General features: G+C 36.5%; 1 protein-coding gene across 3 annotated transcripts; it reads right to left on the reverse strand.

The window, feature by feature from the left end:
- Positions 1-29,741: 29,741 nt before the first annotated feature.
- Positions 29,742-46,925, reverse strand: LOC308688231 (B-cell receptor CD22-like). Of its 3 annotated transcripts, none has more exons than XM_081361173.1 (15): positions 46,393-46,925; positions 45,322-45,666; positions 44,975-45,223; positions 41,284-41,538; positions 40,937-41,194; positions 40,598-40,855; positions 40,311-40,395; positions 40,087-40,132; positions 39,288-39,544; positions 31,378-32,045; positions 31,252-31,297; positions 30,936-30,960; positions 30,682-30,792; positions 30,140-30,407; positions 29,742-30,075 (listed from the first exon to the last, which is right to left on the reverse strand). In XM_081361173.1, the coding sequence occupies exons 1-10, from the start codon at positions 46,454-46,456 to the stop codon at positions 32,033-32,035; spliced, it is 1,830 nt and encodes a 609-aa protein (XP_081217299.1). In that variant the 5' UTR covers positions 46,457-46,925; the 3' UTR covers positions 29,742-30,075; positions 30,140-30,407; positions 30,682-30,792; positions 30,936-30,960; positions 31,252-31,297; positions 31,378-32,032. The 3 variants fall into 3 exon arrangements, with proteins under 3 accessions (XP_081217299.1, XP_081217297.1, XP_081217298.1); XM_081361171.1 differs by having other exon boundaries at positions 30,936-31,027; XM_081361172.1 differs by having other exon boundaries at positions 29,915-30,053; positions 30,936-31,027.
- Positions 46,926-63,664: the final 16,739 nt, after the last annotated feature.

A 63,664-nucleotide genomic window follows, 5' to 3' on the forward strand; every position in this document is an offset into this window, starting at 1 on the left:
TCACATCCATAACGCCAACTAAATACCATGGCATTGTGTTGGCGTTATGGATGTGACAGTTTTGCGTGGAATTGCCCTGTGTCAGTTCTCGGTTACGGACGTGAGCGCTCCAAAGCGGCATGCTTTACAACTCTCACAGAGACCTCAAACAGAACAGCTGCCTTTCTTTAAATTTAATTTCGTTTTGTATTAATTATATCTTAATTTTAATCAATGTTTCATGAACCAATTGCCTGGATTATTTTAAAGTAAAAATAGCAGAATCACGACTTGGAGGCGCCGGCGAGTGAACTGGAGTTCGTCTCATGAATGAACCGAAACTCAGCGTATAATGCACATTCACATTCACAGCGTATTTAGACACATTTAGACGCATTCATAATCATTACTTTTACCGGTTCTTTGTGGCAGTCTTTATGCGTGCGGTCGTGCGCTTGAGTGCGGCTAAACGCTTATTATCCTGTAGGCTATATAAGTAGGCCTAATTAAATTAATATAAAGGGGCGATTTGTCCACGAATGACTTAAATGAACAAATAGCCTACTAGTCGACTAGAAAAAAAAACTTTTAGTCGGAAGCAGCCCTTATTCCACATATTTTCGAACCAGGCAACAGGACATGCGAGCGACCCTGCGGAATGAACGAGCGGAGCGGAATATTCAGAAATGCGCTCTCCACTGCACGAGCTCGATCGATCGGAACAAACACGAACCTCACTGTCTGCTGAACTTGCGCAGAAACATCAAAATATAACCAGCTTTTTAAAATGTTTTTTAAAACGAAACACTATTTTAGCACAAATTATGAGCTCATTGGCGATTTTTTATAATTATTGACAAAATTAGAATATAGGCTAGTAAAAGTTTTTTTTTTTTTTTAGTTTTTTTTTTTTTTAGTTTTTGGTGAGCCTGTTGAAAAGTGGGGCCGTGCCTGAGCTACAGGACATCGTCTTTCAAAACATAACCTGCGCGAAAGAGAGGGAAAAAAATGAATGCGTCATTGTACCCAGCACTTCTGAAAAAGCACTTCAGAATGCGTCTCTGTCCCCAGCACATTTCAAACCAAACTGACGCCCATGGACCCAATCAATTGTCAGTGCGGGCAGGCTTTTATCTACCATAGTTTCTTCATATTGCGTTTGAAGAGAATAACACCAAATCAGTAAAATAACAAATAGGCTACATTACGAAATATCTCCATGCTGAGCCTGTTTGTGCACTTCCTGCTTTTCCCTGCTTGAGAATTCCTGTCCAATGAATGGACGACCTTAGCACACGTGTGGTTTTGTTTACACATTTTGGTTCACTTGCAAAAAGAGCAGTGTGAAAGCGAACCGTACCAAACAAAAAAAAATCAACATTCTATTTGGTCCGGACCAAAGCAAGTGAACTATCGGACTTTCCTGGTGTGAATACACCCTAAGTATCTCAATATTTATTCCATTAGTCAGCCCTGCAAACCTGTTGGTAGACAACTTAGTAGATAGTGAAAATATGCACTCTGAAGACCGTCCCAGATGATGTCCCACCAGCAGGAGGCCTTACCAGGGTTTCTATTGTGGAGCCCATCCCGGTCCAGCAGCACACCAGGGTCTCCCACTCAGCTGAATAAAAGTCTACATATTTTTTTCTTATTTTATGTACTGTAAATTTAAATGTTTATGTTGATTTTAAGACGTTTAACATATGTTGTAAATAGTTGGGGGGGAAAGGGTATAGAAGAATTTGTTTCATGTAAAAATTATGACTGTCATTACAAAAATAAACAAATGTCCAGAGCAATGAATTCTCTTTTATTTACACATTTAAAATTGCATAAAAATAAATAAAACAATAAGTTAAACAAGAATTATATATATATATATATATATATATATATATATATATATATATATATATATATATATATATATATATATATATATAACAACAACAACAACACAATACATTTAAGCAAAGATGTGATCTCAACTTTCTTACTTTGTATTTTTAAAATCATATACATATTCAGAAATCATATTTATGGATACTCAAATAATGGGGTTAAAACCTTTGTAGACATAGCTTGCATGACAGCACTACAAAAACACATCGAAGTGAAACCCCATTGCCTTATCTACTGCTTTTCTTATGTTTGTGGGCTTTATAGGGTGAGTGATATTTCTTATTCACACAAGTTAGACTAGACTCCTGAACTCCTGGAACAATTATTAAACTAATATTAGCACCAGTTTTGCCTCAGACCACCTGACAAATGAAGTAAGTAAGTAAGTAAGTAAGTTTTATTTATATAGCACCTTTCACAGGTATAAGGCCACAAAGTGCTTCACAACAAAAACATTTATATCATAAAATACACACAATAAAAGCATAGACAGAACATGATCATATCAACCCACAAGCAGCTAATTAAAAGCCTGAACAAATAGATGAGTCTTTAGTCTGCATTTGAAGGCATCAACAGAGTCAATAGAGCGCATAGAAGGTGGGAGGTCATTCCACAACCTAGAAGCAACAGCCTGAAAAGATCGGTCACCTCTAGTACGATAGCGAGTGCGCGGAACCGTCAGCAGATTCTGATCCACAGACCTCAGAGCACGCACAGGGGTGTAGCGCTGAATCAGGTCACTAATATAAGAGGGTGCCTGACCATGCAAAGCTCTGAAAACTAAAACCAAAATTTTAAAATTTATCCTATAAGACACTGGTAGCCAATGAAGTTCTTTTAGGATAGGGGATATATGAGACCTATACGTGTCAGAATTCTAGCTGCAGAGTTTTGTACTAATTGCAGTCGAGAGAGCTCCTTCTGGTTTAGGCATGAAAATAAACTATTACAATAGTCTAAACGCGAAGACACAAAGGCATGAATGATAAGCTCCAAATCATTTCGTGAAACCATATTTCTAAGTTTTAAGATTTTCCTTAATTGAAAGAAGCAGTTTCTCGTCAGCTGCTTGCAGTGCTGCACTAATGACATGTCTTTGTCCAGGATAACTCCCAAATTTCTAAGACTTGACTTAGCAGACTGGCCTAAATCACCCAAGTATTGTTAAATCCCAGGGATTTCATCCTCAGGGGCAATAACCAGTGTTTCTGTTTTGTCTGCATTAAGCTGCAGAGAGTTATGACTTAGCCATTTTTTAATTTCCACAAGACAAAGGAGCAAGGAGTTTAACTTCCAGATCTCTGATGGCTTAAAGCAGCAGTAAAGTTGGATATCATCAGCAAATAGGTGAAAAGAAACATCAAATACAACACAAATAAAACAGGGCCCAGAACAGAGCCTTGAGGCACTCCACAAAGCAAATCCGCAGACTCAGACCTTATTTGGTTAACTGTAACACTGAAGCTACGCCCCGATAAATATGAGGAGAACCACTGTAGAACTGACCCTGACAGCCCTACTTGATCCCTCAATCTTTTCAGCAAAACCTGGTGGTCGACAGTGTCAAAGGCTGAGGACAGATCCAAAAGAACTAGAACAGTGTGTTTTCCAGAATCAGCAGACATCATAATGTCATTTGACACTTTCAGTAAAGCCGTTTCGGTAGAGTGTTGTTTACGAAATCCGGACTGAAATGGCTCATGGATGTTACTTTTGTCCAGGAAAAATGTCAACTGTTCGCAGACTACCTTCTCAATGATCTTGGATAAAAGCGGGAGATTAGAAATAGGCCTAAAACTTTTAAAATCTGACGGGTCCAAACCTGCCTTTTTTAGTAGTGGCTCCACTATAGCATGCTTGAAAGCATCTGGAAAAACACCAGTAGACAGCGAGAGGTTAACCATTTTGGTTACACAAGGGGCTCGGGGCCAATTTCCTCAAACACCTTTTGGAAAAGCCTAAACGGAATGACGTCCGATGAACAGGAAGATGGCTTCATCCTGGTCACCAATTCAGAAATATCAGCAATCGTCACAGTCCTAAAAGTGGACCACATGCTGGAGACTGGTTCAAAGACATCAGCGGTACCCCACGAATGGGACGGGATTTTATCTTTAATCATTTTGATTTTGTTGGTGAAAAATCCCAAGAAGGCGTTGCTGTCAGCTTCACAAAAAACAGGGATAACTGGGGCAGCAGGACAAACAAGTGTATTAATCGTGTCAAACAGCACTTTAGGATTTTTTTTTATTTAATGTTACTAGTTGATGGATATAGTCCAATCTGGCTTTTTCAACCGTCACATTATAGGACAACACAAGATCCCTGAGATAAAGCCTGTGCACCTCAAGGCTAGTGGATTTCCACAGGCGTTCAGTCTTTCGACACAGTCTCTTAAGATTTAAAATCTCTTCATTAATCCAAGGCCACGTTTTTTTTCTGAGCAGACAAGTTTGATTTAACAGGGGCCACCTGATCCAGAATTTTTACATGCTGCACAGACCGAGAGACGATCGTCCAAGAGCATTTATTATCAGGATACATCATTACCAAACGAAGGAGTTAATAATGAAGCTGGCCAGAGAGAAATCTCTGGAATATAAAGGAAAAAAGGTGCACATTTTCCCAGATCTGACGGCGTATTTGTTGAAGCAGAGATAAAAAGAGGTAAAAACAGAAAAAAAAGAGAAGAGACGAGCAGAAACACAAAAACTACGACTGACTTCAGACAGCCTATAAGATGAAATCATCTGAAGAGAAAAGAAGACATTAAATCTGTGAAGATCTCAGCAGAGGAGGATTAAACAACTCAAACAGTATTACCAGCTTCACTTATTACTAACCAGACTGACTTTAATTCTGTCAGACGTCTACAGAAGTTCTTATTGAGGATTAACAGATGGCACTCAATGTCATGTGTGAGTGCAGATTGACCTTTCCTCTTTGTCTTTGAAAAGATAGCAGTTTAAGACTACATAACACTAATAAATGATCAGTAAGTTTCGTGGGAGCTCTTGCGTTATCACTTATATCGTAAATTGCAATCAGTTTCCTCAAATATAATCTGAAAAGATTATTTTTTTGCCTCAGTCACTACTAAAGTCAGGACTATGAGCTGGATAAAGCAAGCCAATATCTCGCTAGTAAAGATTTGATAAACGCACATGCACAGTCTATCATTGTCCCGACACTCTTTTGTATGTTTTTTTATCAATTTTAAGATACTTTTTTACTTATTTCCTCCACTTACGCAGTTATCTTTCATAGTTGCAGTCACTCATTGTCCAAAGTCATCTTGAAAGTTGAATTGTAAATACAACAATTTTTTTTTTCTTTTAGAGAACATCATAAGCTGACTTTATAAATTGATGTTGATTTTCCTAAAATGTTTTTGTTTGAACTCACCATTATGGTGATCAGTGTCCCGTTAGTTGGGCACTTATTTCTTAATATACATTTTTGTAAATCTCTTCATATGGATGCAGCGATGCAACAAGAAATCACAGTTATTTGTTTTCAAAGTAAGATAAGTAATAAATAGGTTACTTTTAACTTCTAACTAACTCTATTATGACTGATTTAGTTTGAGTAAAGTCACCTTTTAAAAGCAAACTATTTATTACTTATCTCATGTCGTTTCATTTGTTTTTACTGTTTTTTTTTAATTTTTTATTTTATTTTTTTATGTGTGCTAACACTTGTGTCATTTAACACCTTGCAAAAAAAATGATTGGGTTGATAAAATCCCTCTATATTTGTGACAACATCTCACAATTGACCAGCTTGAGTGACACACAGACTTCAACATTCAGCATGTGAAACACAACAATGCTAGCTATAGTAAATCAAGAGTAAATCTAAAGTACATTATCAAGTACTCAGTTATTTTATACTAGAACTCATGTGTAAGTGAACAATATTTACTAAGCATTTGTCAGTACAACATTCTATTCCTATTTCACTTGTGTTTTTTATGGCAATCGATTTTTTTTGCATTCAATTTTACAGTGTACAACTGACTTCAGACACAGTCTTAGATGAAATCAACTGAAGAGAAAAAAAGACATTAAATCTGTGAAGATCTCAGCAGAGGAGGATTAAACAACTCCACAAACAGCATTACCAGCTTCACCTATTACTAACCAGACTGACTTTATTTCTGTCAGACTTCTACAGAAGTTCTTATTAAGAATTAGAGTTTTTTTATTAGAGTTTTAACTCTAATGTGTTTCATTTGAAGTCACCATAACAGTGACTAGTATTTCCATTAGTTGGACTATTTACTCTTATTGTGCATTAGTCATTTTTGGCTGCATTGGGAATCTAACAATTATGATCCTGAACCACAAAACCAGTCACATGAGTATTTTTTTTTTTAATTATTGATTTCTACATCCTCTGAAAGCTGTATAAAAATTCTTGCCATTGATGTATGGTTTGTTAGGATATGACAGTATTTGGCCGAGATATAACTATTTGAATATCTGGAATCTGAGGGTGCAAAAAAAATCGAAAACATTAAGAAAATCACCTTTAAAGTTGTCCATTTATGTTTGCGATTGTGAAAAAAAAAAAAAAGTTTTATATATTTATGGTAGGAAATTTACAAAATATCTTCATGGAACATGATCTTTACTTAATATCTCCATAATTTTTGGCATAAAAAAAAAATCGATAAGTTTTACCCAAACATCGTTTTGTTGGCTATTGCCACAAATATACCCGTGCGACTTGCAAAGTCTGTCGTCAAAGTGGTTCAGTATAATCACCCCCCAGAACTCTCTTACACGAAAAACAGCAGCATCCGCCTCCGAAAGCAAGATAACACGTTTATTGTGTTGAGGTGCAAGTAATTTATCATACACGAAAATTATTATATACAGCGGCTTCTCCTACTTTTTGCAAATGTTTTATGCGATATTCCAATTTTGTGCATAAATTAAATTTGCAACTTTGGATGGAAACATAGCTATTAAAACCATTTAATGAGTAACAGAACAAGATTAAGTAGGTCAGTTACAAAGGTTTAAAATGTCAGATATCCATAAATGAACTCGTAATCTGATACTCTTTCCAGACACTCTGTCCCATTTGCTGTCAATCTTGCATTATCGGCCTCTATGAAGCACCTTTGATACGTGCTTACAGCAGAGGCCATAACTGTTTATGGTATACAATAAATAACAGAGAATAAATACTCATTCTCTTCATTGCCAGGCTTCAAAATACAAGCTGCACCGTCAGTGAATTATGGAAAAGATGGCCTTATTCTCTGTTTTAATTATTTTAGCTTGTCTGCATGTCCACAGTGTTAGGAGCGCTATTGGTAAGTCAAATTTATTCTATCTATCTATCTATCTATCTATCTATCTATCTATCTATCTATTACATGTAATCATTTAATCCTGAAACTAATGGCTTGTTGTTCAAGGTTCCACAGAGATAAACTGTGAACGTGGAAGTAATATCGTTGTAGGATTGATCTCGGAGGGATATGAAGGTGAGATATGCCCACATTTATAATATAATATAATACAACATCATATAATATAATATTTTTTTTAATTACAATAATTCATATAAAAAATATGTTTTATTAATTTTAATTTGTTGTAAATATTTAGATAAAGGACCTTAAATGGACCTTGGTAATTAAAGAGTATCACAAGTAATGCAAAATAATACCGGCATTATCGAGTATTTATGTTTTATATTGTGTGTTAGAAAATGTATTTAAATGTGTATTTGATCTGGTTTACAGGAGATGTAGAGATTATCACTAATATCGGACCCTATGATCGTCTGTATCTGGAGCCACATATGTCTTTCAATGTTCTGTCAATGTTAGAGCTGGTTTACTCTGCGGGAGACTCGAACGCTACTGTACGCACCATCAGACCACTGGATGCTGAAGAAATAAAGATGGTCTGTTCCACCCTCACTGATCCACTGTGATAGATAGATAGATAGATAGATAGATAGATAGATAGATAGATAGATAGATAGATAGATAGATAGATAGATAGATAGATAGATAGATAGATAGATAGATAGATAGATAGATAGATAGATAGATAGATAGATAGATAGATAGATATTATTGCATTTGATTTTTTCATATAGTGTCTTATATATATTCATATATATGTTTTGTTCCTTCTAGGATTACACATATTTGACTTATCATGTCACCTGCTTCAATGGGGTATGTTTATTTAAACAATAACATCATAAAATAAATTAATAAGACAAAGTATTATAGAAATAAGGATTCAGCAAATAAACCTTTTCTATAAAGTCTTCATTTTCCATTTCAGCCGAAAAACTCCCGTATAGTAAATGTTATGGATGTCAATGACAACCCTCCAATCTTCCAGAGCAAAACATACAACATCACACTGTTAAAGGTGTGTATAATTTCACATCTTTATACAGATGTAGTATGTTTGGCCTCTGAAGGCCCTCACATCTCTAGTAAACCGTGTCTTTCATTCTAGTCGACGATTCAGGGTTCAGAAGTGCTCAAGGTGACGGCTATTGATAAAGATATTACGGAAGGAAACAATAGAGTTTCATATTCTATACTGGTGAGTCATGAACAATTTTTAAATATTTTATATACACAATAAGCTTCCACAAAACTGTTGAATGTGAAAGTCCTACATAGACTAAATGAGTGAAATGGCTTCCTACATTTGAATTGACAGTGTTCAAGCCCCAACTGTTGTACCTTACAGATGCTAGAGGGTTCTTGTGTTGGAAATTCTGCACTTTGATTATAAACAAAAAACCTAAAGTTTATTTTTACTAAAAAAATTCAGTTTGTCTATATGAATTTATGCATGTCCCATTTTAATTCCTTCCTTCTTCTCTGTTAACAGCCTCCGGTACCAGCTGTCTTCACAATTGTAGGGAACGGGGGCATCATATTGATCAAACATCTGAACTACAATGCTACACAGTATATCTTCACTGTGTTAGCCAGAGTAAATACAAACCCTCTGACATCCTACCAGTCCTAGATAGCAAAAATCATTGAGATAATGTTAAATCAATGTTAATGTCAACTTTAAATACATTGTGGGAAGTTGAAGCATGTCAACATTGTTAGTGTTAATTTGCTGACTCTTGATGTCTGTGTTTGTTTTAAGATTTTTTATTCTCCCACAATGCATTTAAAAATCAAAATTTTGGATTATCTGTGGCAAGAAAGTATTGTTGGCAAGTATAATATATTAATAACAAATAACCTCTTTTAATCAGGGATAAAATGAATGAACTACTCGACTTTATGATGCAACTTTATGATGAAGTTTACGTTTTCAGGCACCCAAAACGTTATTGTTGTGTAAACGAGTGGCCAAAACACATAAAAGGTTTACGTTTTTTGGTTGAAAACAGTGTTGTGTTAACAGCCCCTAAAGGCATACACTGCGCTTTTCGTCCGATTTTGAGTCGAAATCTGACTCGTGCGACTCTTTTTCGGGTCGGGCCGATTTTCAGCTTTGTCGTGCGCCGTTTGTTGTGCAGTGTTCGCGCAGTGTACAGGGGGAAACGAGAGGCGATTAACCTCTCCCGACCGGCTATCGGATGGTCGGATGAATTTCTGCCATGTTAGAAATTTTGGTCGCTCCTCGTGACTATATCGCACAGTTGAAGCAGAGCTACGAACCGATCGCCCTGAACTCAGTGTTTTTTCCCCTCACTGCGCCTGCGCGAAAACAGAAGTTTCATCCGCAGAAAAAAAAAAAAAAAAACGAAAAGAGGGAGATCTTTAAGTTCAAACTAGCTACAAACTATTGCTTACCTCCAGTTCGTGCTGCAGAATGGATCAACAATTACACACGTCTCCCAAGCCGCCTGTGATGTACACTTTGCCTCTTTTATTAATTTGTTAAACAATGTTTTTGAATAAAGCTGTTTTTAAAAATGAAAAATAAAAATAAAAAGCTTCTATATAATATTTTCTCATCCTCACAGTGCGTTGGTTATGTGGTGATGCGCTATGAAATTATTGCGTGGCAATTTAATTATAATAGCCTATCAAGTTAATAATAAATGTAGCCTAGGCCTTCCCTAATAATAATAATACAATAATACTAATAATAATTTAATACCTAAATTGGAAATGCTAAATCATCTTGATTTTGATAGCTGATGCTTGTTTTGACACTCTGGATACATGATATCGTCTGTAGGCGCAACCCGGCACGAGGGTTTATCGCTCTGATTTGCGCATATTTCACACGTATAGTGTGAGCAGTTAAGTCGCAGCTCGACGTTCGGACCGTACAGTGTGAGAACATAAATCCTGAGCTTTGGCTTTACATCGCATGCGATCTATTTGTTCAGTATATGTACCTTGTTGAAATCTCACAGATGTTGCACAGTGTTAGTTGTAGTTCTTGTGTTTCTATTTCCTTCAGTGATTCTTCTTGTTAATAGCAGGTGTTCATCATTAATGCAAAATCATCACTTAATTATCTCATTAACTTTACCACTGCTTCAGTGTTACTTTAACACTCTGTAGAGTGGGGCCATCTATATATTATTATTTTTATATCAAAAAAAGATTTGGTATATACAAAGTATCTATTTGTTTTACAAAATGAGTAATGTAAGTGAGTTTGTTTCCTTGCAGGATGCAGGAGGACTCAATGACACAGCAACTGTTACAATAACAATTGAACATTTTGCCTTTGATGTCTGCCTCTACAAGGCATTAATTGGGAAAAACCAGGTAAATGACGTCAGGACAAGATTGATGCTTTAAACGCATGTCTGAGCACACGCAGCCATAAAACCCTCTTTCTGTCCATGCACAGGTAGGACGCTTAGACATCACTCCTGAGGGCCTACACGCTCACACTCACGATGGACACACAAGCAGCAGCAAGCCTGAAGTTTACAGCATAACGTCAGGTACCCTCAACGACACACTTACATGACATACATCCTAATCTAAACAATATATAACAATGAAATACACTCGCAATCTGGTAAGTTTCTGATAATAACAAAGCATATATTGTCATTTTTGTTCCAGTCATTCCAAGTGAATTTCAGAACAACTTTAAAATGGAAAATCCAAAAAATGGCGTCATCTCTGTGACGACAGCTCTAGGCAGAGAGGGAATAGAGAAGATTGTTGTTTTCGTTCAGGTAGCAGAAGTCTTTAATAAAAAACATTAGGCTGATTGTATGAATCTGAAGGGATCTCAGTACTTTGTTTGTATATGCTTTTTTAAAAAGTGTTTCCTTATTAAAACAGGCAACTCTGCAGGATGATGCCAGTAAGACAGCTGATGCTGTGGTCCTCGTCACCATTGTGTGAAAGACAACCCGCCGGAATTTGACCAGGAGGGCTAAGATATTATATATATCTTATAATTAAGATATAATAGACAAATAAAATGTGTATGCATTTACCGATTACCACCATTTTTTGTATTTTTACATTTAGCATATTTGCATTTTTCAATGTCAAAAGTGTTGTAATTATCAGTTAATTTAATTTTGAAGCAGATTTCTATACATGACAGCATTAATTCAAGTTTTTTAATCCTTTAAGACATACTGTCGCTGTGTATAAATTCAATTAATTCTGCATCATAAAAGTATTTTCAGATTTGAGAAGTGAGTCTGCTTCTCCTGCTACACTGTTAGACCTTACCGGGTTTTTTTACAGTAAAATACTGGCAACACTGTTGCCAGTAATTTACTGTTAATTGTGCAGTTCTTTACTGTAAAAGGTGAAACAGGTGATGGCGGACGGAAGTGGATGCAGTGAGGCAGGTGCTGCTCTACTAGAGTCTAATGTCATTTTGCAATTACGCCGACTTCAGCAAAGAAAATCTCGCAATGAGTGGAAGTACAAATCTGCGCTCTATTTTTGGCATGTTATAATAATTACCAGCTATATAGCGGTGTTAATGATCATGTCAGTGCGACCATGCTGGAGCAGCGCTACAATGCCGGTGTTGGGAAAAGCCAACATCCCCACAAAGCACGTGTGCTTAACGTTTCATTGGAGCGGACAGTATGGAGCATACCACGATCTTTTAAATAATGGTAAAGCGCACTATGCACCTCAGCGCATTTCTTCATATAAAAATCGAAACATTAAAGGATACTACGTACTCCGGAAACTACTCGGCTACCTGTTGACAACAACTATTCTACTCTCTGGAGATGTCCAACTCAATCCCGGGCCAAATAAACAAACTGAATTCATTACGGTGGAGGCAGCCGGTGATGTGCGGGTGGCCGACGAGTTGGGTGAGTGCCAGGGTCCGGCGCTGTCCGCGGCTCCCTGTTTTTCTATGGGAATTGATATGGGTCGAGGAAATTTGTCCTCCTTGATTTCGCGGTCTTCTGATGTTGAACTGAACCCGGTAAATATCATTACTACGAAACTGCAACAGCCAACTAAAAGGAAACTCTTAAATCCTGCAATTATTAAGCGTAAGAAGTGGAAATTCGTACAAACTGTAAATCAGGCTCGAATGCTGTGGGATCCACGAGCAAAACCTAAAGGATTACTTGGAGGACACATAAACATTCGTAGTGTCACAGGGAAAAGTGAACAAATTCAACATCTTATTGTAAACTCTAATTTGGATTACCTGTGTCTATCGGAGACCTGGCTACATAAAAATTCCCCAAGTGCAGCATTAAGTGTCCCAGGCTATAATATCTTTAGGAGGGACAGGCCTGAAGGAAGAGGAGGGGGGTTAATGTTTTATGTCAGAGATACCATCAACTGCCATCAAATCCAGTGGAAACATGAAAATGGGCTTGAATGTATCGGACTTAATATTACATTGTCTCCACAAATGTCCTTCAGCCTTATTGGCTTGTATAGACCACCCTCTTCCACACTAGTTTTGTTTTTAGATCAACTAAAGAGTATACTAAAAGAATGTAATTCTGGAAAAGAGGTAATTTTAATGGGGGATCTTAACATAAACTGGGAGGATAAACGTAATAGAAGTGCCCTTAAACTAATTACAGATATTTTTGACATGACACAGCTAATTAAGGGACCAACAAGAATAACACAGAGGTCAAAAACACTGATAGACCTGATATTCAGTAATAAACCAGAGAGAATTGTTAAAACGTTCAATTTGATCACTGGGTTATCCGACCATAATTTAATACTTGGAGTTAGGAAATTGACAAAAATGCGTTTTAACTGTTGTGTAAAAAAGCATAGTCAGCTCATAATACCTAAGGGACAACAAAATGATTTTAAAAATGCAATTAAAGAAATTGAATGGAATAATATATTGTCTTATTCTGATGTTGACTCTGACTGTCAGATTTTTTTCTCCACAATTCAACGTACGATGAATAATTTTCTAAGGAGAACTAAACCTGACCGCAGGAAAAAAAATGTGTTTCCATGGCTAAGTAGTGATATACACAAACTGATGAGAGAACGAGATTCGGCATTGAAAGCAGCTCTAAAAACAAAACTAGTAACCGATAGATTAAAGTTTGTAGGCCTACGAAATAAGGTAACAAAAGAGATTAGGAAAGCAAAAGCGAATTTTTTTCTTAATGTTATTGACCAAGCAAAGGGAAATACCAAATTGATTTGGGAGAACATAAAGAGGTTGACAGGAAAACATCATAATGGTAATAAACAGCGCTTGGAAATCTGTTTTAATAATAGTATTACACAGGACGAAGCTCAAATAGTAGCAATTTTTAATTCATACTTCAGTATCGAATCTGACACATAACCAATCTACTGATTCACTAAATATGATGCCTGCAAATTACAATAAACCTGTATTGGAGATCCAGGAAATTTCTGAAGCCAAAGTGAGAATGATAATAAGTTCCCTAAAGAATTCCAAAGCCAAAGATGTGTATGGACTGGACACAATGTTTTTGAAGGTGTTTAATGAGTGTTTGTCTAGTCCATTAACTCATATTATTAATAGATCCATCAATGAAGGAATTTATCCTAAATCATGGAAGACAGCTATAATAACACCGATTCACAAAACAGGTGATACATCTAAGGTCTGTAACTACAGACCAATTAGCATAGTACCCATAGTGTCAAAGGTAATCGAAAGACATGTAGTAGAACAACTTACTAGCCACCTCAACAACAGCCCTTTCAAATTGCATCCTATGCAGTTTGGTTTTAGATCCAACCATTCAACGGAAACTGCAAACTGCTTTTTCCTGGAAAATGTGAGATCTAAATTAGATAAAGGAGGAGTTGTTGGGGCCATATTCCTAGATCTAAAGAAAGCTTTCGACACTGTGGATCATGGTGTCCTACTCAAAAAGCTTTCATGGTTCAATGTCGCCCCCAAAGTTATTGAGTGGATGCAATCCTATCTGGAAGATCGAGAACAAAGAGTCCGGATAAATGATGAGGTGTCATCGGCCATCAGTTGTAATATTGGTGTACCTCAGGGATCAATTTTAGGGCCCCTGTTGTTTAGCATATACATAAATGATCTTCCCACTGTATGCAATGAGTCTGACATCCAAATGTATGCAGATGATACTGTCATTTATGTACATGCACCGACCAAACAGCAAGCAGCTATTAAGCTTACATCAATGATGGCCAATGTCATGCAATGGCTTAATAATTCCTGTCTTCATTTAAATATAAAGAAAACCTCATGTATGTTTTTTACGAAGAGGTCAACAGATAATTTCACACCCAATATTTGTATTGCAGGGGAACAGCTGTCAACGGTATCTGATTTTAAATATCTAGGTATATTAATTGATTCTAATTTAACTTTTAAAAAACAAATTAAAAAAGTTATTAATACAGTAAAATTCAATTTGTCAAATTTCCGTCATATCAGAAATTGTTTAACTACAAAGGCAGCGACAATATATTTTAATTCCATGATCATGCCACATCTGTTTTACTGTTTGACTAGCTGGGCACAAGCTTCCAGTACAACACTTAAACCCGTGGAGCAACTCTACCACCAAGCTTCTAAGGTGCTTGATAGGAAGCCAAATACCCATCACCACTGTTACTGTTTAAAAAACATAATTTAATGACCTGGGAAAATCTTATCAAATTTACAGATGCTTGTCTTGTTTATAAAATTTTACATGGCTTAGCTCCTCCCCCACTTACTGCTTTTATAAAGCAGAAGACAACTGTTGCTAGACACACCAGGTCTGTGTCAAGAGGTGATTGTGTAATACAAATGAGGAGAACTGCCTTTGGACAGTCAGCTTTTTCTGTGAGAGCAGCTCACACATGGAACAGTCTGCCTACGTCTATCAGAGACTGTGATTCATATTGGTCATTTAAAATTAACTTAAAATCATGTTTAAAAGACAATCAAGTGTGTGCCCATACTTTTTAGTTATTTAAATCATCTGAAGTATATTTTGCCTTGTTTTATGTTTTGTTGTCCTTGTGTTACTGTACTTTATGTATTTTATGAAATGTGATTTAATGTATTGTTGATTGTTTTATGTAGTCTATCTGACGTCACACCTGCCCAGGGACTACAGTTGAAAATTAGCCAAGTTGGCTAAACTGGCACATTTACATACATGTTTATTAATGTGCACTGTCCCTGTAACTTTAAACTGTATAAATAAAAATAAAAAAAAAAGCACTAAAACTCGAGTTAACTAATTTCACTTGCAGAAACCGACTGCCTTAAATTGACCAACTGTCATTTAAATGTATTAACTAAAATTTATAATGCATTAATAACGTGAGCAAAGTATTACTGTGGACTTATTTCATTTGAAACCACAACAAAACTTTTGTAAATAAAGATATTTCCACTGGACCAGCAACTACACAGTCACCGCCTGTTAAATAAAGCAACATGCAGCAAATCATCAATGTTAGTAGATCTTCTCCTGGACTGAAGCACAGGCTCTACTCTTCTGCACAATGGTGACCCAAAAAATACATTTTACAGTAAACTACTGGCAACAGTGTTGCCAGTATATACCTGTTTTTTTAACTTACAGTTTATTACTGTTAAAATATATTTTGTGGGTGTGTCTTTTTATCTTACACTGTTAACCCTTTCAACCCCACAGGGAAATCCACACTACAAAGAGTAAAAGTAACACTGACGCAGTGTTGCAGTGAGATAATTAAGGGAATATGTAAGTGATTGTTGAGCATTAGTGATGAACACCTGCTGTTAGAACAGAAAATAGAGAAACACAAGACCTACAACTGACTTCCAGCCATTACACATTATTACACTTATTATTAACCAGTATGACTTTATTTCATACATCTACAGAAGTTGTTATTAAGATGTTTAATTGAAAATGTTTGGTTTGAAGTTACCATTATAGAGATCAGTGCTTGCTTTAGTTGGGATGCTGATGCTAAAACATTAGTTTTTCTTTTGCTGCTTGAGCTGTGTTGTTGCAAGTCACACTTGTGCACACCCACAGTTTATGAATGATTGCGGTTATAATGATTATGATGACAAAATCATCATATTGCCTGTTCATTCACTAAGGAATTCATCCTCAATTAAAAGTGTTACATTACCACCACTGTGAAACCACAACAATAAATTACAATGATTCATTTTTTTTTAACACATCATGCATAACCAGAGAAACAGAGCTACACTGTCTCTTAGAAACACAGAGATATCACAATTTAGTACATGAATCTCAACAATGGTGGCAATATATATTTTCTTATTCATGCAGCAGTGCATGCTGGGAGTTTTATATTATCCTGGAACCCAGCATGCATTGCGACATGAAACTTTTGATTGTCACCATTGTTGAGATTCATGTGCTGATTGTTGATGTCTGTGTGTGTCTGAGTCAAGCAGGAGTTTTTTAATGCACTATATGATTACAATATTCTTCAGAAGACCTTATTATAGAAGTATTGATTTTATGTTGTAGATTTACAGATATATGCTAAATATGAAATACCCATAAATTAAAAGAATAAATACAGAAAAGATCAGAGATTCAGACATGTCCAGGATCACCAGGACATACATCATCACAAAATCCAAAAACACCTGATCATCTTCCTCTTGACTCTTTCTTGCCATAACAAATGTGTTTTATAAACTCACTGTTACAGCAGCCAGAGAGAGATGAATGGTAAGAAGTCAAGGGACAAGTGACCAACTACATACTGTAAAGCAAATACTGATCTCCATCATGGTGACAACAAACTTTATTATTAACTATATCTCTGTTAATTCGCAACAAGAACTTTTGTACATGTATGAAAGAAATAATCGTAAACTGGGTTCACACTCAGTGTTCCTGGAAGTCAATTGTAGTTTTTGTGTTTCTCTTTTTTCTGTTCTTGTTTCTCTGTACTTCAGTGATTCTGCTTATCAGGTGTTCATCAGTGTCTCAATTCACTCACTTCTTTTCATTCACTTTGTCAAGGGGACTTTATTAGTGAACTAATGTAGGGAATAGTGAATGAGGGTATAGGGTGTGATTGTGAAAACAGCCTCTGAGTGTCGATTTTGAGCAATGTTAATTCACAGTATATTCCTGTAGGCTAGTTTTGTTTTCTACGGTATATTACTGTTTTAATGGAAAATGGTATGATATTGTCAGAATTTGGCCTTTTTTTACAGCAAGGGTTAACAGTGTATGCATAAAAGCTTAAAGTTCAAATTAATGCACAACTCAGACAAACTATATGTCATGTGGAAAGAGAAAAAATGTCCAGGGTGCTCAAGGAGTTTTTTGAAGGTGCTCTTTGGGGTCGGGAATTCAATGAAATGTACTAGAAAGAAATCCAAGGCACTCTTCTTTAGAAAATTATAAAAAGCCTTTATTGGACTGGCTTTTTCATAATAGAAAATTTAAAAGACATGGGAGAAAAAAAACAACCCACACGTGGCGGCATAATCAGCCTTCTTCAGGGTATGTTTTCCAATCAAACAATTTCCTCTTTTATAGATGCTAGAAACACCTGAATGACAAATTACATGCACATACAGATAAGGTCCACTAGGAGGTTACATAGCAAATTTAATCAAAGAAGAAGAAGAAGAAAAAAAAATGTTAACTACACATACATACATACATACAGACAGACACATATACACACATGTATATATACATACACGTACACATACATATACTCAAAAAAAAAAAAAACGTCTATACACAAAAGGCATATCACAAAAGAAATCTATTTCTTCATTCAAACCAGGGTATACTGTGGCCTGTAACTCATAAATATAGAATGTTTCTCTCTGTAGAAGTAATTTTAATCGGTCACCACCCCGAATACTCTTTTTGATCATTTCTAAACCCTCAACTATTAGGCCTTCTGGATTACTATTGTGCACATTTAGAAAATGTTTTGCCATAGGGTAATCTAAATTAGCTTTTCTAATGGCATTTTTATGCTCCGATACTCTGTCTTTGAGACGTCTCTTGGTCCGGCCTACATAAAAGCGTCCACATTTGCATGATAACCTGTATACCACAAAAGTGGTGTTGCAATAAATTAATGTCTTTATGTTGTACCTCTTATCCGTCTTGTAATTACAGAATTCTTTGCATTCTTTAATACTAGAACAATGGTTACAAGACCCACATTTGTAAGTACCTTTTAATTGTCTGTTAAGCCAATTGGTCTGTTTTTTGGCAGGAAGATGACTAGATACTAGCCTATCTCGTAGAGTTGGAGCCCTCTTGAAACTAATTTTTGGAGATGCAGAAAACACTTCTCTAAGAACAGGATCACTCTTAATAAGATTCCAATTTGAGTGTATAATCCTTTTTATGGGATTGGCTAAAGAGCTATATTCTGTCACAAAATAGGCCTGATTCTGTGAACAGGATCGTTTTGTCTTCTTCTGGAATAGCTCTGGTCTAGAAATAGACTGGGCTTTCTTGTAAGCATTAGGTACAATTTCTGTGTGATAGCCCCTTTCTAAAAATCGGTTGGACAGGACTTTAGCTTGCACTTCATATTCATTATCGGTATCACAAATCCGTCTAAGACGTTTGAACTGGCCAAAAGGTATATTATGTTTTAGCCAATTTGGATGGAAACTATCTGATTTCAACATAGTGTTCCTATCTGTTGTTTTACGATATACAGTAGTATGGAGTTTCCCATCTTTGCCAATAGAAATGGTTAGATCTAAAAAGTTAATAGCCGTTTTGGAATGTTCCATGCACAATTTTATATTCCTATCATTATTGTTCAAGTGATCATAAAATTGTAACAGTTCATCATAAGAACCACCCCAAATCAGAAGAATATCATCAATGTACTTCCCCCACCATTTTATCTTGTCACTGTATCTGTTTAAATAGACACAATCCCTTTCCCACAAACCTAAAAAAAGGTTGGCATAGTTTTGGGCAAAACATCCACCCATCGCAGTGCCCCGAACCTGAATATACAATAGGTCTTGGAAAAGAAAAACATTATTTTTAAGTGTCCGTTCGGTGAGCTGAACGATGAACTCGGAGGGAGGCAAAGTAGGTCTATTCGTCAGGAAATGTTGTAAAGCTTTTAGTCCATCAATATGAGCAATATTTGTGTAAAGAGATTCCACATCCAATGTGACTAGGAAACAGTTGTCTGGAATTCTCATATCGCTTAAGACCTTCAACACATGAGTAGTATCCTGTATATAGGAAGGAAGTTGTTGAGCCAATGGCTTGATGTGAAAGTCTATAAATTGCGGAGCTGGCTCTGTGAGAGAACCATTGGACGATATGATGGGCCTGCCTGGAGGAGATTCGAGAGACTTGTGGACCTTTGGGAGCATATAGAAGGTGGGTATTCTAGGATGTTGACATAGGAAGAAATCATGCTCCTGTTTTGAAATCCACCCAGTATCCCTCGCCGTGAGCAACAGAACTTTTAATTCATCGCTTATGTTGTCCATCGGATTGGACCGCAGCCGTTGATAATAGTCTTGATTGTTAAGTTGTCGTAAGGCTTCTTCAACATATTTATCTCTGTCCATTATTACAACTGCTCCTCCTTTATCAGCAGGTTTTATGATTATAGACTCATTCTTTGTTAAATGATCTATTGCAGATTTTTGGGATTTGGTCAAGTTTTCCCTACTTTTTTGATTTGATGATGAGAATATCTTTCAATGTCATAATCCACCTTTTTTTGTAAAAGCAGTCAAAGTCACATTCGAAACAGGAGGCATGAAATAGGATTTTGGTCTAAAAGAAGATCTTTGTGCTGTGCAGTCATTTCTCTGATTATATTGATGATACCAAACTTTGAGGTGGAGGCTTCGGTAGAATCTAAATAGATCCACCTTGGTGTTAAACACATTAGTGTGGTAAGTGGGAGAAAAAGAAAGTCCTTTGGACAACACACTCACATGGTCAGGGGTAAGAGATGTTTTAGATAGGTTAATTACCGTCTGCTCTTGTTCCTGGTCTTGTTAGGTGCTCCTACACCTAGTGAGAATATAGTTCCCAGTATTTATACGATTAAAAATGGTCTCTGTCTCATATAGCCTTGTTATTTGTACACGCTGTGACTATACAGATCACAACATGTAAATAGGAAAATGTTTGCATTATTTTGTCACTTATTGGGATTAGTATGCTACCTTATCCATTTGCATCCAGTCTTTGTGCTAAGCTAGGCTAGCGGTGGGTGCGTCAAATAACACTTACAGAACGCACAGAAATGAAAAAGGTATGTATGGACTTATCTAACTCTGGGGGATACTGTGAATAAGCTAAAGTCCCAAAAAGTCGGAGTGTTCCTTTAAACAGCACGAGGTTAATGACTAAATCAGGTTTATTGAAGCATTAGCAATAGTTTCAAAGGGGTGGTTGATTATGATTTCACTTTTCTAACTTTAGTTAGTGTGTAATGTTGCTGTTTGAGCATACACAACATCTGCAAAGTTACAACGCTCAAAGTTCAAAGCAAATGGAGATATTTTCTTTTAAATAAATCACTTTTTAAGGACTACAACAAACGGCTGGTAAGGACTACATGACATTCCTCCCGGATTAGTGACATCACCAACCCTAAAATTTACATAAACCCCGCCCCCGGAACACGATTTATACATTATCTTGACAGAATACGCTAATCAATGACTAGGGGCCAGTTGTTCAAAAAGTTTAATCTGGATCAGAATGATCTGGATTTGGAAATCCCATGTTTTGCTATCCAGGGTCAGGTAATCCATCTTACTTATGTGCCGGTTTTTCAAAGTTGGATTGGATCACTCTGATCTGGATGTAAACTTTTTCCGATTACCAAATCTGGATTACTGGTGCTCTACGGAACCCCCAAAGGGACATGGTCATGTAAAAAATATGTCAAAAGCAAAATAAAAATGTGAGTGTGTGTGTATATTACATGATACAAATGTTGTATTTTTGACCAATTTTAAAGTTTTACTACATTTTCTTCCTGGAAACCACCTTGAAATCCTACCCCCTGTTGGGATCAGGATAATCCTGTTTTTTTGGATCAAAGTTATCCAAATCCTACTGACAAGTTTTGAACAACACAAACTGAAGGTTTGATCCAGATTAAAACTAGGATTGGATTCCGTGATCTAATCTGATTTCAGATTCCTTCTTTCCCTTTTGAACAACCCATTTTCAAGATTTGATCCAATCCGATAACCAAAATCCGATCTGCTTACCTTTGAACAACTGGCCCAACAAGATAACTACACATAAGATACATAAATTCATCAACTAACCATTCAGAAATGTTTTGTTGCTTCTACATGTTGTCACTTCTTCTTGAGTCTCTCCATCATTGTCTGACTTCGGTTTGAACATAAAAGGCTAAACGTTTTTGAAAATTTCAGTGCATGTCTGTGTGAGCTGAAGCTCCGCCCCCTGTGCCGGGAGCTGCAGCTCATTTGCATTTAAAGGAACAGACACAAAACGGTGCGCTTTTGCTCACCCTCAATAATTGCCAATTTTAACATGCTATATAAAAATATCGGAGGGGTATTTTGAGCTAAAACTTCACATACACACTGGGGACATCAAATACATATTTTACATCTTGTGAAAAGGGCTTTATACCACCCCTTTAAGAACATACAGAGTACAACATGAAGTGGAAACTCTCCATAAAACACTTACATTAATACATAATACGAACATAATATACTCATTACACACTGCTGTAGATTATTGAAGGCTCTTCCACAGTTTGTACATTTGATTGCCTAAAAAAACAAACAAATAGGACAACAATGATGTTACTATGAAGGTAAAACAGTAGCAAAACTCGAGAGCTTGCTAATTTGAATGTGAGAACTTGTAAAATTAATATTTGTATTTGTAAGTTGAAATTTATACTTGCAGCTCTGATGTGAAAAGCTGCATCTATCGATTTGCACACACAGACAATACTCAGAACACCCGTGTTTTGAATTCGAAGTTGCAGATTAATAGTTACAAATGTGTAAAGTGTCATTTACATAAACAAAATGACAGGCACAATTGTGTACTACACATTTATCTTTGTGCTTTAGTTCAGTTTCGTTGTACAACCACAAGTCGGCACTCACAACCTCTCATATCTGGCAGTACAACTTCAAATCCTAGCGCTTTGACTTTTGCTACTCTTCTTGCGATATGCCTGTAGCAAAACTCACTCGTGCACTTGTAAATGCAGACTTGAGAGAGCAGAGTCGGGGGCGGGGCTGGGGTCGGAATGAAGTAATATTATTGGTCGATGCCTCACCAATGAACAACGCAAGCCACAATGCAAACATTTGTATGCATATGTAGCAGCTATTTTTTAAAACGCTTGGAAAATATTTTTATGAAATATCATTAGTTTTACTGGTTTTTATATATCAGTAAAAGCGCAGCAATGCCGTTTAATTGGTTGGAGCCATATGGGACGTTTTTTGCGCCATGACGTCACTACACAGAGCAGCTCGCGCCGTTTTGGTGGTGTTGGTCATAGACATCGTGGTGGTCGATCGATTGCGATGGCGGCATCAAACAATCCGAGAGTAAGTTTTTTTTTTTTATATATTTTCTTATACATTCAGTATTGTTAAAGACTGTTATATATAACTGCAAAGTTAAAATTTATAAGTGCCTTCTCATGTATTTTTTGTTAATTAAATTGTTTAATAAATGTGCATGGTACAATAATTGCCTAAATGTTTATAATGTTTATGAAAATGACAGTTTTTACAATGCATTAAGCATGTTTTTTAAGCTAACATGAAAGATTCTGAAAAATAAGAAAAATATCAGCATTTTTATAATCAGTGTACACATCCCACCATGGGTACTGATTAAAAAACAAACAAGACAAGATACTTTGTGACCAACCTTTTTGTAATAGAATCATTACACTGTACTATTCATGTGGGGTGGGTCACTTCTTGCTAATAATTAAATTATTATTATTATTATTGTTGTTGTTGTTGCATTTAATGTGAATGCACTTATGTTTTCTTTTTACAGGAGCAGAATTCAGAAATAGAAAGTGCTGTAAGGAATCTGCTTAGCTGTATTACAAAAGCATAGCAACCCTCAAGCACAGGGGAATTCCAACAGTTCTCCCACTGTGGCACCTCAACCTGGTACCAGTGCTTCCTTTGGGGTTGGCCAGGCTGTCAGTAGGCCAAACACAGTTCAACATGAAATGCAAAGGTAAGGAATTGTATACCCAAAGCCCCCTTCGTAGTCAAGTGTTCATATTTATATACTTTTTTTTTTAATTATGGGGAAAAAAATTAAAAAAATTATATATTTGTTCTATTGCATGCAAGGTTGCAGATTCAGTAATGTCTTTTTATTTCTGTTGGTAAGCAATCTGTTGGTGTGATGTGGTCAAGATGTAAGCTAGTAAGCACTAGTTTCAGGAAAGAACCCCATTATGGCCCATCCATGATCTGTCATTAAAAGACAAATTCAGTGTTTGCAAACAGTGTTTTTTTTAATGGGCAGAGCCTCTCTGGTGGCAGAATAGTATTAGTCTATGGAAGAAATGAAATAAAAAAATATATAAAAAAGGGTAATTTGACTTTAAATTTAAAAATTCTAACTATTTGCGCAATTACAAGATTTTATCTGACAATTCTGAAAAGGAAAAACTACTCATCATTCTCTCTTTTGCACTTAGCTCAGAATCATGAATTTATATCCCATGCTACTTTTTTTTAATCCCATATTTCTAAATTTACAAACTCACTAGGTTATACAGAGAAAAAAAACAGAATTGTGAGAAAAAGTAGGTAAATGTTACATAAATTGATATAGGTTTAAATAATAATACATCCTGTAACTGTAGGGCTAATACAATATGTCCCCTATGAACTGCATATGTAAATATTATGTAGACCTATTATTATATAAAAGTAGAGTATTCATAGCAGGTTTCATCCATAGTATGTCTGTTTAAACGTCTGCATTTAGCTTCAAATGGCCTCTTTGATGATGATATTTTTTAAAGATTATTTGCATTCTGATTCTGATATCCAAAGGCACAGCAATACATTTTCTCTTATTCCATGGATTTTACTTGTTTTCCTTCACTTGTTACCATTGTTTTTCTGACACCACAATGTGCACACAGCTGCAAGAGATGTAACTATGATGTTTACTCCAAATTGGTCTATACAGCCTTAAGCAAGGCTCATAAATCCAGGTAGCTAAAGGGGAATTGTACCACTGATTAGTGAACTAAGAGTTGTTTTGGTTAAAGGTGTCCATTAATTGTCAATTCAAATATTTGTGCATTTTATGTTGTGTTTAATATTAGTTTACATTGAATGTTTGATTGTCTCCTATTTTAGTCACACTGCAAATGGTCTGTTCCTGCAAGTGTTAATTTAATAATAACTTTACGTATTTACACATATTTTGTTGTTTTATTAAAGAGCTTTTCCAGCAATTTACAATGGAGGCCGTAAACGAATGAAGAAAATGGCACCTGAACCTGCGAGAGTTACATCTGTAAGGTTTTTAGAGCTCCAGTTTTGCTTGATTTCAAAAAACTCCCAAAAGACTCCCAAAGATGAAATAGTCCTCTTACAAGCAGGCCTAGGCAGAAGAACTGTAAATATTCCAGATGATGCTGATCATACTGAGGTGAGCCATGGTGCAAAACTTCATGTTTAAATATGTTTTTGGAAACATAAAAGATATTAAGCTTTTGTTCGTACATTTTTACATTGTGTACATGTAAATGTTTTTGTTGTTGTTGCATTAATACTTACATCTATGCCTTTTAATATCCAGATAACCAAAGTACTCTTTCAGGAGTACCCAAAGTTGCAAAATTTAAGGGGTGGTTGGCTTCTCCAAAAAGCCTCAGGTAAGTTTATGAAACCAAATGCATTTTCATGTTTAATCCTTTTACCAGTATTGTTATTGTTTTTTATGTGTATGTTTAAAAGGGGGCAGTGGACAAAGGAAAACTACTTCTCTGCCCCAAGGTTCCCAGGGCTACACAGCAAAAATATTGAAAGCCTCCTCTAACAATGGGAAGAATGTCATCTATATCGTCCCCCTCCAAGAAGAAATTGATTTAATCCCGTTGCCATATGATGCACCTGAATTTCAGAACATGCCCAAAAACATCTGCATGACCTGTGGTACATCAGTCCCATTACAGTTGCTGCCATGTCACCTTGAGGATTGTCAGAGTAATAATACTGTAAGTTATTTTTCAGTATCATTCGCAAAAACTGATAAAGTATATATGTATACAATAAACAGATCTAAAGTGTCTTTAGAGTCCACTACAAGAGGTTAGTTATCTATTTTATGTCCAAGGGTCAGGTGTATTGTTCGGTTTCTTGAGCTATTTAGGTTATTACTGAATATCTGAATAGATGGTGGGCTCAGCTGCTACCTTCAGTCACACTTATTGCATGGATTTTTTTTTTTTTTTATATAGCCATCTATTATTTTTTTTACGTTTATCTACGGCCTTTGCCGTAGTTTTAATGATCCTTCTTTTTATATTGAATATAAATAGAATCTGATTTTTTTTGGTTTTGTTTTGTTTTGTTTTCCAGGTAGAATCTGAATCTGAAAAAGAAAATGAAGAGGCCCAAGGACTGAGCAATGATTCAGATGTAATTTGTCTGGTAAGAGGTTATCTACGTTGAAAGTGAGGTCAAGACAAAACATAAAGTTGCAGTCCGTAACAGTTATGTACACCTGTCTGATGTCATATTGAGTCTCTCTCATTCTTTAGGATGCCTGCCCGATATGTGGTGAAGAATTTCCTGCAGAAGTGATGCCTTATCATGCAAGCACATGTGGAGAAAGGTACTGTAGACATTATAGGTGTGTAGGGAGAGGATGGTTTTTTTCTGTCCACAGCAAATATGAAATAGATCTACTGCTATATCTAGAAAAGAGAAAAAATTATGAAAGTTAATGGTTTGAAGAAAATTGGTGAATTCTGTTATTCAGGTATTCTGTTGTTTAGGTTTAAAACTTTCCTTAAAGCCTACATGGGCAATGGATGATTATGTATTTTGTTGTAGCTTCCCTGAAAGTTTTACCTCGATTATGGTTGGACATTCTGCTGATGAAAGTGCATCAACACCATCCCAAAGCAGTAGCACACAACAAAGCACTACTCTCCATCTTGATCCTAATCATTTAACACCGGGAGCATCTGTTTCAGCTGAAAGTCTACCTTCAGTGTGTGATGGTATGGATTTTGTGTTTTATTTTCTCATAATGTAAAAAGTTGATGTAAAAGTTCTCTCCATGATACTATACCATGAAATTATTTTTTGGGGGGCTGCAGATTGGAAATTGATTGAGGTTCCAGAAAGGGCAGCAAAACTCTACAGGCGGTATGCACTTCGACAAAAAGAAGATGAGCCCCCATTGAAAATAAGAATCGATATCAGAGAAGACATGGAGGACCAGGAAGGGAGAATAATAAATTTTTACAAGGTCCCCAAAATTGATTGGGCTAGACCTCTCCAATGCCGACTGGAAGGTACTGTAACAGTAATACTAATGTTTAAAATGCTTAATAACAGACTGTCATTTATGCCATACACTATATTGCTTTAATTATTGATACCTTTTATGATATACCTTGTTTACCTGTAATACATCTTAAAGTTTACTATTTTTTAGGGGATGTTGCCACTGGGGATGGTGTTCAACGCCATTTTCTAAGCATGGCAATGCACAAGCTGCAGAATGGATTCCTCTTTAATGCAGGTTAGTTGTTTGAAGGAATATCATCATGGACCTTATCTATGCAACAACTTTAAAGAGCAAGTTTGCCACAAAATGTCTCATGTTATACTCACCCTTATGTTGTTCAAAACCTGTATGGCTGTCTTTCTCCATGATTATAGGACAGTTTTGGATAGTTTAAATGTTGGTTCTTTCTACTGAATTGTCAATCAGAAGGAACGATCAATTTAAAGCCACAGTATCTTTCTGGAGCCATTGTATAGAAAACAACATATACGATTCTGACAAATATCTTCTTTTGTGATCTGCAAAGGACAGCCATACAGGTTTAGAAAAAAATATTTTTATAAAAAGATGTCTCAGTTACTATTTTGTAAACATTGTGTGTGATCTTTTTTATTAATAGACAGTGTCAATTTTTCTCAAAAAAGTTTTGGGCTTTTCTGCTTTACCAACAGGAAATGGAAGAGGCACTGCATTATTTGAAGGCCAGGCAGACCACCTTATTCCATCTACTTCCCAAGTCCTTTTGCAGAGCGACTTGTTTGTGATGGCAGGCAGGATTATTGGCCATTCTTTCCTCCATGGTGGGCCTTCATTAGCAGGTGTGAGCCCAGCCATTATACATGTGTTAGTAGGTGGCTCCCCACAGACAGCAACCATCACAATTGAAGATGTGGCTGACATTGACATCAGGGAGACAATACAGATGGTAAGTCGGTAGATGCCAAATTGATAGAGGTAAATGAGTTTGTATATTTCATTGTATTCTTTCACTATTTATAAAGCTTGCTGCAGGTGATTCAAAGAATGATTTTACTGAGGATGAGAAGGCAACGATTAACCATCTGGCAATATCCTGGGACCTTCCAGCGTTGACAACAACAAACCGCACTTGGCTCTTACATAATCTTCTTCAGCATGCAGTAAGTGATTTTTTTTTCTCCTCATGCAAGGGTTCAGCAGTCTAGCAGTAAGTTAGAATTGTATGTGTTTATATGAAAAACTGTAAAAACAGAAAGCAAAACAAACCACAATAATCCATTAACACAAATTTTGTTTCCTAATTACATTAATGTTCAGTCAAATGGGATTCATCAAATGATTGTCATAATCAGGTGCTGACACGAACTTGGCGACAAGTAAAACAGATCAGAGAAGGTTTGAAAGACACCAAGGTATGGCAGTTACTGGAGGCCCGACCGGATGTGTCATCTGTGGTTTTTCCAAGCCAGTCAATGGCTGAATGCAGTACACAGGTGATTTATTCAATTATACTACCCACATTAATTATCAGAATGTTAATTCCAGTGTAGATTCATACATTTAAAGTATGCCCTTATTGAATACTAAAATTATAATTAGGTTCTCTTAAACAACATCATCTGGCCCATGGCAGAAGAAGAAGAGGAGGATAATGCACCCCCATTTACCACCCAATGCAGAATTTCAGGGTACCTAAGGCAGTTTGTGGAAACTGGTATGTTGTGTTGTACTTTCCTGATAGCAAAACTGGCCATTAAACTGCCTGGTGCTGATACAAATCCATATACAAACCTTTTCTTTATGTTATTGATTAATATTTTACAGATCTTAACACTAACTTGCATATATATTGTAAAATTAGTGTTTTGATAGTTTATCTTGTTCACTATTTGTCTGCTCCATTTTAGCTGATCAATGTAAATTGAAGCAGCTGGTCAAATTCTGGGTGGCCTGGGAGTTGCCCATGAAGGACATGCAGGTGAAGGTGGTACAGGCAGAACACCCTACATCCTCTACCTGTTTTTGCATTCTCCGTCTTCCAGCTCATTACACAACCTATGACCAGTTCAAAAAACACCTGGAAAGCTGTATTGCCACTAGTGACGTTGGTTTTGGCCTTGTATAAAATTACATGAACTTCTTTCAGTTGCAAATCTTAAAGGGTTAGTTCACCCAAAAATGAAAATTATGTCATTAATGACTCACCCTCATGTCGTTCCAAGCCCGTAAGACCTCCGTTCATCTTCGGAACACAGTTTAAGATATTTTAGATTTAGTCCGAGAGCTTTCTGTCACTCCATTGAAAGTCAATGGACGACATACTGTCCATGTCCAGAAAGGCAATACAGACATCATCAAAGTAGTCCATGTGACATCAGTGGCTCAATCTTAAGTTTATCAAGCGACGAGAATACTTTTATTTGGCATAAAGTCGTTATTTTTGTTTACTTTTTGCGCACAAAAAGTATTCTCGTCGCTTGATAAACTTAAGATTGAGCCACTGATGTCACATGGACTACTTTGATGATGTCTGTATTGCCTTTCTGGACGTGGACAGTATGTCGTCCATTGACTTTCAATGGAGTGACAGAAAGCTCTCGGACTAAATCTAAAATATCTTAAACTGTGTTCCGAAGATGAACGGAGGTCTTACGGGCTTGGAACGACATGAGCGTGAGTCATTAATGACATAATTTTCATTTTGGGGTGAACTAACCCTTTAAATGGTTATTTCAGGCATTGTTATGTTTCTGTTTTACTTAAAATGTTGAAATTGTTCAAAGGAACTGTTTTAGATATGTAATATTAAATGACTCAAACTTGTTTACATTGTGTTAAAGTGATACTTTTAATTGTTCTGTCATTTACTAGTTCAGCATTTATACTTCAGAGCGCTTTTTTGAGGCAGCTTCAGTTGCAGTAAGACAAAAGACTGCTTAAAATGAATACATTTATTGTCTGATACAGTTCAAGAAAAATAAAATATCAAGACAGACTTGTTCTTTGTGTGTTTTTTCTTGTTGTTTTATCTCAATTACTGATACTTCAACTTTCTTACATGTAGCCAATGCTATGCATGTACTGCAGTGTAGCAATGTAAACATCTGCCCCGAAATTTTCTGATGGCTGTACTGGGTCCACAGCAGCCTTTAGTTCATTAAGTTCCTCTGAACTCAGTGGACATTCAATTTCAGGAACCTGGATGGCAGAACTTGTGTCACTGGGGATAAGACCGCTGCTTTCCCAGTCTATTTGTGGAATCTGTAGAATCTAAGAAATTATAAATTAGCATAAAAAAAAAAAATAGATAAAAAAAAATAGACCACATGCCTACCTCATCACACTCTTCAGAATGGTACTGCTGCCCCAGTTGCCACAGCTGATTAGGAGAGAGGTTGCCCTCTGATGAAAGAGGGTGGTTGTCCCATCCATCTCTAAATATATTGAGATGGGCTTGGAGCCGTGGGATGAAGGCATAGTGACAGCAGAAGATGTGAAGACTACTGGACAGATCAAGATGCCCATTCTCTTCCAGTTGGTGCAGAACGTGGTAAAAGTGGGAGGTAACCGCAGTGAACACATCCCGCCACAATCGCTCAATTCTGTTTTAAAGGAGTGAGGGGAAAAATGTTTCAACATGGTCAGCTCTATAACAGAAGCCCAGGTAAATTATCTTATAATCTTTATGAGAGGAAGACTGCAACTTAAAGTTTTAATGAATACTATTTTCAAATAATAATTTGATAACACAACAATGTGGCATAATTGCAAAAACTGATCACTGTGTGTATTTCTATTGACCCTAAAAAGTCATAGTATACACTCTAAATGAACAGTGCACAAGAGTTAAATATATCATATAATATTAAAATTTACCTTTGATTATGAACACTTTTACCCGCAATGAAGCTACCTCTCCCTGTTCCCCGGACAGAGAACATAAGGCAGGCCACATCTACGTTCTCCCCTCCATGATCGCCCCGAACCCTGGCAAAAAATGTTGATTACAAATAATGTGTCAGCATACAATGTTTACATAACCTTCCATGGTTATATGTATTTATGTTTACATCAGCTCAGTACTTTAAACCTATATTCCACTTATTTCATACAAAAAAGTCAAGTTTTACCTCAGTGGAAATCCAAACTTCTGAACTGCCTCACGGAAGAAAGACAGTGTTGTAGAAGCCAGATTGTTGTTTGACACACCAAGATACATTATCTACATTAATAAACATGTTTTTAAAAAACATCATACCTGTTTTCCATTTTTATTTACATTGTTAGAAAGTATTATGACAAGTACAAAAAATTGTTGCGTAAAAGGCAAGTTATTTCAATTATTCTTTTGTTGGTATGTGTTTTAAGAAGTTTATGAATCAAAATAACCACCATTCACTAATTCATCACTCTTCTAGTTCAATTAAGCAGTCTCTTTATCTTTACCTTCCTGGAGAAGCCATCAATACCTCCAAATATCACGATGTTATACCTTGAAAAAGTACATTTCTGTCACAAATACTGAATTGCACAAACAGTATATAATAAATACAATTTTTATGTTTAACTTACCGTATCAGCTTGTGGTTTGTGTCAATGTGCATCAGGGACTTTGGGCTGGGGACAGAGTATGTCCTCCTAACCACACATCCTAACTGTGACATCCTGAACACAATGCTTGCAGTGTCAACTCGATGCATCGAAGAGCGAACTCTGTCCCATTGTACCCGATGACCTTGTGCTCTCAGCAGACCCATCATCATTCTGTAACCCGCATTCGGATTGCTTGTGTGGATTGTTGCCACGAGTGAATCTAGCTCTGCATCTGTTATGTTGCTGTAGGTTGCCTTCACAGACAATCCCCATTCCACCATGCGTCTATGAATTGTGAACTTGGACACCCCTAGCAACCTTGCAATACATGCCACAGGTAATCCTAAAGTAATTAGTTTGGATACAGAGTCCTTAGAAATTACAATCCGTGGACGACCATTGTTTCCTTTCTCCTGGGAAACCATGACGTGTGCATCCATGTTAGTGCTGTTTGCAACCATCTGGTGTACGTGATAAAGTGCATCATACAGTTCATGTGGAATGGGTACCTGATTTGAGATGGCACTAAAAATGACCAGCTCCTGAGAACATGTAAATTCCAAGAAGTCAAGGTCAAGAGGAACACGTTCCAGCCAAAGTGACAGACGGGTATAAAGCCGTTGTAATAAATGGTTCAAGAACAGTTCCTGAAAGATAATAATATTAATATATTAATTGAAACAATTACATTACAGTTATTTTACATTTCAATAATATTTAAGTTATACATACATTTTAACTATACATCTAAAAGTATTTGTATTATTAAGCTGTAGTATTTTGAACAGGTAAAGGCATGGATGTCCCTTTTAAAAACAGCATATGCTGGCTAGGTAGATTTGGAAGTATGATTTAAACTGGTAATGTGCTGGTCCTGAGCAGGAGCTAGTTGCTTAGGGCCATCTTAGGACCAGCACATGGCCAGTTTAAAACAGCTAAGGACCAGCACATGAGCATCCTAAACCATCTTATGACCAGCACATTACCAGCGTAAACCAGGTTTCAAAACCTACCTAACCAACATATGCAGGTTTTTTTGTCAACAGGTGTGGTAGCTAGTAAAAGGATAATCACATCGCGGCACTTTGGAATAACGTTACTTAATTATGATGTGTAATAAACAGGCTACTGTACAGTAAATCGGCCATTTATGTGATAACACCTTGAGGTAAAATTTGACTTTGTAGCTAAAAACCTTGTCGATGTACATTGTATATTGAATATTTTATATTATCAGAGAAAACGCCTAGAATGATGAATTATGTTGAGCATTTAGAACTGTCTGTGGCAAAACGTTAACTTTAAGCGGGTCCCACTTTACGTGGTCTTAACTACTATGTACCTAGATTTAAATTAATCATTTTGTACAATGTACTTATTGTGTACTTGCATGTTTTTACATACTTATCTTTAAAAAAAGAACTATAGGCCTATGTAATTACATTTGTAATTAATTTCTGTAATTACCACTGTTGACCCATCCCTTACACACTAACCCACCCTTAAACCTACTTATACCACCAAAGTGGTAACGTTATTCATTAGCCTAATATACAGAATGTCACTCAAGGAAAATATAATAAGTATTTTATTCTTTAGAACGGTTATAAAAAAAAAAAAAAAAAAAAAAAAACTTACTCTCGGATTGTTTGATGCCGCCATCGCAATCGATCGACCACCACGATGTCTATGACCAACACCACCAAAACGGCGCGAGCTGCTCTGTGTAGTGACGTCATGGCGCAAAAAACGTCCCATATGGCTCCAACCAATTAAACGGCATTGCTGCGCTTTTACTGATATATAAAAACCAGTAAAACTAATGATATTTCATAAAAATATTTTCCAAGCGTTTTAAAAAATAGCTGCTACATATGCATACAAATGTTTGCATTGTGGCTTGCGTTGTTCATTGGTGAGGCATCGACCAATAAAATGACTTCATTCCGACCCCAGCCCCGCCCCCGACTCTGCTCTCTCAAGTCTGCATTTACAAGTGCACGAGTGAGTTTTGCTACAGGCATATCGCAAGAAGAGTAGCAAAAGTCAAAGCGCTAGGATTTGAAGCTGTACTGCCAGATATGAGAGGTTGTGAGTGCCGACTTGTGGTTGTACAACGAAACTGAACTAAAGCACAAAGATAAATGTGTAGTACACAATTGTGCCTGTCATTTTGTTTATGTAAATGACACTTTACACATTTGTAACTATTAATCTGCAACTTCGAATTCAAAACACAGGTGTTCTGAGTATTGTCTGTGTGTGCAAATCGATAGATGCAGCTATTCACATCAGAGCTGCAAGTATAAATTTCAACTTACAAATACAAATATTAATTTTACAAGTTCTCACATTCAAATTAGCAAGCTTTCGAGTTTTGCTACTGTTTTACCTTCATATGTTACAGCTCAGATTGTATGATCTATGCTGTTTAAACTAGTACTGGTTAAATGGTAAATGGTAAATGGACTGCATTTATATAGCGCTTTCACAGACCTATGGCCACCAAAGCGCTTTACATAGCCTCACATTCACCCATTCACTCACTCATTCATACACCGACGGCGGTGTCAGCCATGCAAGGCGCCATCCAGCTCGTCGGGAGCAGCTGGGGTTAGGTGTCTTGCCCATGGACACCTCGACACTTCGTCAGGTGGAACTGGGGATTGAACCACCAACCTTCCGGTTTGTAGACAACCTACACATTTGTAGAACCACTGCTGGTGCTGGTTAAGTTGGTGCTGGTTAAGATAGTGCTGGTTAAGTTGGTGATGGTTAGTGTTGGTTAAGATAGTAGCAACATACTAAGTTGCTAACTTTACTAAGATAGTAAAGATGGTACATCTTTATGCATACATCTGGCATGCGTCGCGACTGAGTGCGTTGTTGTGTTTGGAGCTCCGTCGAATTAATTCAGAAACCTTGTTTTTCTTCTTTACACTCTTTTACAAATGAACTTTTTCATTTTTTATAGCGTGTGAACATATCTGGAATACTATTCTCCTTAAAAAACAATCGGATTGCTCTGATATCGCTACATATATCCAACCTTTCGAACTTCCGCTACTAGCCTTAGCCCGCTAGCATTACACGCGTGGTCGCGCCTATCGATCGACTTATTTACACCCGTATCACTGAAAGCTATAATTCGCCATTATAGCACATCTGCTATAATGGCGAATATAACGGATGTGTGTCTAACGTTACCTTTGAGTGCAGGTGAGGACACCTTCGAGCTGCATTCTGTGCAGTTAGAGCTGGAATCCGTGGAGAAGCAGATCCGCGACCTACTAGAGAGACAGGCCGAGCTACGAGATCGACGTTTCGCGCTTGAAACATCACGCGCCGATGCTCACAGGTCAGTGGTTAGTAACCTTTTGACTCCGACCTCGTCTACTCCATGTGTTTCTCTGCCCAGGATGCGATCATCCCTGGTTTCATTCACTCCGGCACCGACACAACAACATGGACCCTGGGTGATTCCACAGCGGAAGACGCGGGCCAGGACCAGAGCTAGGACCTCTCCGCCCCTCCCGGCCTTCGAGATCTCCACCCGGAACCGCTTCTCCCCTCTACGCGAGACGGAATGCGACGCTGTGATCATCGGCAGTTCCATCGTCCGGCATGTCCGTGCTACCATAGGTAAAGGTAAGGTTCGCACTCACTGCTTTCCTGGTGCTCGTGTTCTCGATGTCGCTGCACAGGTTCCCGGGATTCTGAACGGTGACGAGCCCGTCGGAGCTGTCGTGCTGCACGCGGGAACGAACGACATCAGGCTACGGCAGTCGGAGGTTCTGAAGAAGGACTACAGGAGCCTGATCGAGACGGTACGCAGTACATCGCCTGAAACAACGATCATCGTGTCTGGACCGCTTCCCACCTACCGACTAGGACACGAAAGGTTCAGTAGATTATTTGCTCTAAATGAATGGTTAATGTCATGGTGTAATGAACAGAGACTGCTCTTTGTAAATAATTGGAATCTTTTCTGGGAGCGACCTAGGCTCTTCCGTGCTGATGGCCTTCACCCCAGCAGAATCGGAGCGGCTCTTCTGTCGGACAACATCTCCAAGACGCTACACACCATATGACTAGTAAGTCAAAGTCCAAATCACACTCTTTGCTGTCCAAACTTAATTGATATAAGTACCAATGTAGAACATTATATTGAAACTGTGTCTATTCCTCGTTTAGTGAGATCAAATAATAAATCTACTGCAGGATCTAAGAAAAATCTAATTGTGATTAAACCAGAAAATCTCAATATTAGTGAACAAAAACAATTTATAAAGCTAGGTCTTTTAAACATCAGATCGCTTACACCTAAGGCGGTTATTGTAAATGAAATGGTCACAGATAATAGTTTCGATGTACTTTGCCTTACTGAAACCTGGCTTAAACCAAATGATTATTTCGGTCTTAATGAGTCTACTCCTCCTGGATACTGTTACAAGCATGAGCCCCGTCTGATTGGTCGTGGCGGTGGTGTTGCTATAATCTATAAAGATATTCTTACTGTTACTCAGAAAACAGGTCACAGGTTTAATTCGTTTGAAGTACTTGTGCTAAATGTTACTCTCTTAGATGTAAGAAAGAAATCCATATTATCTCTAGCCTTGGCTACTGTATATAGACCGCCAGGGCCTTACGCTGATTTCCTAAAAGAGTTTGCAGACTTTCTCTCAGATCTTTTGGTCAATGTCGATAAAGCATTAATTGTTGGAGATTTTAACATACACGTAGATAATTCAAATGATGCTTTAGGGGCTGCGTTTACAGATTTATTAAACTCCTTTGGGGTCAAGCAAAACGTAACTGGTCCCACTCATCGTCTTAATCATACGCTAGATTTAATTCTATCACATGGAGCCGATCCAACCGATATAGATATTATACCGCAAAGTGATGAAGTCACTGACCATTACATGGTCACTTGCATACTACGTACCGCTGAAATTTGTCATGCTGCGCCGCGTTATCGACCAGGCAGAACAATCCTTCCAACAACTATAGATCATTTCTCAAATAGCTTACCTGATCTATCTCAGCTGCTCAGTGAACCCAAACAAACAGATGAACTAGAGGAAATGACTAGCACTATGAGCACCATTTTCTCTAGTACATTAGACATCGTTGCACCAATTAGATTAAAAAAGGTTAGAGAGAAAACTAAAGCACCATGGTACAACAGTGTTACGCATGTTCTAAAGAGAGAAACTCGTAATTTAGAGCGTAAATGGAAACAAACTAATCTAGAGGTCTTTAGAATCGCATGGAAAGACAGTATGTCACGTTATAAAAAGGCCCTAAAAGCAGCCAGGGCTGAGCATCTCCGCAAACTAATAGAAAACAACCAAAATAATCCTAGGTTTTTATTTAACACCGTCGCTAGACTAACAAATAAACAGACGTTACCGGAGCAAAATATTCCGTTACAGTGTAGTAGTAATGATTTTATGAATTTCTTCACTGAGAAAATAGAAAGCATCAGAAACACAATTGTAAATGTACAATCTTTAATGGTGTCTTATGATTCAGCCTCAATTATCACCCCGCAAGAACAATTACAGTGCTTTACAACTATAGGACAGGAAGAGTTAAATAAACTTATCATTGCATCTAAACCAACAACGTGTTTATTAGATCCAATACCAACTAAACTACTGAAACAAGTGTTACCTGTAGTGGAAGAGCCTCTTCTCAATATTATTAACTCGTCTTTATCCTTAGGTCATGTTCCAAGAATATTCAAGTTGGCAGTTATAAAACCTCTTATTAAGAAACCACAATTAGATCATAATAACCTAGCAAATTACAGACCCATTTCAAATCTTCCATTTATGTCTAAAATACTAGAAAAAGTTGTGTCCGCTCAACTGTGCTCTTTCTTGCAAGAAAATGATATCTATGAAAAGTTTCAGTCTGGATTCAGGCCGCACCATAGCACAGAAACTGCGCTCGTTAAAATCACAAATGATTTACTTTTAGCTTCTGACCAAGGCTGTATCTCAATATTAGTTTTACTTGATCTTAGTGCTGCGTTCGATACTATAGATCACACAATACTCTTAGACCGACTACAAAACTACACTGGTGTTCAGGGACAGGCATTAAGCTGGTTCAGATCATACTTATCAGACCGTTACCATTTTGTCTGCGTAAATGGGGAAAAATCGAAGATAACGTCAGTAAACTACGGTGTACCGCAAGGATCTGTGTTAGGCCCTCTGCTATTCTCAATATATATGCTGCCACTTGGTAATATTATAAGAAAACATGGAATTAATTTCCACTGTTATGCTGATGACACTCAATTATATATTTCATCACGACCAGATGAAAACGCTAAATTATCTAAATTAACAGAGTGTGTTAAAGATATAAAATACTGGATGACATGTAATTTTCTGCTATTAAATTCAGATAAAACGGAGGTATTACTTATTAGTCCAAAAAACTGCCCACAAAACCTCTTACAATACAACTTTAATTTAGAAGGGTGTCCTGTTACTTTATCCTCTACAGTAAAAGACCTGGGTGTTATATTAGACCGCAACTTGTCTTTTGAAAATCATATTTCATATGTTACAAGAACAGCCTTTTTCCACCTTAGAAACATTGCTAAGCTACGTAACATGCTATCTGTTTCTGATGCAGAAAAGTTAGTTCATGCATTCATGACCTCGAGACTAGATTACTGTAATGCTTTATTAGCTGGTTGTCCTGCATCCTCAATAAACAAGCTACAGTTAGTCCAAAATGCCGCCGCTAGAGTTCTTACTAGATCAAGAAAATACGATCATATAACACCAATTCTGTCGTCTCTACATTGGTTACCTATAAAGTTCCGTATCAATTACAAAGTATTGCTACTGACCTATAAAGCCCTAAATGGTTTAGCTCCCGTGTATTTAACGGAACTTCTATCGCCCTACAATCCATCGCGCTCTTTAAGATCACTAAATTCGAGGCTTCTGGTCATTCCTAGGATATCTAAGTCCACTAAAGGAGGGAGAGCGTTTTCACATTTAGCTCCTAAACTCTGGAATGGCCTTCCTGATATTGTTCGAGGCTCAGACTCGCTGTCCCAGTTTAAAACTAGATTAAAGACGCATCTCTTCAGCCAGGCATTCACATAATACTTACATTTTATACTACAGTTGAATCAGATTGAATGCATTAATATTGCGAACAGCAGGTACGCTAATTATTTCCCATATGCTTTTCTGTTGTTATCTCGGGACGCTAGTCCCGAGGTAAATACAGATCGTCAGCTCCAGTTTGTATCCAGCCTCTCATGGAAACTACAGATTCGCCAACACCCGTGCAGAGACGACTCGGCGCCTGTGAAGAGACGACTCGACGCTGGCTATGTTTATGCCCTAAATCAATACATGATTAACTAACTGTATTTCTCAATGTACATTTCTGAAATGCACTTTCTGTAAAGCTGCTTTGAAACAATATGTATTGTGAAAAGCGCTATACAAATAAATTTTGAATTGAATTGAATTGAATAGTGCTGGTTAAGTTGGTGATGGTTAGTGTTGGTTAAGTTAGTGCTAGTTAAGATAGTGCTGGTTAAGATGGTGATGGTTAAGATAGTGCTGGTTAAATTGGTGATGGTTAAGCTGGTTAAGCTGGTGCTGGTTAAGTTGGTGGTGTTTAAGCTGGTGCTGGTTAAGATAGTTTTGTTAAAGTTGGTGCTGGTTAAGTTGGTGGTGTTTCAGCTGGTGCTGGTTAAGATAGTGCTATTTAAGTTGGTGATAAGTTGGTACTGGTTAAGTTGGTGCCGGAAAAGTTGGTGCTGGTTAAGCTGGTGCTGCTGAAGTTGGTACTGGTTAAGTTGTTGCTGGTAAAGTTAGTACAGGTTAAGTTGTTTTTCTCACCTCACTGCAGCTTCAGGCTGATGAACTCTTATATTGTCATATTGACATTCATTCTCCTCTGCTCTCTTCGTCTCTGTCTTTCTGTGATGTTGGACAGTTGTGTACAGGATCTCCTCAGTATCTCTGGATTCAGGAGATTTTCCCCTGAATTCTTTGGGTTTCACACTGGCATACAGAGCGTCATTGGCTAAATCCAGTTCAGAAAGAGGCTTATCATGGACTGAAACTCTCCGTGACGCATCAGAATAGAGATCATTCTGAAATACAAGAACTTTTTTAATTATTATTAAGACATGTAAATCAGTGTGATCTGAAGTATAGATTCTCAGTCTAGAGAAGTTTCAAACTTTTCAGATCAAGTGCCAGATCAGATCAAATCACATCAATGTAGTGATGTAAAATTCTAAAATGCAGACATATAATTAAATGACAATAATAATTGTATGTGACATACACTGCTGTGCTGATGTAAATGATAATGATTATAAAATGATAAGACAAATAATATTAATCATAATATATAGCATATATATAGAAAATTAGAATTAAACCATGGAAAAATAAGTTTTTTTTTTCTTTATGAGTCGCATCACATGAGGACGCTTAACACAGAGTTTGATATGCATTGGTATAATAAGAGGAAAATATCAGTTTATGGAAGTTTATTGGATTGAGATGATAAATACTTTGATAATGTTAGTTTCTCATCAGTTTGTACAGTTACAGTCTGAGACGCAGATAACGGCTGATCGACTGATTTTCTGCTTCAGTAAAGTCATGTTGTGTTTGGATGATTTACCTCTTTCACTGTTAGATCTTCAGCTTTAACATTCCTTTGTTTCTTCCTGTTATAATGACAGACATTAACAGCATATGGACGAATGGATTAAATTAAGAGAAAATATGAACACTGTTTTACTTGATTACTAAGATTATTAATAATCAAACACAAATTAGCCATTTTCTTCTACATCAGACCAAAAGTTAACTTATACAATCACTGACATTTTTTATTGAACTCACATAATGAACAGGATGAAGATGATGATGAATAATACTCCAGATGCCGCTGTGATCACAATCACATTCCTACCAGCAACATGATGAACTGAAAGAGGAAGATCATCATGATTAACTCTCCAAACTGATGAATGATGTGAAGATACAAGTGGGTCTAAGACAGACAAAAAACTTATGAATCTTATGAATCACCCTCCATTATTTCACTTGATGGACTGATGCAATCACAGGATTTATTGGAGGATCAAGTTGAAGGTATGAAAAATGAAAATATTATTCATAAAACTCACACATGACGTTTAAAGTCACAGTATCAGAGTATTTCTCTCCATGTTCATTGATGGACTTGCACTTGTATTCTCCACTGTCATCAGAGCTGATCTTTGAGATGTTGAAGATTCTTCCAGATCCTACAATCGTTCCTCCTTTAATCCAGCTGAAGTTCAGAGCAGGAGGGTTTGAGTCACTGATGCAGTTCAGAGTCACTGAATCTCCCTCCACTATTACACCAGATGGACTGATGGACACTGAGACGCTCCTGGGAGGATCTAAAGACAAAAAATTAAATTCATAACAAATACTTATGAATTTTAAGTTTCTTAACAATGTGCAGGTGATCAATAACTCACACATGACATTTAAAGTCACATTATCAGAGTATTTCCCTCCATGTTTATTGATGGACTTGCACTTGTATTCTCCACTGTCATCAGAGCTGATCTTTGAGATGTTGAAGATTCTTCCAGATCCTACAATCGTTCCTCCTTTAAACCAGCTGAAGTTCAGAGCAGGAGGGTTTGAGTCACTGGTGCAGTTCAGAGTCACTGAATCTCCCTCCATTATTACACCAGATGGACTGATGGACACTGAGACGTTTCTGGGTGGGTCTAAAACAGACAAAAAATAAAGTTCAATGAATATTAGGAAATTATGAATTTAGAAAATTTAAACAATGTGCAGGTGATCATGTACTCACACATGACGTTTAATGTCACATTAGCAGAGTATTTCTCTCCATGTTTATTGATGGACTTGCACTTGTATTCTCCACTGTCATCAGAGCTGATCTTTGAGATGTTGAAGATTCTTTCAGATCCTACAATCGTTCCTCCTTTAAACCAGCTGATTTCTGCAGGAGGGTTTGAGTCACTGATGCAGTTCAGAGTCACTGAATCTCCCTCCACTATTACACCAGATGGACTGATGGACACTGAGACGTTCTTTGGAGGATCTAACAGAAATATACAAAAACACTAACAATCAAAGTAAATTTGACATCACCGACTCATCATATTAATCAAAATCAATTGACACGATAGTAAAAGGTTGGAAGACCGAAGTTTCACGTGGAGCATTCAGAGATTTACCGCGGGGTGTGAATTGTGCTGAAAAAAACAACAACAAAAAAACATTTGCCTTATCTTCTCTGAAAAGCGTTCCGCACATTCAGCTGACATTAACCACAGTTTCAATCAACGAAAGAACCTATCTAGTGATGAAATGTTTTCTGTGTTGACACAAATTTTATTCGATGTCCTGTCATAAACTGCTGAGATAATCACACAAGGCGTGCCGTAGGCTACACTATGGGCTGCACGTCCATTAATGACATGTCCGATTCGCGAACTAAAGACTCCTTTGAACCGATTCACTTTAATGAATGGTAAAAACAGCTGTCCATCTGTCCAACAACAAACTCACGAGATGTCTGAATTGGTGTATAAGAATAGGACAGAGGCCGCACTATGCATAAACGTTTTTTATTCGTTGCACAAACGCGTTTCGGCGTGTGCCTTCTTCAACGCACACTGAAGAAGGCACACGCCGAAACGCGTTTGTGCAACGAATAAAAAACGTTTATGCATAGTGCGGCCTCTGTCCTATTCTTATGTATTATATTTTTAGGCCAGCACTCTAAAAAGTGTATTATCAAAATTGAGTGAAGCCTGCTCCTATCCTCATTAATGAATTGGTGTATAACAAATCGGTAACGCTTTACAATAATGTTCCATTTATTAGTTAACTACATTAGTTAACATTTAGGCTACTATTAATAAACTGCACTTCTACAGCATTGTTAATGTTAATTTTAACATTTAGCCTACTAATAGCCTACATTATTGAAATCAAGTTTTTATTTAAATGTATTTATATTTTATTTATTTATTATTTATATTTGTTAACACAGTGGTGTCATTTTTGTTTAATGTAGACCCTCTTTTATAATTATATCAACTCTTTAAAGGTGCCAGAGTAGATAAATGTAGGCAGTCTTGAAATATAACACAGACTCTACCTTGATGACTCGACTCGGACTCGAACACTGGGGACTCGAGACTCGACTCTTACTCGAACTCAGGAAATGGTGACTCGACTCGGACTCTTCTTTGGTGACTCGACTCGGACTCTTCTTTGGTGACTCGGACTCGGACACTGGGGACTCGAGACTCGACTCGGACTCGACAATTGGTGACTCGACTACAACACTGATAGCAGCAGTCTCCAACTGCAATAAAACACACCTAAACAACACTACAAAACCCCCAATGCTAAATTATCAAGTCAAGTGGTGATTGAGCGTTAGTGATGAACACCTGCTGTTAACAAGCATAATCACTGAAGGAAAGAGAAACACAAGAACTACAACTGACTTCAGACACAGCCTTAGATGAAATCAACTGAAGAGAAAAGTCCCCATTGTGGTGATCAGTGTTTAGTTTAGTTGGTCTCTTGATCCTTGACTTCTGTTGATTTAGTTCTATTTCAGCAACTGCAGTTGTGTTTTACCTAAAACACTTTTACATTGTAAAGAAAAGAGATCAATTGAAGGAGATTGTTTATGATTTATCGCTGATTGATGAAATCTGATTTAAATCTGTACTTTTTTAAACAAGTTTAAAAAATGCTATTTTGAGAACTACAGTATATAAACACAGTAAGGTGAACAAAGTGAACAAATCATTTCAAGTGCTAAAACATTTAAATGCAATAATTTTCCGGGCTTTCAGACACACACATCATGCAAACATCAACAATGGTGACAATCAACAAATAAAAGAATTCAGTTGCATAATTTATTTCATGCCACACTGCATGCTGGGAGCCATAAATGAGTATGCACCCATCATGCACTGTGGCATGAACCATCTTACCATTCTTGAATTTCATATGCTGATTATTTAAATATATGAAGGATAATACACAGTTCTGATCAATGATTAAACTTAAGATGCAATAAGGGAAGCTAAGCCACTTCATGATGATGTAACCTTAAAAATCTGTACTTAACATCATCTGATCTGAAAATGTTTTCTAAACACACTGTTAAAGCAGCAAGAGAAAAACTAATACAATGATCAAGGGTCAAGAGCCCAACTACAGGAAACACTGATCACTTCAAATGTTTGTTCCTCTTTCCTTCAGTGATTTTCATCATTAACAGCATGTGTCGTCCCTAATGCTCACACTGAGCACTGTTTATGAAACACAGGGGATTTTGCTGTATATCGTCCAACCTTAAGCTATTGTTTAAAACATTGTTTTAACGAGTTCTCGCGAGAGCACAAATTGAATTTGCTCAGCGAGTTACTCTGACGTCGAGTAATGATGCTCATTAAATATGCCCTTGTATCCGAGCTGCACCAATCACATCAGGTTATCTGATATAGGCAGGCCAGAGGCGAGATGACGACAGCGCTGTGACGTCGAAGTCATTAGTAAACATTGCAAGATGGCTTTGGATGAACACCAGTTGTTTGAAACGGCTTTGGCCGCTACAATGAACGAGTTAGACTTGGCTTTTTCTCTAAAAGAGGAACAGAAGACGGCGCAAGAATCGTTCCTTTGCAAGAAGGGCGTTTTTGCTGTTTTGTCGACCGGATACGGCAAGAGTGTAATCTACCAGTTAGCTCCGCTGGTAGCTAAGCGATAACTTGTTGTGATTGGATGTAGTGTTATCCAATTGCGTGCAGTGAGATTTTCAAATGCATGCTTGGTGCCGCCCCTCGAGCTGGCCAATTTTCATTAGTCGACGCCAGACCATGGATTTCCAGGCTAACGTTTTTTAGCAATCCTAAAAGATCATTACAAATCACACTGCGACATGGATCTATTAAACTTGCAAAGAGGAAGCGGCAAAAGAGGAAGGGAAAAGACCTTGAGGTTAACAGTTTTAAGTTTTAGCGCCATGTCGCATTGATTTCATGTTGTATTTTTATTGGCTGGTCAGTAGATGTAGTAGCAGCAAACACAATGTGAGACGATCATGCTGAATATCTGACACTGTCCGAAAATTATCGTAGGCTTTCTTTTGTCGCAAGATCATGAGAACGGCCGTCTTTGAACCTCTCTCACTGTACGATGAAGGACCAGCGATTAGGAGCAACCACCACAGAAATCACCACGATTGTTTCACGATGGCAATCTTTCGTCTCGGAAAGCGGAAAATTGTGCAGTGTGTCCCGGGCTTTAGCCAGAAAGTTAGTGACCCTTATTATTTAAAGGACATTTGAAGAAAGACCAACTACCGTTGAAGAGACACTCTATTTATGTTACTGTAATAAATTTTGTTCATAACTTTGAGAGAATCTTGCCAGAACATTTGCCAAAGTCCTGACCTGAACTGTGTTTTTTTGCTTTTCATAAATAAAACATTTAATTACACTCACACATGACATTGAGCTGAACCTCAGGAGAGATGTGAGTGTGTCCGTCTACAGCACAGCTATATCTGCCTGAATCCTCTCTTCTGACTGACTGCAGCAGGAGTTCATTGTTTCTGTCTCTTCTCTCAGTTAATGGCTGTGAGTTTCTGTACCAGATGAATGTTGCTCTGTCAGTCAGAGCGCAGCTGCTTTTACATCTCGGAGTGACTGAATCTCCCTCTGTCACTCTCTCAGGAGACTCCACCTGAAGATCTGAACACAACACACACATTATATCTAGTGCTGCTGTCATACACTGATTATTATTTAACATAATGCACAGAAGAAGAGATAAACCTCATCAAAGTCACCTGTGACAGTAAGAGTCACTCCTGGATCACCAGTCCATTTTCCATCACGTTTATCAGTGATGAATCTGAAATAGTACATGTGTGAATCCTTCAGTGTCACATGACTCAGTCTGATGGTGCAGTTCTGCTGTGTATCTCCCAGATACTGAAGCCTCTGACTGTATTCAGGGTCCTTAGACAGATCTGGAGACTCATCACCCTTTAATGACTCGGTCCAGAACACTTTCTTGATCTGATATCCAGTAGTAGGGTATTTATAAGTGCATCTCATTATCACTGTTGAGTCCTTTAGTGCACAGATGTGTGAAGGACTGTAACTCACACCCCAATCAGCACTAGAAACCCCTGAAACACAGAATTCATCAAGATGAAAATTTTGTTTTATTAGTTACAACTGCCAATAAAAGCATGTGAAAGCTTTTATTACACGAAAATGGTGGCTCATGCCAAAAAAAAATACAGGGTAATCTTTTTAACTCTTTCCCCACCATTGACAGGATTTTCCGGCTTTCCGTGTTTTCACTGTTATACAAAGGGGGATAAAGAAATAAAGAGAGGGTAAAGAGTACAGGAAAAAAAACGGGATACAAGCGATACAATTATTGCTTATGCACGTTGTAGTCTTTGGAGGGAAAAACATGATTTTCTCAGCTTTTTGTTCAAAGTGTCACTCTTTTTTATGAAACTTACCTATATTCAAGTGTTGACAAAAAAAAAAAATAAATAAAAATACATAAAACTTGTTTTAAAGCAGAGGCTCTGTTCTTTCTTTTGATATATTGCATGTTCAGATACTCATACAAAAAAATATTTTGTGGGCCTTAAATAATTTTTTTTTTTTTAAATGACCCACAATGCTGGCGGTTGCTGGCAACTTACAAAAACCGCCGGAAGGGAAAGAGTTAAAATTTAAAATTGATGATCTGGTGCTACACAACCTAACTTCCTGTTTCAAAAGGGGGGAAAAAAATCAACAAAGCTGCTCATTAATCACTAATTATGGTCTTTAAATTAGATTAATTACAATTAAATAAAATCAGTGTTTCTAATGTGAATGTAAGAGAGACTCACCGTGAATCATGAGCAGAAAGAAGATCAGAGGAAGAGGAGGAGCCATTCTGACCCACATCAGCATAACATATATCTATAATACAGCATTAAACATCACTTATATGCTCATAAACAGTGTATGTTCATCACCCTAAACAGCTCTTAGTGTTAGTAAGATCTTTGCACATCTGAAGATTATTAGTGTGTGTAAATGAACTGATCATTATGAACAGAAGATATTCCTCATGTCAGGAATCATGTGATATATGAGCTTCATGTATAGCAATAATTATCCGTTTCATTTAAGTAAGAGTGTGTTTGTCTTACCGTGTTGAAGCTCATCAGATCAACAGCAACCAAATGACTGACTGTTTTAACACAAGCACTTTAGCTTTACAGTGAAGGACTTTGTGTGGTTAACACTGTTTATTAATGACCAGAGGTGGAAAAACCTGTTTTTCATTCAGCAAGAGGAAACTCTTTTTCCTCTTTTTGTCTGTTGCCCTACTGGACATCCTGAATTTGTGTATCTCATTATGATTAACTTACTAAAATGCAGAACTTATACACTTTATATATATATATATATATATATATATATATATATATATATATATATATATATATATATTTTTTTTTTTTTTTTTTTTTTTTTTTTTTACTTTTCTGTTATTGGCTGGAGCCCAGATTAATTTTAATTACACAATGATAGATGAGTTTAATTTTGTGACTGCTCTTACTTGAAGATATTTTGTCGTCCTCGTTCACACTTTTGCCTGGATAATGTTTGTATATATACCCCTTGCACTTTAAAAATATTGTTATTAAACTTCAACAGCCAATGGTGTAGTTGAAGACATCAGCCTGATTTAATTGAATAATTTCATCCTGAATCATTAACACATTACACATAAACAACTATCACATAATTATGCACATAAATAATGAGATACATGAGACAACCGTCCTTATAGGTCAAAATTACATTGCTGACATTAAACAAAAGCTGATCTTGTACTCTTCTTATGTGCAATAGATTCATCCACAAACATTAAGTGGATAGTTCACTTTAAAATGAAAATTCTGTCATCTAAGGGCGTTTTTCCACTGGGTTCGTTTGCTGCGGTCCGAACCCGAGTGCGCTAGTTCCCAGCGCCCCCCGCAGCGTTGGTCTGGTTTCACACTCAATTAGTTCTATAGAACCCAGGTGCGTTTGCAGTGATCTTACGTCATCGCAAATGCACACGGAAAACACATGGAGAATACAACTCGACTGAGCATAGCTGTAATTTGTATGTTTTTTTGGTGCTATTATGCACAACATAGTGTCTCTTCAGTGTCCCACAACGTTCCCCTGCCACTCATGGTTGTCGTGTGTGAGGAAACAATGATATCGACAGTGATACGCATGCGCGGGATACTATACTTCCTGAACAAGCGCGCACCCGAGTCCGTGTTGCTTGCACATTAACGCGAACCGCACCACGGTTCGGGAGCAACTGAGCTCAGACCACCTCCTCCAGGTAGTCTCGGGTTCGGTACTCTAGTGCGCACCCGGGTCCGATGACAGCGTTCACATTAGCGATTTTTCATGCGAACCGTGCCCCGGTCCGCACTAAACTGCCAGTGTGAAAGCGCCCATATACTCACCCTCATGTTGTTTCAAACCTGTATGAATTTCTTTCTTCTGCAGAACACAAAGGAAGATATTTAGAAGAATGTCAGTAACCAGACAGTTTCTGGGTCCCATTGACTTCCATAGTAGGAAAAAAAAATACTATAGTACAACACTGCACGTTTTCTTAGTCTCCCTAATCAAACACACCTGATTCAACTCATCAGTTCATTAGAAGAAACTCTAGGACAGGGATGGGCAAATGCTGTCCTGGAGGGCCACTGTCCTGCAGGGTTTAGCTCCAACCCTGATAAACTCTCCTGTCTGTAACCCCCTGGAGTCATGGGGATTACTTTTATGATGGATGGATTCATGTTTTGGTCCTTTTTGTGACTTTTGCATTTTGAATGTTATCATTGGTCTCCCCCTTATTTTTGATTTATTGAATTTATTTCACATATTCTCAAAATTGTCACTGTGACAGTCTCACCATTTAATTTCTCTATATGTGTGTGTGTTTTGCACTCTTGATATTTCTGAGGTTCACCCCTTCATTGCTGTGTGCTTTTTTTCTGCATTCTGGCTGATTTGTAGATCGTACATAAAAAATAAAAAAAAATCTGTATTTTCGTATTTTTGCCAATTTCCCATTCATTTCCTATAGTGGCCATTGTAGACCTTGAAAACCACAAGTGTGTCTATTTTTATTTTATTTTTTCTGACCACTCAGCCTTTTCAAATCATGCCCTCAATTGTGTGTGTGTGTGTGTGTGTGTGTGTGTGTGTGTGTGTGTGTGTGTGTACTTGTCTACCTATCTAAGTGGGGACCTTGGTGTCGTTACACACTCACCAACAGGGGACCGCCGAGCCAAGTGGGGACTTTTTTCAAGTCCCCTGTTGGTCATGCTAAACAAGTTAAAATCAGCTAAAACACGCTCTGGTGATTTTTTTTCATTTTTGACCAAGTGGGGACCTACATGTGTGTGTGTGTGTTTAAGTCCATACTCAGCAGCGCTCCTGTAGGCTGGAGCAGGAACTGCAGTGGCCCATTAACACACGTCGTTCACACTTCTCTATTGTCTGAATGGGTTGCTGTCCTAGAGAGGCTCTGAGACTGTAGAGCTGATGTTTAACTGGCGGCTTAGTTCAGGAGCTTTATAATAACTCCACGCTATTATTCATTAGTTAAGCATTAGTAAACAGTTAATTAATTTATAAAGAATTAATATACATTAATAAGCAGTTTATAAATACAGCTATAAATGCTTTATTCCTTTTTTAAAAGCATATCAATAATGTGTTTAATAATTGTATTTCATACTTTTTTAATGATCAATTTATCGTTTCTAAATGAAGTATAGCATAATTTACAAAGCAGTTATTTAGGAGTTGTCAGTGGTTCATAAGATCACCTACAAAGTGTGAGTAAATGATTAAACTATTTAAATGTACATTCATACATATTTATTATTCAGACATATAGTAATAGTTCCTTAGTGTGTTTATAAATGGTTTATTAACATGTATTTCTACTGTAATGCAGGTATTTATAAAGCACTTAGTAGTGGTAAGTTCACTATTTTTGTGAGCTCATCTAAAGTGAGGACTAGTTATGCCTTGTAAAACATTTATAAAGGAGATTTAAAGGCTGTTAATATGTCTATGTTCTCGATCGCTGTGTTGTGTTTGTTTCCTTTTTCTGTTTAGAAGAAAACTGAGTCTTTAAATCTCCTTTATAAATTATTTACAGCGCATAACTAGTCCTCACTTCAAATGAGCTCACAAAATAGTGAACTGACCACTACTAAATGCTTTATAACTACCTGAATCTACTACATTTACTTAAACTTTCTAAGTGATCTTATTAATCACTGACAACACCTTAATAACTGGTTTAAAATAACGCTATACTGCATTTAGAAATGATAAATTGATAATAAAGTATGAAAATAAAATTATGAAACACATTATAGATATGATACAATGGTACATATGGTACAATAATACAACATATAAAACTGTATTTATAAACTGATTATTAATGTCTGCTTATTATTTAACTGTTTATTGATTAACTAATGATTAATAGGATGCAGATATTATAAAGGGTTACCATATATATTATATTATTCATAATATAACTTCAAATATGCATTTTTTATAAAAAAAAAATTATATATATATATAGATCCCCTCTTGGCATATATATATATATATATATATATATATATATATATATATGCCAAGAGGGGATCTATATATATATATATAATTTTTTTTTTATAAAAAAATGCATATTTGAAGTTATATTATGAACATTGAGTTGCAGATCCCCTCTTGGCATATATATATATATATATATATATATATATATATATATATATATATGCCAAGAGGGGATCTGCAACTCAATGTTATAATTATAATGCATTTATTATTATATAATTAAGATATTAATAATGCGACTGATAGTTTTGGCTGCCTATTAAATAAAACATAATTTCTACTCTAAAAAAATCAACAGACATGTCCTTATATTTTTTTTGTTTCCTTTGTTTCTAGGATGTTGATGTACAGAGATAGTCAGTGTTTGAAATATTGCTCAATTTAAATGCAACCAAACATGTGTCGCTTGTTACCATCCAACAGTGGATCCTTCTTTAAGAACAAATTCAAAACTTTTGAGTTGACTTGCTGTATCTTGTCATTTTAAAGAAACAAAAATGAAATATTTTTTTTCATAATATAACTTCAAATATGCAAAAAAAAAAAAAAAAAAAAAAAAAAAAAAAAAAAAAACTTAAACATGCTAAGATGGAATCTCAACTCTGAACAATCTCTACCTATACAACAGTGGACTCACAATAGCCTGCAATGGAACTGTGTGTGTGTGAACAGTTAAGTCTGTCTTTATTTTGTAACTATAAGTATATATATATCATAGATACTTTGTATGCTTGGTTATGCAGTCCCTAACAGTTTACTTGCCATTGTTATGTGCCATTGCACACACACACGTCTATATTACTAACAGACCAATGTCGCTACACTGACCAAGTGAGGACTTTGTGAACGATCTCTACCTATACAAGAGGGGAATCTGCAATGGAGCTGTGTGTGTATGAACAGTGAAGTGAACTGGCAGTGAAGTCTGCCTTCATTATGTAACTATATATATATATATATATATATATATATATATATAGTATATTAATCAAACAGAAATAGCTCTTTAAGGTAACGATTTCAGGTGACCTATATTTAGTATAGTGTAAAGCATACTTTATACAGTGAATAATGATTTTATTAATTTAAAATGAACTTCGTATCCCCATGTTGGATGGTATAGAACGATACTTGTTTGGCTAAAATAAAGTGCGTATCATATGCATGTAAAAAACTAATTTTCGCGTAAAACATTGCACGATAAACAATGCATGCTATAGAGATGCATTTTCATGAGATCAGGCTGGGCATCCTCAAGTATATAACATGTTCACATGCATACTTATCATCAGGTGTTCACATGTTCATGAGTATTGGCGTTTTTTTTTTTTTTTTTCTGACAAGGCGAACTACTGGCCTGGCTTGCATAATACAGCCCTTTTAGTGTTTATAGGGTTTGTTTGTAAACAATGTTATAGTTGTATTTAACAATATTTTACATTTTCACGCACTTGTGTAGTGTATTACTTTGGTTTGAAAATTACTTGCATTATCTTTTTAACTGTTAAATTCTCATTAATTTCTCTTTCATTATGCTTAGATGAGGTTAAATCTTGGCTTGCTCAAAATGTTTTGTCTTTAAATGAAGACAAAGAGGTGATAGTTTTCGCCCAACTGATCATTTTAAGACCCCCAGCATCGATTTGAGGAGCTTATCTGCATTTATATCTACACATGTGCGGAATATGGGGTGTGCTTTTAGATGGGCCTTTACAATTTGACAAACAAATATCTTCGGTAATTGGATCTAGTTTCTATCATCTTTGCTTTTATCTAAAATTAAAGACTTCCTAACTGACAAAACTGAATAGAGCAGAAATATTGCTTTAAGGTAACAAGTGCAGGTCACCACACAAGTTAAACTGTACATGATCTAGACTCTAGATAAATAAAATGCGACCGCAGCAGGAAGTCAGGGGAATGCTTATATTTCTTCCTTTGGTTTCAATTTTGAACATGTTGCAGTTCTTTTTAAAAAGGTATATATTTTAGTACAATTATAAAATGATATAACATTATTTGATACTGTACATTAGCAGCAATTACGGTACACATTTTTCACTTTAGCAACAAAGTGGAGACCCTCTTTTCTGTAATGAAAGGCCAATCTTATGGGTTGTGGTCTCTCAGACATCGACAGTAATAAAAATAAAATAAAAACATTGTTTCCCTTTGGACTTTAATTACACTTGATACTGGGCATCATTACATTTTTCCCCTGACTGACAGGTGATGCTTGTAACCCGATCATAATCTGTTATCCGACAAGATTAGAATGTTATATTCTAATTAAATTAAATTAGAATGTTTTTATTTCTCAATAATTATCACTTTTTTCAAAGCTCTTCAATCCACTGTCTTAACCAACTTCCAGCTTCACTGCAGTTAATTTCACATTCAAAATGCATTAAAACTACCAAAACACATAATTTATGTTTCAAATTAAGTCATTCTTTCAGAACTCTAGTGAAGGTTTCAGCCAACAAACACAATAAAATATACAAAACAAAAAAACACACAAACAACAGGCAGCAATATCCACTATTTTCTGCTGTTCAGAATTCAATGCAATTTATGTTACATGCTTCATGTTTACATTAATGTACAACATGATTTCCTTTTGTATAGATGTTGATGAAAATGAAAGACTAAGACTTGTGTAAGTGTTTAGTTACATCTTAATTTTTCAGTTTTTTTTTTTTTTTTTAAAGAATATTCAGAATATATATAAATGTGGTATACGGTAGAAATATTGCACATTTCAGTCTAGCTTAGGTTTTTAAATTAAATAACACAGTCTTGGAAATAATATGTAAGCATGTGCAAATAAGCCTGTATAGTAAATCAAGTTCTGTTGGTCTTTGTGTTTAAGTGAGAAATTAATTTATTTAAATTGAAAGATCTCAATGTTAATAAGATCTTTCAATTATATTTAACAGTTTTGAGCATATAAAAGAGTGTATAAAAATGGGCTCTAAGTTTTGGCAGTGGTTGTCTAAGTGAAATATGTAGTTTGGAAGATGTAGTCACTGAATGCATTAATACAACATTGAATGACACAGACATTTGCAACACTTCTACAGTAATACCGTATTAAAATATGTTCAGAATCTAAAAATAAATACGGAATACTATCAAAACAATTAGATGTAGCTGAACACATACAGGGTAAATCCCAGCGTTTTCTCTAGTTTATTTGAGAAATTGCACATATGTTGGTAACAGTACTGTGAGGGTTGTTGGCCTGTTTTCTCACCTGAGACAAACACTGGCCTTTCAGGCCTTCCTGCATTGATATGTAAATTGCATGTTGGGGGGAAGTGCAACAACTCAAAACACACACACTAGAGTCTACATACACATGAAAATACCTATTTTAGAATATCAAGGATATTAATGAGTTATGGTTAAATCATTCAATCATTTATACTACAGTCTTAAATTATATCTTAAATGATATCAGGTTAAAAGACCATGATATTTTACAGTACTGTGAGGGTTGTTGGTCTGTTTTCTCACCTGAGAAAAACACTGGCCTTTCAGGCCTTCCTGCATTGAAATGTAAATTGCATGTTGGGGGGAAGTGCAACAACTCAAAACACACACACTAGAGTCTACATACACATGAAAAATACCTATTTTAGAATATCAAGGATAGTAATGAATTATGGTTAAATCATTCAATCATTTATACTACAGTCTTAAATTATATCTTAAATGATATCAGGTTAAAAGACCATGATATCTTCTCCAAACCAACTTACAGCTTGACAGCAGTTCATTTCACATTCAAAATGCACTGAAACTTCATGTCTCCGATCAAATCATTATTCCAGAACACTAGAAAAGGTTTTACCCAAAAAACACAAGTTAAATCTGTTAGGATCTGTTCTGATATCCCCTTATATGAAAACATTACCCTGGAAGAACATGAAATTGCATACTGCTTGTCCCGCACAAAATCAAATAAGGCACCTGGACCTGATGGGTTGAATGGGCGTGTACTAAAGGATTGTGTTTATCAATTGACCGGGGTCTTTACACAGTTATTCCAGCTTTTGTTAAATACACGAAAAGTACCAAACCTATGGAAGGTATCCACAGTTGTCCCAGTACCCAAAATTACGGGAGCAAAAGGGTTAAATGATTTTAGACCAATATCATTAACATCTGTTTTGGGGAAATGCATGGAAAGAGTAATTATGCTGCACTTAATGTATTTTGTGAGTGATGTCTTGGATCCATTGCAATTCGCATACAAAAAAGCAAGAGGTACTGATGATGCAGTTTTAACATTATATAATTCAGTTGCTGAGCATGTACAATTAACTTCAAATTATGCTAGAATTTTGTTTTTAGATTTCACATCAGCTTTTAACACGTTGAAGATCCACATTTTAATTCAGCGACTGATTGATTTGGGGGTAAATGGTGGACTTATCTGGTGGATTAAAGATTGTCTATCTAATCGCCCACAAAGAGTGGCTATTAATGGCAAACTGTCTGGAATTATCACATTAAATACAGGAGCCCCTCAGGGAGCAATTTTATCACCAATAGTATTTTCTTTGTACATTAATGAGTATAAGATAAAAAATGAGGGTTTTAGTCTCCTTAAATATGCCGATGATATGGCACTTGTGGGTCTTATGAAAGTGGGAGATGCTGGTAGTGCTTCTGTATATTGTGACGTCCCTGAGTCTCCTGATCCCATTGGTCCTGGACGTGGGAGTTCCTGATTGGTCTTCCTCATCCTAATTGATAATTAGTTGTGTATAAAAGAGTGCTGTGTCTTGTTTAGAGCAGGCACTCCATGGGGATACTCTCCTCATGAGTGGCTCATTGTGTTTTGCTTACACATGTTGTCAATATGTTGTTTTTCCCTTAACCCTAGACTTTTGTTTATTATTATTATTATTGTTGCTGTTTGTGATATGTTTAACTCAATAAATCTTATTTTTGAATGAACATTTCTGTTTGATCCCCCTTTTGTGTTATGGCTTGAGCTGGTCGTAACAATATTATGAACATGCTGAAGCACTTTTTGAGTGGTGCCAGTCGAGTGCACTGGTGATAAACACAAATAAGACAAAGGAGTTGGTAATAACTGGAGACAAGCGTAATATTTTGGGGTTGGAACCTGTAGTACTAAATGGAAATCCAATATAATTTGTCAGTAATTTTAAGTATTTGGGGACATACATTGATGCCCAACTTAATTTTTTAGAAAATACTGATAGCATCTGTAAGAAGGCTCACCAGAGGTTACATCTAATTAGGAGGTTGAATCACTTTGGTGTGAGCAAGATTATACTCGAAATGGTTTATAAAAATTTTGTGGAAAGTATTCTAGTTTTTAATATGACATCATGGTATGGTAACCTGACTGTTGTGAATAAAGCTAGATTGTCCAAGATTGTGATTGAGGCAAGCAAAATAATTGGCAAGACACAGAGACACTTGAATGATCTTTATCGAGGAAAAAGTAAGGAAAAGGCTTTAAAGATAGTAGGGGATGTTTCTCATCCTTTACATAGCAAGTTTCAACTGCTGCCGTCTGGAAGACGTTATAGGCAACCACGAGTAATTAGGAAGGTTTACCAATTATCCTTTGTGCCAAATGCTGTCAAGATTTTAAATGGTAATGATTGATGTGTGCTTTGTTTATTACATTCCCCCCCTTTTTATTGTATTTTATGTTATGTGTTGTTGTATTGATGCATGTGAAGCCAGAGACAAATTTCCACTACGTGGACAATAAAGTAAAGTAAAGTAAATAATAAAAAAAAAAAACACAAATAACAGGTAGCATTATAACATATTTCTGCTGTTTTCTGTTGTTCAGAATTCACAGTATTTTATGTCACATGATGATGAAACTGCAAGATTAATACCTGTATGTGTTCAGCTACATCTAATTGTTTTGATAGTATTTAGTATTTATTTTTAGATTCTGAACATATTTTAATACGGTATTACTGTAGAAGTGTTGCAAATGTCTGTGTCATTCAATGTTGTATTAATGCATTCAGTGACTACATCTTCCAAACTACATATTTCACTTAGACAAAACCACTGCCAAAACTCAGAGCCCATTTTTATACACTCTTTTATATGCTCTAAACTGTTAAATATAATTGAAAGATCTTATTAACATTGAGATCTTTCAATTTAAATGAATTAATTTCTCACTTAAACACAAAGACCAACATAACTTGATTTACTATACAGGCTTGTTTGCACATGCTTACATAATATTTCCAAGACTGTGTTATTTAATTTAAAAACCTAAGATAGACTGAAATGTGCAATATTTCTACCGTATACCACATTGATATTCTGAATATTCTTAAAAAAAAAAAAAAAAGAAGATGTAACTAAACACCTAGTCAAGTCAAGTCAAGTTTATTTATATAGCGCTTTTCACAACATAGGTTGTAACAAAGCTGCTTCACAGTATTAAATTAAAACAATACATCAATGTTTGTTTCTAGTGGAACGTCCACGTTTGGTAATGCTGATCAATAGTATCGTTGATTGGTTAATTAAATTAATATCCCCAAATAACCCCAAATAACCCCAACTGAGCAAGCCAAAGGCAACAGTGGCAAGGAACCGAAAAACTCCATCAGGTGACCTAATGGAAAAAAAAAAAACCTTGGGAGAACCCGGGCTCAGTCGGGGGCCAGTTCTCCTCTGGCGTTTATGAACTAAAGGTCGGATTTAACTGTAAGATTAGATGTCTAAGACGACACCATTCCCTCTACACAGACTTTAAACGCGTTCACATTTTAAATGGCGCTCAAATGCGCATTTAGAATGGGTTCTATAGTTATGTGCGTTTGAATATACGCAGGTTTGGAATTCCCTACAAGCTAAGCCTAAACAAAGTACTTGTCTTTCCTTATAAATTTTGATAAAGAATTTTATTTTATTTTGTTGCTTTGGGGTAGGAACGCGAAACGAATTTTCCCGACAACGCCTTATTTGTATAGTGGTAGAGGGATCCTCCATAGGGAGAGACTAGTTGGCACTTCAGCACTGCGTTGTCATCGGTCCAGGCGAAGGTCCTTCGTCAGATCTGGATACGGCCTGGATCCGGCAGGCTGCGGGAAAACCTCGGGATAAACACAGACACTAAAAATTAGCGTAGATGCCATTCTTCTCATGATGTACTGAGTACATCAGGATTTATGGGAAGTGTTCCCGGTTCTGGCTGACCTAATCTATGCAGCCTAACATTAAATTATAGAAGTCTATAATGTATTATGTGAATGCTAGGTCAAAAAGATGTGTCTTTAATCTAGCTTTGAACTGACAAGAGTGTGTCTGCTTCCCGGACAATGGTAGGAAGACTGTTCCATAGTTTTGGTGCTAAATAGGAAAAGGATCTAACGCCAGCAGTCGACTTTGATATTCTAGGTATTATCAACTGGCCGGAATTTTGAGATCGCAATAGACGTGACGGACTATAATGCGTTAAGAGCTCGCTCAAGTACTGCGGAGCTAAACCATTTAGTGCTTTGTAAGTAATCAGCAATATTTTAAAATTTATGCGATGTTTAATAGGGAGCCAGTGCAGTTTTGACAGAACTGGGATTATGTGGTCATATTTCCTGGTTCTGGTAAGAGCTCGAGCTGCTGCGTTTTGAACCAGCTGTAGTTTGTTTATTAAGCGTGCAGGGCAACCACCCAGTAGAGCATTACAATAATCTAGCCTTGAGCTCATGAACGCATGAACTAATTGTTCCGCATTTGTCAATGAGAGCATTTGACGTAATTTAGATATATTTTTAAGATGGAAAAATGCAGTTTTACAGATACTAGACACGTGACTTTCAAATGAAAGGTTGGTATCAAAGAGCACACCCAGGTTCCTAACCGACGACGAAGACTTAATAGAGCAGCCATCAAGTGTTAGACAATATTCTAGGTTATTACGTGAGGACGTTTTTTGTCCAATAATTAGAAACTCTGTTTTTTCAGAATTTAGAAGTAGGAAATTACGAGTCATCCAATTTTTTATATCCGCTATGCATTCCGTTAATTTTGTGAATTGATAAGTTTCGTTAGGTTTTGAAGAAATATACAGCTGAGTATCGTCAGCATAACAGTGAAAGCTAATTCCATGTTTCCTAATAATATCTCCCAATGGTAGCATGTACAGAGTGAACAGCAGCGGTCCTAGTACTGAGCCTTGTGGTACGCCATACTGAACTTGTGATCGATGAGACATCTCATCATTTACTGCTACAAACTGATAACGGTCAGATAAGTATGATTTAAACCATGCTAGTGCATTTCCCGTAATGCCAACATAATGTTCTAATCTATTTAAAAGAATGTTGTGGTCACTGGTGTCAAATGCAGCACTAAGATCAAGTAACACTAATAGAGAGATACAACCACGATCGGATGATAAGAGCAAATCATTTGTGACTCTAACGAGAGCTGTCTCGGTACTATGGTAAGTTCTAAATCCGGACTGGAAATCCTCGCAGATATAATTTCTTTCAAGAAAGGAACACAGTTGTGAGGATACTGCCTTTTCTAATATCTTTGACAGAAAAGGTAGATTCGAGATCGGCCTGTAATTGACTAATTCTGAAGGATCAAGTTGCGTTTTTTAACAAGCGGTTTAATCATAGCCAGCTTAAAGTTTTTTGGTACGTATCCTAGAGACAAAGATGAATTAATGATATTAAGAAGAGGATCTATGACCTCTGGAAGTATTTCTTTAAGTAGCTTAGTTGGTATAGGGTCTAGCATACATGTTGTCGATTTAGATGATTTAACGAGTTTAGTAAATTCTTCCTCTTCTATAGCAACGAATGAATCAATTTTTTCCTCAGGAAGACTACAATGCACTCCCTGATGCGATACTGTAGTAGACGGTTGCATAGTTATAATTTTCTTACTGATATTATCAATCTTATAAGTGAAGAAGTTCATAAAGTCATTACTGCTGTGCTGCTTGGAAACTTCTGGGCTTGAAGCTTTATTTTTCGTTAGTTTAGCCACTGTTTCAAATAAATACCTAGGATTATGTTTATTTTCTTCTAATAGGGTTGAAAAATAAGCAGATCTAGCAGCTTTTAAAGCCTCTCTGTAAGTAATTGAGCTCTCCTTCCATGAAATGCGAAATACCTCTAGTTTTGTTTTCTTCCAGTTGCACTCCATTTTTACACAAGTCTTAGTCTTTCATTTTCATCAACATCTATACAAAAGGAAATCATGTTGTACATTAATGTAAACATGAACAACGTGATCTCATGAGAATACGTGTGTATTTTTACATAAAGTGTAGTTCTACCATACGTACATTTAAGTTTTATACTCACAGAAACGTATAATACTGATGTATTTACAGTACTAAAACGTATAATATTTACGTATTGACAGCAAAAAAACAATTTATTTACGTACAAACAACTTTACCAACGTACAAATTTGTACGTATTCATATTTAACTTGTATTAAAATCGTGGCATTAATGTTTTGACTCTATTGCATTCAATTGTCTTATCAATTAAATTTTCAGTCGCATTAATTAATACAGTTTAACATTACTCATAAATAATAACATTTTGCTTTGTTCGTGCCTTCTGGTGCAAACTCGTTTCGGAGGATTAGCCTAACTTACATGGTGTTAAACAAGAATACACTTTAAAACCTTAAAAATGCCTTCTTTAATCGTTTAACCATTTTGTAATATTTGGTTTATTTACCGTGAGACACAAAAGGCGTTTTCTCCTAGACCCATAATACACTAAAACACAACATAAATTCACAAAAGACATCAATTTTATTAGCTTGGTGTAATCCAAATCATTAGAATCCATGCGTTGTTTGCAAGAAACAGATCAAAATTCAGCCATTTATCCAGCAATCTTCATAATTTCTCAGCAGCAGCGATCGTAAAGGTCAAATCCTGGCATCCCGCGCTTGTTGTGAATTCAAATTCAAAAATTGCGCCCGAAGCATTACGACATGTTTTACGGCAGTGATATCAAACACTCATTGGCTCTCGCTTGCTTCGTCACAGATTGCGACATTCTGTGTTTAAATTGGTGTACTACATTTGAAATGGAGAAGCGCGCGCACCTTCACAGAGCGAACAACGAACCGAAACCGGATTAACATTTTCATGGATTAATAACTTATATTCTGCTCTGTAACGTTACCTCATACAAAACTATTATATACTGCCAGAGAGGAATGCGACACATCGTCATTTGAACGACTTTTGGTACCGGTTTTGACATTTTCTCACTAAATAAATTATTGTGATTAAATGTGTAAAAGTTATGTCTGTTGTTTTTCTTTATAATTGTAGCCTAACGTTACGTAGTTTTAAGAAATGGTTAGGGGTTTAGGGGTAGGGGTAGGATTAGTGGCTCAAACTATCTTTTAATGCTATATTGTTAATAAAACTGCCATTTCCCTACACATATGTCCATTACGTTTTATCCTTTTAATATTGTCTATAAAATGGCTATGTTTAGGTGTGGGAGTAGGGTTAAGGGATCTTACATTTATAATCTATAAAATGGTAAAAGGGGAAATATACAGATATCTTTATGATATGAAATATTCGTAAATAGTTTACGTTTTTTAGCTGAAAAAACGTAATGTAACGTTTAAACGTTGCAGATACATCCATATTATACGTTTCAGCATCTATCCAAACGTACAAAACAGTACGTTTTCTATCTTTGAAAATTACGTATTAATACCTACGTATTAACAATGAGACCAGGCTGACATGAAGCATGTAGCATAAATTGCATTGAATTCTGAACAGCAGAAAATAGTGCATATTGCTGCCTGTTGTTTGTGTGTGTTTTTGTTTTGTATATTTTATTGTGTTTGTTGGCTGAAACCTTCACTAGAGTTCTGAAAGAATGACTTAATTTGAAACATAAATGATGTGTTTTGGTAGTTTTAATGCGTTTTGAATGTGAAATTAACTGCAGTGAAGCTGGAAGTTGGTTAAGACAGTGGATTGAAGAGCTTTGAAAAAAGTGATAATTATTGAGAAATACATACATTCTAATTTAATTTAATTAGAATATAACATTCTAATCTTGTCGGATAACAGATTATGATCGGGTTACAAGCATCACCTGTCAGTCAGGGGAAAAATTTAATGATGCCCAGTATCAAGTGTAATTAAAGTCCAAAGGGAAACAACGTTTTTATTTTTATTACTGCCGATGTCTGAGAGACCACAACCCATAAGATTGGCCTTTCATTACAGAAAAGAGGGTCTCCACTTTGTTGCTAAAGTGAACAATGTGTACCGTAATTGCTGCTAATGTACAGTATGAAATAATGTTATATCATTTTATAATTGTACTAAAATGTATACTTTTTTAAAAAGAACTGCAACATGTTCAAAATTGAAACCAAAGGAAGAAATATAAGCATTCCCCTGATTTACTGCTGCGGTCGCATTTTATTTATCTAGAGTCTAGATCATGTACAGTTTAACTTGTGTGGTGACCTGCACTTGTTACCTTAAAGCAATATTTCTGCTCTATTCAGTTTTGTCAGTTAGGAAGTGTTTAATTTTAGATAAAAGCAAAGATGATAGAAACTAGATCCAATTACCGAAGATATTTGTTTGTCAAATTGTAAAGGCCCATCTAAAAGCACACCCCATATTCCGCACATGTGTAGATATAAATGCAGATAAGCTCCTCAAATCAATGCTGGGGGTCTTAAAATGATCAGTGGGGCGAAAACTATCACCTCTTTGTCTTCATTTAAAGGGGTCATATAATGGTACATGCACTTTTACAAGTTGATTGCACTGAAATGTGTGTTGGCAGTGCCTGTGCACAACCATCCTATCATGCTAAAAATCCATCCAGTGGTTTTGTTTTAATCTCCTTATATGTTTGACCCTCTCTGAAATCAAGCCGTTCGATATTATGACGTCATAATATCCAACGCCCCTCCCGCGATTGTGATTGACAGCAGTGTTTCAAACACAGACCCGCCCTCACGCCCTCGTGAGAGAGCTGTCAATCATAGCATGTGCCGACGCACGTTCATTGTTGATAGCTGGAGTGCTGAGTAGAATGGCGTCTAACGATTCTGGTGTTCTGTTCTTGGGTGTAATAACTAACACAGCAGTCATTTTGATGTTCCTAAATCCGTACAGCTGAAGACGCAGTGGCTGAGTTTGTTTTCGAAGGGAATATTCCCCACGATCAACGTCAATGCTGTCATGTTTGCGCGAATCATTTCACCAGACTGCTTTACAAACGAGGGTCAGTATAAAACTGTTTTTGCTAAGAAGCTGCTCCAGAAAAAGGATCAGTATGAACTATTCGTGTTCCTGCTGCACCTCCAGAAGAACTGAAGTGAGTGTAATGTTTTATTAACCTTTATATTAATCTTTGCAAATAGCTTGCACGCTTCACGATGAATGTGGCTATTTTTACACTCAGGGTACATTAGGGCATGTTTTCTATGTACGACGTGCTCAATATAATTCATAATACCACGTTTATAATGAACAACACGTTATGGTTTTTGTATTATTATTTTAAACGGTGTACGCACAGAACAGAGGGGCGGGGTCAGCAAATCTCATTATCATTTAAAGACACATGCACTGAAACGGCATGCTGAAAACAGCTGTTTTTGACCAGGTAAAATGAGTGTTTTCTTACAATACTAATGAGAATTTTTAATTAAAGTATATTACAAACTTTTAATTCATACCCTAAAAAAACATATTAGCTTGTACAAAAATGACATTATATGACCTCTTTAAAGGGACAATATGTATCTTTTTAGGTATTTTATTATCTAAAATCAATATTTTTATTCATAAATATGTCCTCAATGGTGTCCAAATACCTCTGCCAATGATCTGACTTGTCCTCGTAAACGAAGAATTTATTATCTTTATATACATAGGACGGGTAGGTCCACGGAGGCTTCCATGTAGTTCCGCCATCTTGAAAAACTATAATAGCAGAGAGGGACAAAAAGTACTAGGCCAACGCGTTTCCACAACGCGTTTTCGTTCAGAGCCCGCGTCACGTGACTGAAGTCAACAGAAGCGGAGGAGCAGAGCAGAGAGGCGCTTGTCACTGCCCCGGCAAGTTTAAAAGGCTGCACTTCACGGTTAAGTCACAGGATAACGAGTCATCTTAGTCGATAAAGTCCAAAATAAGACCGTAAAAGGAAACATGACCGGAGATTACAAAAACAAGGGTTTATGTCGGGATAGCTAATGCAGGAGAAAGCTTTCAAAAGAGACGCTGAAGTTGCCTGCTTTCTTCTCGACAGGTAAGTCAATGTAAGTCAATGTTAAGGTCTTAATTACAGGCTTTTTATTTTTATTTTTTATTAGCCTATATAGACCAGCATTTCCCAGCGGGGTGACGCTGGCTTTTGAGTGTTTTCGAAACACACAAACCATACACCATAATT

This window comes from Scardinius erythrophthalmus (genome assembly GCF_964197995.2).
Source record: "Scardinius erythrophthalmus genome assembly, chromosome: 3".
NCBI lineage: Eukaryota > Metazoa > Chordata > Actinopteri > Cypriniformes > Leuciscidae > Scardinius > Scardinius erythrophthalmus.

What these genes read in the sequence shown, in the direction of transcription:
- LOC308688231 (XM_081361173.1), bottom strand. Translation starts at nt 46,456, where the DNA reads ATGCTGATGTGGGTCAGAATGGCTCCTCCTCTTCCTCTGATCTTCTTT. An exon ending in GGTTCAGCTCAATGTCATGT is followed by an intron (nt 41,539 to 44,974) that starts GTGAGTGTAATT and finishes TATTTCTGTTAG; the next exon opens with ATCCTCCAAAGAACGTCTCA. An exon ending in TGTGACATTAAACGTCATGT is followed by an intron (nt 41,195 to 41,283) that starts GTGAGTACATGA and finishes TGTCTGTTTTAG; the next exon opens with ACCCACCCAGAAACGTCTCA.